Source organism: Homo sapiens, chromosome 3 (genome assembly GCF_000001405.40).
Source record: "Homo sapiens chromosome 3, GRCh38.p14 Primary Assembly".
In the NCBI taxonomy this organism is placed as follows: Eukaryota; Metazoa; Chordata; class Mammalia; order Primates; family Hominidae; genus Homo; species Homo sapiens.
The window spans coordinates 191,752,206-191,813,153 of record NC_000003.12 but is presented as its reverse complement, the minus strand read 5'-3'; the positions used below and the strand labels follow the sequence as shown (position 1 = coordinate 191,813,153).

Sequence of the window (60,948 nt, the reverse complement as noted above, 5' to 3'; positions counted from 1 at the left end):
GGAAGTATTTCCCCTTCTATTTTTTGGAATAGTTTGAGTAGGATTGGTATTAGTTCTTTAAATGTTTGGTAGAATTCAGCACTGAAGCCATCAGGTCCTAGGCTTTTCTTACTAGGGAGTGTTGCTATGTCACCCAGGCTGAAGTGCAGTGGCACGATCTTGGCTCATTGCAACCTCCTCCCCCAAGGTTCAAGCAATTCTCCTGCCTCAGCCTCCTGAGTAGCTGGGATTACAGGCACCCACGACCACTCCAGCTAATTTTTTATCTTATATTTGGATAAGATGGGGTTTCACCATGTTGGCCAGGCTGGTCTTGAACTCCTGACCTCATGATCCACCTGACTCGACCTCACAAAGTGCTGGGATTACAGGCATGAGCCAGCATGCCTGGCCACAACTTTTAAATACATCTTCAATCTCATTACTTATTATTGGTCTGTTCATGTTTTGAATTCCTTCATGGTTCAATCTTGGTAGGTGGTATATGTCTAGGAATTCATCCATTTCCTCTAGATTTTCCAATTGGTTGGCATACAGTTGTGCATAGTAACCACTAATGATCCTTTGAATTTCTGCTGCATCAAATTTAATGTCTTTTTTATATCTCTGATTTTACTTAGACCTTCTCTTTTTTTCTTAATCTAAATATTTTACTTATTTGAATCTTCTCTCTTCTTAGTTAATCTGGCTAAAGCTTTATCTTTTCAAAAAAACTTTTTGGTTCACTGATCATTTGTATTGGTTTCTTCATTTCAAATTTATTTATTTCTGCTCTGATCTGAATTATCTCTTGTCATAATTTTGCATTTGGTTTACTCTTGCTTTTCCATTTTTTAAGGTGCATCACTGGGTTATTTATTTAAAGTTATTTATTTGAAGTTTTTCTTTTCTGATGTAGGCACTTAATAATAGCTATAAATTTTCCTCTTAGTAATGCTTTTGCTGTATCACACAGGATTGGGTATGTTGTGTTTCTATTATTTGTTTCAAAAATTTGTCAATTTATTTTTTAAATTTCTTTATTAATCCACTTGCCATTCAGAAGCACACTGTTTAATTACCATGTGTTTCTATGGTTCTCAAAATTCGTGTTATTGATTTATAGTTTTAATCAATTGTGGTCAGAGAAGATGCTTCATATTAAGGTTTTTTTTTAATGTTTTAAGATTTGTTTTGTGGCCTAACATATGGTCTATCCTTGAGACTGACCATGTGTTGAGGAGAAGAAAGTGTATTCTGGAGCAGATGAATAAAATGTTCAGTAAATATCTGTTAGGTCCACTTGTTCTATAGTTCAGACTAAGTCCCATGTTTCCTTGTTGAGTTTTCTGTCTTGAAGATCTGTCCAATGTTGAAAGTAGGGTGTTGAAGTTTCCAGCTGCTATTGCATTGGGGCCTATCTCTCTCTTTAGCTTTAATAATATTTGTGAAATATATCACATTGCTTTAACATTGAGTGCACATATATTTACAATCATTAAATCCACAAGCTGAATTGACATCTTATCATTATATGATAATCTTCTTTGTCCCTTCTGACAGTTTTTGACTTGAAATCTATTTTGTCTGATATAAGAATAGCTACTCCTGCTCTATTTTGGTTTCTATTTTCATGGAATATCTTTTTTCCATCCCTTTGTTTTCAGTCTATGTATTTTTATAGGTGAAGTGTATTTCTTGTAGGCAACAGATCATTGGTTTTTGTTTTTTTAGCCTTTCAGCTACTCTATGCTTTTTGATTGAAGAGTTTCATCCATTTACATCCAATGTTATTATTGATAAGTAAGGACTTACTCCTGCCATGTTATTATATGGTTTTTGGTTGTTTTGTGGTCTTTTTCTTTCTTCCTGTCTTTCTTTTAGTAAAGGTGAGTTTCTCTGGTTCTATGCTTTAATTTCTTGCTTTTTAATTTTTGTGTATTCATTGTATTTTTTTTATTTGAGGTCACCATAAGGCTTGTAAATACAATCTTTTAAATCATTATTTTAAGCAATGAAACTTAACACTGATTACATAAACAAATAAACAAGTAAAAAGAAAATTAATAAAAACCCTACATTTAACTTTATTCCTCTGCTTTTTATCTTTTTGTTCTCTTTATGTCTTATTGCACTACCTATATGTTGAAAAGTTATTTATGATTTTTCATTGGTTCTTCATTTATCCTTTCTATTAAAGAGTAGTTTATACACTACACTTACAATGTCATAATATTCAGTGTTTTTCTATGTCTATTATCAGTGAGTTTTGTACTTTCAGATGATTCATTATTATTCATTGATGTCTTTTTTTTCAGATTGAAGAACTTCCTTTAGCATTTCTGGTAGGGCAGATCTGCTGTTAGTGAAATCCCTCAGCTTTCATTTGTCTAGGAAGGTCTTTATTTCTCCTTCATGCTTGAAGGATATTTTCACAGGATACACTATTCTAGGAAAAGTTTGTTTTTTTTTTTGTTTGTTTTTGTTGTTGTTTTTTCATCAGTACTTTAAGTATATAATGTCACTCTATCCTGGCCTGCAATGTTTCCATGGAAAAGTCTGCTTCCAGACATATTGGTGCTCCATTTTATGTTGTTTCTTTTATCTTGCTGCTTTTAGAATCCTATCTTTATCTTTGGCCTTTGGGAGTTTGATTATTAAACACCTTGAGGTAGTTAAATCTGCTTGGTGTTCTATAACTTTCTTGCACTTGAATGTTGATATCTTTCACTAGGTTTGGGAATTTCTGATATTATCTCTTTGAATAAACTTTCTAACCTTATTTCTCACTCTACCTCCTCTTTAATGCCAATAACACTTAGATTTTCCATTTTGAGGCTATTTTCTAGATCTTGTAAACATGCTTCATTCTTTTTTATTCTTTGTTCTTTTGTCTTCTCTGACTGTGTATTTTCAAATAACCTGTCTTCAAGCTTATTCTTTCTTCTGCTTGATCAATTCTGCTGGTAAGAAACTCTGATGCATTTTTCAGTATGTTAATTGCATTTTCCATCTCCAGAAGTTTTGCTTGACTCTTAGTTTTTTCAATATCTTTGTGAAATATATAAATAGTATTCTGAATTCCTTCCCTGTGTTTTCTTGAATTTCATCATGCTTCCTCAAAACAGCTATTTTGAATTCTATGTTTGAAAGCTTATATATCTCTCTCGAAATTGGTCACTGGTGCCTTATATAGTTCACTTGGTGAGGCCAGGTTTTCCTGGATGTTCTTGATGCTTGTGGATGTTCATCAGTGTGCGGGCACTGAAAAGTTGTGTATTTATTATAATCTTCTCAGTCTTAGCTTGTTTGTACCCATCTTTCTTTGGAAGACTTTCCAAGTATTCCAAGGACTTGGGTATTGCAAGCCATGTTTTTTGTCACTGCTGCCATATCTCCATTTGGGGGCACCCCAAGCCCATCAACACTGTGCCTATGGCAGACTCATAGAGGTATTGCTTTGGTGGTCTTGGTTAAGATGAAGGAGAATTCCCTGGATTACCAGGCAGATACTTCTTTTCCCTTATGTTCTCTCAAACAAACAGAGTCTCTCTGTCTCTCTGAACTGAGCTTCCTGGAGCTGGGGGAGAGGTCACACAAGCCACCCTATGTCCACCACCACTAGAACTGTACTGGGTCAGATCCAAAGCCAGCACAGCACTGGGACTTGCCCAAAGTCCATGGTGATCACTGCCTGGCTATTACCTATGTTTATGCAAGGCCCAAGGGCTCTACAATCAGCAGATAGCAAATCCAGCCAGGCTTGCATTTTCCCTTCAGAGTGACAAGTTCCCCCTGCCTCAGGTGGGTCCAGAGATGCCATCAGGGAGTCAGGACCTGTAATTGGGCACTTTAGGACTCTACCTGGTGCTTTATTTTACTGCAGCTGAGCTGGCAGTCAAGCTGCAAGACAAAGTATTTCCCATTCTTATCTTCCCTTTCTCAAGCAGAGGAGTCTCTCCCTGTGGCTACAGGCCTCAAGCCCTTGATGAGTACAGCCTGACTACCACCAATATTCACTCAAGGCCCAAGAGCTCTTCAGTCAGCTTGTGGTAAATGCTGTCAGGCCTGAGTCTCTCCCTTCATGGCAGAGGCTCCCCTCTGGCCCAAGGCGGGTCTTGAAATGCCGTTCAAGAGCCAAGGCCTAGAATTGGGGATGTAGGAGCCTGCATGCTGTTCTCTTCCACTATGGCCAAGCTAGTACCCAAGCTGCAAGGCACAGTCCCATTTACTCTTCCCTCTCCTTTCCTCAAGCAGAAGGAGACTTTCTCCACAGACACCACAGATGGGAATATACTGGGTCATATCTGAAGCCAGCATAGCTTTTAGTCTCTCCCAAGGCCCACGGCAGGTATTGCCTGGATACTGCTGCTGATTGTTCAGGGTCCATGGACTCTTTAGTAAGCAGGTGATGAATCCTGCTAAGATTGGTTCCTTCTCTTCAAGGCAGTGAGTTCCCTTCTGGCCCAGGGTGTGTCTAGAATTGTCATCTGGGAGCTACAACCTGGAATGGAAGTCACAGAACTCTGCTTTGTTCCCTATTCTATTGTGACTGAGCTGGTATCCTAGTTGCAAGTCAAAGTTCTCTTTAATCTCCCCTCTCCTCTCCTCAAACTTAAGGAAGAAGTCTCTCCTGAAGTCACGAGCTGCATTGTCTGGGGTTCGGGTAGCTGTGAAGCAAGCACTCCCTTGGCCACTCCAGCTGGTGTCTCACTAGGTAATGTGCCGCAGAAGACCACTGACCCAAGCCCAGCATAGCACCAGGACTTGTCCAGGAATTACACTCTTTGTGGCCTAGAATACCTTTCTAGTTTATTTAAGACCCAGAGTACTTTAACGCACAGTGGTGAGCTCTGCTGGAACTGAACTTCTGAGTACTGGGATGAATAAATTGCCTCTGGGTAGGGCTGGTCTAAATGCTTCCCCAATGGGGTGAGCTGTGTTCTGTCCCATGTTGCTATTTACTGTGACAGGCAGCACCAATTTCCAGTGCAAAGTTCCACAATTACTGCAGTATCCTTTCTCAAGTTATCAGATTCTTTCTCAGTGCCATGTGGCTGATGCTGTGGGAGCAGGGAGGAGCTATGTCGGCAATTCAATACAGTCTTTCCTATCCTCTTCAGTGCCTCTTTCTTAATACAATGTTAAACCCAGGTAGTGTGATTGCTTGCCAGATTTTTAGTTCTTATAAAGGTGTCCTTTTCTGTCTGGATATTCAGTTAGGTGTTTCTGCAAGAAGGATGACTGCTGGAGGCTTCTCTTTGGCCATCTTGCTCTGCTTTCCCCTCCTACTTTTTTTGTGATAGTAGCCATATTAATGGATGCCAGGTGGTGTCCCATTGAAGTTTTAATTTGCATTTCCCTAAGGATTAGTACTCTTTGCATGTGCTTAGTAGCCATTTGTATACTTTTTTTGGAAAAATGTTTACTCAAGTCTTTTTTCCCACTTTTGAATCAAGTTTTTGTTGTTGCGGTTGTGTACAGTTTTAGTTCTTTATATATTCTATACTTATCAGATATATGGCTTTCAAATACTTCATTCCATTCTGTGTGCTGCCTTTTTACTCTGTTGATAGTATGTTTTTAAAATTATTTTCATCCCTTAAGTTTTTTGTTTTGGTCATTTTTTTACCCCTGATTTTAATGAATTGTTTTTCTGTACTTTTTTTTTTTTTTTTTTTTTTTGAGACTGAGTCTCACTCTATCACCCAGGCTGGAGTGCAGTGGCACGATCTTGGCTCACTGCAACTTCTGCTCCAGTTCAAGCAATTCTCGTGCCAGAGCCTTCTGAGTAGCTGGGATTACAGGCAGGCGTGCCACCATGCCCAGTTAATTTTTGTAGTTTTAGTGTAGATGGCATTTCACCATGTTGGCCAGGGTGGTCTTGAACTCCTGACCTCAAGTGATCCACTTGCCTCAGCCTCCCAAAGTGCGGGGATTACAAGCATGAGCCACCGTGCCTGGCCTCTCTGTACTTTCTTAAAGTTTGATGTGCTTTCTTAAAGCAATCATTTTGAATTCTTTATCAGGCAGTTTGTATATCCCCCTTTCTTTAGCGTCAGGTACTGAAAGATTATTCTTTTTTTTTGGTGATGTCATGTCTCCTTGATTTTTAAATATATCTTGTTGTCTTTTATTGATTGTTGTGCATTTGAGAGATAAGAACTTATTTTTATCTTTGCAAACTGGCTTCATATGGGAAAGACATTCATGAGTCAGTTCACTCCAAATTTCTGGGGAGGCCATCTGGCATAGTTAATGGTGAGCTTACTGCTGGAGTCCTCAGCCTGACTGGCTTAGTATCTGGGTTAGTGGTAGTTGAGTTTGGTGCCTAGGCACTTGAGGTTGAGACTGAATCCTGAATCCACTGAGGTGGACCGATGGATTGGATCTGTCTGGAACAATCTATAGCCTGGGCCCACAGAAGCTGATCTAGCACTAAGGTTGGTGATATTGTTTAGATTTGTATCCCTACGTAAATCTCATGTCAGATTGTCAACAAAAAGAGTCAAACTCTGTAAAATATTTTAAGAGATTTATTCTGAGCCTAATGTGAGTGACCATGGCCTGTGACACAGCCCTCAGGAGGGCCTGGGAACATGTGCCCAAAGTGATCAGGGTACAGCTTGGTTTTATATATTTTAGGGAGGCATGAGGCTTCAATCAAATACATTTAAGAAATACATTGGCTTGATTCAGAAAGGTGGGACAACTCAAAGTGGGGGCTCCCAGGCTATAGGTAAATTTAAACATTTTCTGGTTGACGGTTGGTTGAGCTTATCTGAAGATCTGGGCTCAATGGAAAGGAATGTTCAGGTTAAGATAAAGGACTGTAGAGACCAAGTTTTATTGTGCAGATGAATTTCTAAGAGAGCAGACTTCAGAGAAAGAGCAGGCTGTAAAATGTTTCTTATTGGACCTAAAAGTGTGCCTGGCTCTTAGCTGATTATCTCCTGTATCTGGGAACAAAGGAGAAAGGGGTTTCTCTGTAGGATGTAGATTTTTCTCACAAGAGACTTTGCAGGGCAATTTCAAGGTATGGCAAGGAAATATATTTTAGGGTTAAATACTTTTTCCTTGTCTCATAATATTATGCCAGAGTTAGATTGAAAAGTAAGTCACTATATATAGGGTCAAATAAAATCCATCTGATGAGAATTTATGGTTTGTAGGGCATGACTCTCTAGACCCCTTAGGTAGGAGTTTGGGCAAGATAAAAAATCAGAGCTTAGTCCTCAGATTGTCATTGCCAGTGTTGGAGGATGGCCTGGTGGGAGGTGATTGGATTATCGGGGTGGATTTCCCCCTTGCTGTTATTGTAATAGTGAGTTCTCACGAGCTCTCATTGTTTAAAAGTGTGTAGCACCTCCTCCTTTATTCTTTCTCCTTCTCCTGCCATGTAAGACATGCTTGCTTCCCCTTTGCCTTCTACCATAATTATAAGTTTCCTGAGGCCTCCCTAGCCATGCTTCCTGTACAGCCTGTGGAACCAGGAGTCAATTAAACCTCTTTTTTTAAAAAAATAAATTATTTGGTCTCAGGTAGTTGTTTATATCAATTTAAGACCAGACTAATACAGTGGGCCTGAAACCTGAAACCTGTGTCTGTTGTGGTGGGTCCTGGGTCCGCAAGAGTTGATCCAGAGGCTTATTCTGTGAGTTGGTCTTGGAGCAACATTCCACAGGTCTGACCTATGCCAGGGTCTACTGTGTGGCCCTGGAACCTAGTTCTTCTGCAGCATTTCTGAAACCTGGGTCCTTTAGAGCTTGACACCAGCCTAGTGGTGGTGCTAGCATGGAGTTTGGGTCCCCAGGGACTTGTCTGGAGCATAAAATCATGGCTGCTGGCCTGGTAACTGGAGCTAGTAGATCTGCCCTTGAGCTTGAGGCTGTGGAAACTGGCCTGTAGCCTGTGATCACTGGTGCAATCCTGGATGCTGAGTGTGCAGTTGCTGGCCTAGGGGATAGATCTATGAGGGTTGGCCTGAATAGGGCCAATCTTGAAGTCTGGGTTTGTGGGGACTGGTATAGTACTGGGGCTACTGGAACAGGCTTGGACTTGGGTCTGCTGGAGTGGGATGCAATAGGGGCTGGCCTAGAAGTTGGGGCCACAGAGACTGGCTGCACACTAGGCAGGCCTGGAGTATCTGTCTACAGGTGCCCACCTGGTGTTTGAGACTAGAAATTCTGACCTACAGCTGGTATAGACCTGAAACCTGGGGCTGCAGGGGCTCGATTGTCTCTGGGTTATCCTAAATGTTGTGTCTTCAAGATCTATAAGTTCCAGCTTGATGGCTAGGGCTGTATGAGTTGCACCAGTGCTAAGGAAGTTCTGAAGACTAGGGCCACTGGGGCTGGCCTGGTGCTGAAGTGGGCCTGGAACCTGATTCTTGAGGCTGGCATGGTGCTGTGGTGGTTCTGGCATTTATGGAAACTGGGGCCTGTCTAACACTGGGGTTGGTCTAGGGTCTGAGGGCACTGGTGTCAGCCTGATTTGGGGTCACGTCCAGAGACTAAGTTCAACAGGCATTCCTGGAATTTAAACCTGTTGCTCTGGGCTTCATCCTGGTTCTAGGGATTGTCCACAGCCTGGGGCTGCTCTGGTCTCTTGGATGGTGGGGGCTGTTCTGAGAAAGGGGCCAATGAAGTCAAGCTGGCAGTGGGATGGCCCAGAGAACGAGTCACCAACATAGGCTGAATAATTCAGTTTGTTACTGGGGCAGGCCTGGAGGCTCAGTCTGGAGTCTGGGGCTATGGGTTTTGCTTAGCCCTGGTTTTTACTGTGATCTGCCCTGTTATTCGTCCATGGCAAAATTCAGTGTTTACTTCCCTCTTCTTTCCCCATACAGAGGGTACCTCTCTTTCTGCTATGCTGCCCAGGATTGGGGTAAGGATGATGTAGATAATGTAAAACTATCCTTCCTATACGCTCCATGCCTCTGTTCTTGCTCCTGTGTTACACTCAGGTGCTGTAACCTCTCCTTGGATCTTGTTAGTGTATTTTTGTCCATTTGATTTTCTTTCATTGCCTGTCTCTTTGGTGTTATATTCAACAAATCATTGCCAAATACAATGTTGTAAAACTTTTGGCCTATGCTGTTTTTAAAGAGTTTTATCAGGTCTTACAATTAGGGAATTTTTCTGGTTTAATTTTTACATATGGTGTCAGGTAATGTCACAGCTTCATTCTCTATATGTAGATATCTAATTTTTCCAGCACCCTTTGTTGAAAAGACTGTTCTTTTCTCAATTGAATGATCCAGACATCCTTGCCAAAAATCATTTGACCATACATTCAGGGGTTTATTTCTGGACTCTGTATTATATATGATTGGCCTATATGCCTGTTGTTATGTCCATACCACAGTTTTGATTACTGTAGCTTTGTAGTATATTTTGAAATCAGCAAGTAAGTTCTCCCAGTTTAATCTTCTTTTACAGAATTGTTTTGGCTATTGGGGGTTGCTTCAGATCTCATGTGAATTTTAGAATGAATGTTTCTCTTTCTGCAAAAATAAACAAACAAAATCACTGGGATTTTGATAGAAATTATAGTAAATGTATAGATTTTTATTAACCTCTCAACAATATTAAGTATTGCAATTCATGAACATTGGGTGTTTTTCCATTTATCTGTATCTTTAATTTCTTTCAGAAATTAGTAAGTCTTCTACTTTCTTGATTAAATTAATTCCAAAATATTTTATTTTTTTGGATGCTGCTGTAAATGGAATTATTTTCTTAATTTACTTTTTGAATTATTCATTCATTGTTAATGTATAAATATGTATGTAATTTCTTTGTAATAACTGTATATCCTGTTACATTGTTGAATTCATCTATTAGTTCTAACAGTGTTTTTGGTAGGACTACTAAGGTTATTTACATATAACACTATACGATCTGTGAACAGAGATAACTTTATTTATTCATTCCCAATTTGAAGACATTTTATTTCTTTTTCTTATAGAATTGCTCTGGCCAGGACTTTGATTACTAGGAATAGAAGTAGTAAAAGCAGTAATCCTTGCCTTGTTCTTGATCTTAGAGTATCTTTAGTATTTTGCCCTTGAGTATGATGTTTATTGTGGGCATTTCATACATGGTTTTCATTATGTCAAGGTAATTTTCTTCTATTCCCAGTGTTAGGCGTTTTTATCATGAAAACATGTTAAATTCTATCATACGGGTTTTTTTCTTCATCAATTGAAGAGACCATATGGTTGTTCTTTATTCTGTTAATGTGGTGTATTACATTGCTTGACTGTCACATGCTGAACCATCCTTGCATTCCAGGAATAAATTTGAATTGGTCATGGTTGATAATCCTTTTTATATTCTGCTGAATTTGGTTTGCTAGTATTTTTTTTGAGGATTTTTGCATCTATATTCATCAGGAATATTGGCCTGTAGTTTTATTGTTGTTTTTGTTGGCACTTTATGGTGTCCCGTATGTCAGAAAGGCTATGCTCATTTTTTAAATTCTTTTTTCCTTATTTTTGTCTAACTAGGTTATTTAAAAAAACCTATCTTCACATTCTGCAATTATTTCTTCTGCTTGATGCAGTCTATTATTGAAGCTTTTGAATGCATTTTGTGCTTCATTCAATTAATTCCTCTGTTCCAGAATTGTTTGATTCTTTTTAATGATATTTACCTTCTTGTTACATTTCTCATTCATACCAGACATTTAAAAAATTATTTGCATTGTTTTCAGAATTCTGTTATATCACACTGAGCTTCCTTTGAATCAATAACTTGAATTCTTTTGGGGAGGATTTCATGAATTCTTTTTTTTTATTGGGATCCATTGCTGGAGAATTGTTGTCTTCCTTTTTTGTCATATTCCTTTGCTTTTTCATGTTTCCTGTGCCCTTGCATTCTATGTACACATTTGGTTTAACAGTCACTTCAAAGTTTTTGAATTTGCTTTCACAGGAGAGGACTTTTCCCTGAAGATTTCTCTATAGAATTGATAGAATAGGAAATTTTGGCTCTGATTCTGGGTGTGTGCAGTAGTGTAGCCTCTGCATGATTTCTTTGGCTGTAAACAGTATCAGTAGTGTCTGTGCTTTCCTTAGTGGCTTAGCCTGTAGTTATTAGTGGAACCGGTGGTGAAGTTTTTCTAGGGACTAGGATGCCATGTAAGTCAGTTTTCAGGCCTCAGTGGTGGCAATAGTGGGCTAAGTGTGCCTGTCCTTGGGCCCCAGGTTGCATATGCTGGCACTAGTGTGAGTCCAGGCAGGCTGACCCTTGGGCCTCCAGATGGCTTACTCAGATACCAGTAGTAGGTTCTTGGCGTGGGGAATAGGTTCTTGGGACTCTGGGCACTGGCATGGCAGGAGTGATGACAGTAGCAGTAGCAGGATGACATCATGGATCCTGAGTTGTGTGCACTGATATTGGCAGTGGCTGTGACAGGCTGGGCAGGTCACTCTCTAAGTCCACAGGTAGTGCATGCAGGTAGGTGCCAGCTGTGGCAGTAGAAGTTGGGTGGGTAGGCCTAACTTCATGCCCCTGGAATGAGTGTGCAGGTGCCAATATTGGTTGACTGGGATGGGCAGTCCCCTGGCCCCTAGTCTGTGTATGCTGGCATGGGGTAGGGGTGAACCCAGGCTAGGATGGCTTGTCCTCAAGTCCCCCAATGGTGAATTCAGGAACCAGCCATGGAAGGCAAGTGAATGGTGATCCCTAGCCACTAGAGGAATGATAGGGTTGGGAAATGGAGTGGCCATGCTGCTTTCTTGCCACTACGGAAGGTAATGTCACCTTTAGTGGTGGGCAATCTAAGCTACTGGGTGGGGAATGTTTATGTCACTCATTCCTGAGCCCGGGTGGCACTTGCCCTTGAGTCCATACTGCAGTAGCTGGCACCTTAGCTTTGATGACAGTAACTCACACTTTGGTTGTGCTTTACCCCTAGTGTGGTAGCCTGTGGTTGCTCACAATTAAGCTCTGGAGAAACTGAGCTTCTCTTGTAAGACTGTGTTTAATTCCAATTTTATTGAATATTCCAGTTTTCCTTCTGTTATTATTTTCTAAATTCATCCTGTTGTAGTCAAAGAAGATATTCTGAATGACAGCTATCTTTTAAAATCCACTGAGACACAATTGGTGGCCTAATATAGAGTCTATCTGGAAAATTTGCCTTGTGTCTAATGTGCACTCAAAAAAATGTGCATTCTCTTGCTTGATAGAGTGTTTTTTGTAACGTCTCTTGGTTCTAGTTGGTTTATTGTGTTGTTCAAGTATTCTACTTCTCTTCTTACCTTTTATCTGATTGTTCTGTTCATTATTGAGAGTGAGATATTGAAGTCTCAAACCTTATGGTAGAACTATCTCTTCCTTCAATTTTTTCTAATTTTGTTTCCTATATTTAAATGATCTGATATTAGGTGTGTAAATGTAAATTCTTACATCTCATTGTATTGAAACTTTTGTGAATATAAAGTATCTTTCTTTGTTTTTCCTTTTTTGATATAAAATTTATTTTTCTGATGTCAAATAGAGTCTTCTGTCTTTTGGTTACTATTTGTAAGGAATATACTTCTCCACACTTTTACTTTCAACCTCTGTTTCCTTGGATCTAAAGTAAGTTTCTTGTAGACAGCATATAGTTGGATTAACATTTTTTTATTTATTCTGCTAATCTCAGTCTCTTTATCAGAGAACTTTATCCATTTATAAAGTGATTACTGATAAAAAAAAGACTTCTGTTATTTTGATATTAGCTTTCTATATGTTTTACAATAATTTTGTTCCTTATTTCTTGCATTACTGTCTTCTTTTATGATTAGTTCATTTTTAAAAAACTAGTGAAATATTTACATTTTCTTCCTATTTCTTTTGGTGTTTATTTTTTTTCTTTGTGACTAACAAAGTAATTCCATTTAATATTCTAAAACAACACTCTAATTTAAATTTATAATGCATGAACTTTACTAACACAGCAAACCAGTGCTCCTTTAAAACTGCCTGTATCCCTTTCTTTCCATTAATTTCCTTTTTTTGATATGTGGAACTCAGAATTTTATTGTAAAGTGCTGTATTTATTTTTTTCTTAATTTCAACTTTTATTTCAGATAGCAGAGTACATGTGCAGGTTTGCTACATGGGAATATTAAGTGATGCTAAGGTTTGGGGTGCAAATCCTGTCACCCAAGTCATGAGCATAGTACCCAATAGGTAATTTTAAAATCCACACTCCCCTTTTCCCTTCTCCCTGCTGGTAAATCTTCATGTCTATTTTTTCCCCATATTTATGTCCATGTGTACTCACTGTTTAGCTCCCACTTATAGGTAAGAACACGTGGTATTTTATTTTCTGTTTATGCATTAATTCACTTAGGATCATGTCATCCAACTATATGCATGTTGCTGCAAAGGACGTGATTTCATTCTTTTTATGGATGCATAGCATTTCATGGTGTATATATACCACATTTTCATTAGCCAGTCTACCAGTAATGGGCACGTTGGTTGATTTCATGTAATTGCTATTGTGAATAGCACAGTGATGAACATATAAGTGCATGCATTTTTTTGGTAGAATGATTATTTTCCTTTGGGTATATACCCAGTAATAGGATTGCTGGGTTGAATTATAGTTCTATCACATTCTTTGGGAAATCTCTTGACTGCTTTCCACAGTGATTGAACTAGTTTACATTCCCACCAACAGTGTATAAATTCTCCCTTTTCTCCACAGCCTTGCCAGCGCCTTATGATTTCTGACTTTTGAAGAATAGCTACTCTGACTAAGGTGAGATGGCATCTCATTGTAGTTTTCATTGGCATTTCTCTGATGATTAGTGATGCTGGGCATTTTTTATATATTCATTGGCCACTTGTATGGCTTCTTTTGAGAAGTGTCTATTCATGTCCTTTGCCCATTTTTAATGGGGTTATTTTATTTTTCTTGAATTGTTTAAGTTTCCTAGAGATTCTGGATATTAGGACTGTACTGGATGCATAGCTTGTGAATAGATTCTCCCATTGTGTACATTGTCTGTTTAGTTTATTGATAGTTTCTCTTGATGTGCAGAAGCTCTTAAATTTAATTAGGTTCCACTTGTCAATTTTTGTTTTTGTTGCAATTGCTTTTGGAGACCTAGCCAAAAATTATTTGCTAAGTCCAATGTCAAAAAGGATATTTCTTAGATCATCTTCTAGGATTTTTAAAGTTTGAGGTCTTACATTTAAATCTTTAATCCATCTTGAGTTAATTTTTGCATATGGTAGAGGTTCAGCTTCAGTCTTCAGTATATGGTTAACCAGTTATCTTAGCACCATTTGTTGAATTTGGAGCCCTTTTCCCATTGCTTGTTTTTGTCAGCATTGTTGAAGTTTAGACGGCTTTAAGTATAAGGCTTCATTTCTTAGTTTTCCCTTCAGTTCCTTTGTTTGATTGTTCGGTTTTGCACCAGTATCATGGTGTTTTGGTTGCTATAGCCTTATTGTATAGCTTAAAGTTGGTTAATGTGATACCTCTGGCTTTGCTCTTTTTGCTTAGAATTGCTTTGGCTATTCAAGCTCCGTTTTCCTTCCATATGAATTTTAGAATAGTTTTTCTCTAATTCTGTAAAAAATGACATCAGTAGTTTGATAGAAATATCATTGAATCCATAAATTACTTTAGGCAGTATGGCCATTTTAATAATATTGTTTGTTTCAATCCATGAGCATGGACTGTTTTTCCATTATTTGTTTTTATCTCTGATTTCTTTCAGAAATCTTTTGTAGGCCTTCTTGTAGAGATATTTCACCTCCTTTGTTAGCTGTATTCCAAAGTATTTTGTTTTCTTTGTGGCTATTGTAAGTGGGATCGTGCTGCTGATTTCACTCTCAGCTTGGATATTGTTGGTGTATGGAAATGCTACTGATTTTTGTACATTGATCCTGAAACTTTATGAAAGTCATTTACCAATTGTAGGAGCCTTTTGCCAAAGTCTTTATGGTTTTCTAAGTGCAAAATCATATTGTCAGTGACCAGAGATACTTTGACATCTTCTTTTCCTATCTGGAGGTCTTTTATGTCTTTCTCTTGCCTGATTTCTCTGGCTAGGACTTCTAGTATTATGCTGAATAGGAGTAGTGAGAGTAGGCTTCCTTGTCTTATTCCAGTTCTCAGGGGGAATTATTCAACCTTGTGCCAATTCAGTATGATGTTGGCTGTGGGTTTATGATAGATGGCTATTGTTATTTTGAGATATGTCCCTATGATGCCTAGTCTGTTGAGGTTTTTATCATGAAGGGATTTTAGATTTTATCAGAAACTTTTTCTGTATCTATTGAGATGATTATACGTTTTTTGCTTTTAATTCTGATTATGTAGTGCATCACATTTATTGATTTGCATATCAAGAAATGCAAATGAACTAGCCTAGCATCCCAGGGATAAAGCCTAGTGAACATGATGTATTAGCTTTTTGATGTGTTACTGGATTCGGTTTGCTAATATTTTGTTGAGGACTTTTGCATCTACGTTCACCACGTATATTGACCTGGTTTTCTTTGATCATTATGTCTCCGCCAGGTTTTGGTATCAGGCTGTTGCTTGCTTCATAGAATGAATTAGGCTGGAACCCTTCATCCTTGATTTTTTGGAATAGTTTCAAGTTTCAGTATAACTTATATCAGTTCATCTTTATATGTTATATGGCTCGTAGAATTCAGCTGTGCATCCATCTGGTCCATGACTTTTTTTGGTTGGTATGTTTTTTATTACTGATTCAATTTCAGAAGTTTACATTGGTCTATTCAGGGTTTCAGCCTCTTCCAGATTCAATCTTGTGAGATGGTGTGGTTCCAGGAATTTACTCATCTCCTCTAGGTTATCTAATTTTTGTGCATAAATTGTTCGTAGTACTCTGAGAAACATTTGTATTTTTGTGGGATCAGTTGCAATATCATCTTTGTTGTTTCTGATTATACTTATTTGAATCTTCTCTTTCTTTTTCTTTGTTAATGTAGCTAATGGTCTATCAATCTATTTTTTAAGAAACCAACTTTTGATTTCATTGATCTTTTGTATGGATTTTAGCATATCAATTTCATTAAGCTCTTCTCTAATTTTAGTTATTTCTTTTCTTCTGGTAGCTTTGAGGTGGGTTTATATTTCTTTTGTCCAATTCCTTTGGTTATAGGGTTAGTGGACAATTTGAGATCTTTCTAACTTTTTGATAAGGCCATTTAGGGCTATAAACTTTTAACACTGCTTCACCTGCATCCCAGAGATTTTGGTAAGTTGTGTTTTTATTTTTATTAACTTAAAAGAATGTTTTGATATCTGCCTCAATTTTGATGCTTGCCCATAAGTTATTCAGGAGCTATTTGTTTAATTTTCATGTGTTGTGTAGTTTTGAAAGATTTTCTTTATACTGATTTCTATTTTTATTGCACTGTGGGCCAAGAGTGTGCTGGTATGATCTCAATTTTTTTGAATTTATTGAGACTTGCTTTATGACTGAGCATGTGAGTTCATCTTAAAATATATTCTGTGTGCATGTGAGAGGAATGTGTATTCTATGTTTGTTGAGTGGAGTGTTTTGTAGATGTCCATTAGATCCAACTGGCCAAGTGTAGCATTTAAGTTCAGAGTTTCTTTGTTAGTGTTCTGCCCCTATAATCTTTGTAATGCTGTAAATGCAGTATTGAAGACTCCCATTATTATTCTGTAGTTGTCTAAGTCCTTTGTAGGCCAAGAAGAACTTGTTTTATGAGTCCATATGCTCCAATGCTGAGTGTGTGTATATTTAGGATATTTAAGGCTTCTTGGTGGATTATACTCTTTATCATTATGTAATGACCTTCATTGTCCTCCGTTTTTTTTTTTTTTTTCAAATCGAGTCTCACTCTGGTGCCTAGGCTGGAGTGCAGTGGCAGGATAACTCCAGCCTCAACCTCCCAGGCTCAAGCAATCTTTTCAGCTCAGCCTCCTGAGTAGCTGGGACCACAGGCACATGGACCATGTCTGGTTTTTTTTTTTTTTTAGATGAGGTCTCACTATGTTGTCCAGGCTGGTCTTGAACTCCTGGGCTCAAGCAGTCTTCCAACATCAGCCTTCCAATGTGTTGAGATTACATGTGTGAGCCACCATGCCTGGTCTTTCTTAATTTTTATTTGTTTTAAATCTGTTTTATCTCATGTAAGAATAGTGACCCCTGCTCTTTTTTTGTTTTGTTTTCTGTTTGCATGGTAAATCTTTTCCATTCTTTTGTTTTGGTCTGTGGGTGTCATTACACGTGAGTTAGGTCTCTTGAAGACAGCAGGTTGATGGGTCTTTTCTTTTTATCCAGTTTGCCACTCTGTATCTTTTAAGTGAGGCATTTAGCTCATCTACTTTCAAGGTTAGTATTGATATATGGAATTTTGGTCCTGTCATAATGTTGTTAGCTGGTTGTTATGTAGACTTGATTGTGTAGTTGCATGATAGTGCCTATTTGAAATGTATTCTCTCTGCATTTGCTTTTCTGAGTAAGACTTTATTTCTCCTTCACTTTTTCTTTTGCATTGACCTTGGTGAATCTGATGACTGTGTGCCTTGGGGATGCTCATCTTATATAGTATCTGTCTGGGTTTCTCCATACTTACTGGATTTGCATGTCAACCTCTCTAGGGAGATTAGGAAAATTTTTGTGGACTATATTCAGTTTACATCTTACTCTAATCACTTGCACAGAGGTAGCCTACAACAATTGAAAAAAAAAAAAAAACGCTCTGGAATAAGAGGAGAATCTGACTTCCAGAATTGCCACACTAATAGTTTCAGATGACTAGTTTGCAATAAAAATGTCACAGGGCATATTGCAAAATAGTAAACAATGGCCAATTCAATGGGAAAAAAATCCAGAAAATGTCCCCACAAAACACCTGGCAGCAGATCTACTAGACAAAGATTTAAAACAACTTTCTTAAAGATGCTCAAATACTAAAGGAAAATATGGAGAAATTAAAAAAAAACTGTAAACAAAATGGAAATTTAAATAAGAGAATAAAAATCCTGGAAAGAAACCAAAAGGAATTATGCAACTGAAGTACGCATAAAACAAAATTTATAAATTCACTAAATTTGAATCTGATGACTTAATTTTTTATCAGTTTATTTTATCTCACTAATATTTAATGGAACCACCTTTATGTAAAAATGTCATGTATATATATATATATATATGTGTGTGTGTGTGTGCCTTTACTTCAGTTTTTCTGTTCTATACCATTGCACTGTTTATCTCTGTAATATTACAACATGGTCTCAAGTATGATAGCCTGTCAATTACTTTAGATATTGAGTAGAGAAAGTACTCCCTACCTTTTCTTCTTCAAAATTGTCTTAGCTATTTTAAAATTTTTTCCACAATCAGCTTATTAAGTTTTACAAAAATCTTGCCATAATTCGTATTGAAATTTGATTGCATGTCTAGATTCATTTAGGGAAAATGGCTCCTTTAGGAAATGGAATCTTCAAATGCAAAATATGTGATCTTTATTGTTTATCTCTTTAATACTCTGACTTTTTATGTCATTTAATAATGTTTTGTAATATTCTCCAAATCTGATTGCAGCTCTTTAGAAATATTTTCTAAGATATTTATAAATTTAATTGCTATTTTTAATGGCATATATATTCTATTTCTAAATAATTATTACTAGTATATATATATAAACGTTATTAGTTTTGGTACATTGATTATTATTCTAGAAACTCTCTTAACTTTCCTTTTAGTTCTAATAACTAGTAGATAATTGATAAGGTTCAATATGAAAATTGTATCATAACCAGTTTTGCCTTTCTTGCCTAACTTTATACCTTTTAATTCTTTTTTTCTATTTTACTATTATGGTTAGAATCTCCTGTGCAATGCTGAATGGAATTAGTAACAGCAGTTTATTACCTAGTTTCTAATTTGAAAAGAGTTTTTGCCATAGATTTTAATATCTATATTAATTGTGAGGTCTGACTTCCATTTTTAGAATTTTTATTACACAGAAGTATTAAGTTTAATGGACTGCTTTCCTATGTACACTGATATGATCACAAACTGTTTTCCTATTTTCTGATATTGAATTTTTCTTACATACCTAGAATAAAAGCATATTGGTTATATTTGTACACAAAGATAAAATTGTTTGCTAAGTAATGTTGAATCTTTTATAATTACTATCATAAGGGACATTTATCTATAATTTTATTTCCTTGCATAGTCTTAGTTAAGTTATGCCATCTGACTCATACCAGCTGAATATTGTTTTACACATTTAACTTATATTAAGAAAGGGCCTTCCTTGGCTTGTCTTCCTAATGAATTGGAGCTGATGTTATGTGAATTCATAATTTAATCAAATTTTCAAAATTACTATCATATAATTTTTCATGGTGTTTTTTATTTAAGTGGGAACAAACACTTCTCTTTCTGTTGCTTAGCCTATTTTTTAATTGGTAATATGTTTTCTTATCTGTGCATTTTTTTCTTTACTTATTATATCCTCTTAAATATTTGCCTGTTTCTGCTCTTTTTAAATAAATAGGTACTGAATATATCAATTCTTCTGTGGCTTCGTCATTTTCTCTTACTTGTGCTTTTATTTCTGGTTTTAATGTTTATTGTGAAAATACTGTTGTAACATTTTTAGTTGATTATTAAACTTATTTACATAAAAGTAAGTATCCTCTTTTCTTAGCAATTATAGTAAATACTACAAATTATGCTCTAGATATATATATTTAGCTGATTTCTCCAATACTGATATGCAATGCTTTTATTGGCATTTTTACTGGAAAGACCAACCTCTACCAAGGCTGGAAATTATATGATATTACATTAAAAAAATATTCTTTGCCTTGTTTTGGATTGCCAAAGGCCCTATCTTGTTATTATAGCTTCAGGATGTGACATATCCTACAAAGAGAACTGTAAAGAAAAAAACCTACATTTCACACCTACATTATACAATTTGGGTTGTAAACAATCTCAAGAGTAACCACTAAATTTACTTTTTTTAAATGACAAATTTAATAAATCATATTTGTCTTTTGACCTGATTAATTGCATATTTATGTATTACAGCAAAGAGTAATAATAATTATAATGCAATATTATCATAGTGTCTACTATTTCCCAGATACCCTTCTAGACACCATATATGTGCATATGTTTGTGTGTGGGTGTGGTTATAAGAGATTATGTGTGTGTGTGTGTGCCTGTCCGTGTTTGTATCCCTCACTAGAATTCTGTGGAGTAGATGCAACTATTTTCCCCATTTTAATCATAGGGAATCTGAAACACAGAGATGTTACAGTACTTTCACCAAGGTCACACTGTTTGTAAGAGGAGATAAAAACCAAACACGGGAAGTCTTGCTCTTAGTCACTACACTGTATTATTTCCATGTATAGACTGTGGCACAGCAAGGCTGTTGGAAAGGAGCTTATTCATTTATTAATGAGTCATCCTGTATAGCTTCAACAAATTTTAAAAATTGACCTGATGGTTTTTGTTTTTCTTACCTGAGAATCTCATCACTTTTGCATCCTTTCCTTTGCCCCCAACTCTGATTTTATTATCTGTGGCAGACATTATTAGTTACCTACTAATTACCCATTATTTCTTTTTATTTGCAAAAGAGAATACTAACTTTGATGGGGAAGCAATCTCAATTAGGAACTATATTTCTCAAGTCTTTTTGTAGGTCAGTCACTCTTTTGGCCAATCAGTTATGAGTAGATGTTGCTGACGGAAGCCTTCCTCATGGAAGTAATCAGTTTCCCTCTTATTCCTGACTGGAACCATAACATAATGCTGGAGTTAGAAGAGCCATCCAATAGCCATGAAACAACAAGCCCATGAACAAGGTGACAGAGAAGAATGAGAGAAGCAGTGCGGGATGCTGTTGTGATTGTGGACTCATCACATGACCCTTGGGGAGTCTATTTCTGGATTTTGATTACTTAGAAATATAAACAAGCCTAATTTCTTTACACAATAGGGTTTACATTTCTGCAGTTTGTAATTGATATGGTTTATCTGTGTCCCTACCGAAATCTCATCTTGAATTGTAGGTCCCATAATCCCCATGTGGTGTGAAAGGACCTGGTGGGAGGTAACTGAATCATGGTGGTAGGTTTTTCCCATGCTGTACTCTTGATAATGAATAAGTCTCATGAGATCTGATGGTTTTAAAAAGGGCAGTTTCCTTGCACACATTGTCTTGTCTGCCACCATGTTAGGCATGCCTTTGCTCCTCTGCCTTCTGCCATGATTGTGAGGCCTCCCTAGCCATGTGGAACTGTGAGTCAATTAAACATTTTCCTTTATAAATCACCCTGTCTCTGGTATGTTTTTATTAGCAGTGTGAGAACAGATTAATATAGTAAATTGTACTGGTAGAATTGGGTGCTGCTGTAAAAATACCCCAAAATGTGGAAGCGACTTTGAACTGGGCAATAGACAGTGGTTAGAATAGTCTGGAGGGCTCAGAAAAAGACAGAAAAATGTGAGAAGGTTTGGATCTTCATGGAGACTTGGGGGGCTCAGAAGACAGGTAGCTGTGGGAAAGTTTTGAACTTCCTGGAGACTTGTTGAATGGCTTTAACCAAAGTGCTGATAGTGATATGAACAATGAAGTCCAGGCTAAGGTGGTCTCAGATGAAGATAAAGAACTTGTTGGAAACTGGAGTAAAGGTCACCCTTGCCATGCAAAGAGACTGGCAGCTTTTTGCCCCTACCCTAGAGGTCTGTGGAACTTTGAACTTAAAAGAGATAATTTAGGGTATCTGGCAGAAGAAATTTCTAAGCAGCAAAGTGTTCAAGAGGAAACAGAGAATAAAATTCTGGAAAATTTGCAGCCTGATGACACAATAGAAAAGAAAAACCCATTTTCTGGGGAGAAATTCAAGCCTGCTGCGGAAATATGAATAAATAACAAAGATCAAAATGTTAGTCACCAAGACAATGAGAAAAATGTCTACAGGGCATGTCAGAGACCTTCATGGCAGCCCCTCCCATCACAGGCCTGGAGGCTTAGGAGGGAAAAATGGTTTCTGGGTCCAGGCCCAGACCTCCCTGTTCTATGCAGCATCAGGACATAGTGCCCTGCATCCCAGCTGCTTCAGATCTAGCCATGGCTAAAAGAGGCCAATGTATAGCTCAGGCTGTTGCTTCAGAGGGTGCAAGCCCCAAGTCTTGGCAACATACATGTGGTGTTGGGCCTGTGGGTGCACAGAAGTCAAAAATTGATGTTTGGGAACCTCCACCTAGATTTCAGAGGATGCATGGAAATGCCTAGATGCCCAGGCAGAAGTCTGCTGCAGGGGCAGAGCCCTCATGGAGAACCTCTGCTAGGGCAGTGCAGAAGGGAAATGTGGGGTTGAAGCCCCCACAGAGTCCCCAAGGGGGCAATGCCTAGTGGATCTTTGAGAAGAGGGGCACTGTCCTCCAGACCCCAGAATGGTAGATCTACCGACAGCTTGCACCATGCTCCTGGAAAAGCCACAGACACTCAATGCCAGGCCATGAAAGCAGCCAGGAGGGAGGCTGTATCCTGCAAAGCCACAGTAGCAGAGCTTCCCAAAACCATGGGAACCCACCTCTTCAATCAGCATGACCTGGATATGAGACATGGAGTCACAGGAGATCATTTTGAGGCTTTAAGGTTTGACTGCCCTTCTGGATTTTGGACTTGCACAGGGCCATTAACTATTTTGTTTTGGCAAATTTCTTCCATCTTTAATAGGTGTATTTATCCAATATCTCTACCCACATTGTATCTAGGAAGTAACTAACTTGCTTTTGGTTTTACAGTCCCATAGGTAGAAGGGACTTGTCTTGTCTCAGATGAAAGTTTGGACTGGACTTTTGAGTTAATGCTGAAATGAGTTAAGAATTTTGGGGGACTGTTGTGAAAGTATGGTTTTGAAATGTGAGAACATGATATTTGGGGGGGCCAGGGGCAGAATGATATGGTTTGGCTATGTGTCCCAATCCAAATCTCATCTTGAACATAGTTCCTGCAATCCCCACATGTTGTGGGAAAGACCCAGTTGGAGGCAACTGAATCATGAGGTGGGGTTTTCCCATTCTGTTCTTATGATAGTGAATAAGTCTCACAATATGTGATGGTTTTATAAAGGGCAGTTACCCTGCACATGCTCTCTTGCCTGCTGCCATGTAAAATGCACCTTTGCTCCTCCTTCACCTTCTGCCACGATTGTGAGGCCTCCCCAGCCATGTGAAACTGTGAGTCCATTAAACATCTTTCCTTTATAAACTACCTAGTCTTGGGTATGTCTTTATTAGCAGCACGAGAATGGATTAATACAGTAACTAAATACATTTTATACCTGTTAGAACATTATAACTCTTTTTCTGTTGAAATTATTCATTAAAGCACAAGAAAGAGAAAATTAATTTTAAAATATTGTAGCTTTATTTTCTTTTTCTATTAAGATAATTTTATTCAGTGACTCTATTGGGATGTGTGGCACTTTGATATAGAAAATGTTCTTACATGTTCTCCCCAAAATTATTAAACTTACAGCATTTGTTTTACTATACAATAGTTCTTTCAACTATTCTTAGAACCCCACCTCATTCCTGAGCTTAATGCAATCCAAAGGTAAGGACTGTGAGTGTGGCAAATAACAAGAATTGGAAAAGAGATGGGGAAGATGAAAACTGTGAGAGTTTCCAAGGATGGATAAGAGTTAAGAACATCTGTTGTACACATTGAGAAAGATAATTTTGAAATAGTTTCTTATTTTACTTAACTTCTTTTAAATAGCCTAAGGAAGAGGCATTGTAAATTAAGTAATATCAAAATGTTCTATTTCATCAAAATATACAGTCTATTTGGGAGACGTAATTATACCTGTGCCTTGTAACTATTTGGTCTTCACAACTTTTACATCGATTATGGATTAGGAGGAAAAAAGAACAAAATGTTAAATTAATATCTTCCTTAAAAAAATAATATAAGGAAACTAGCTCCTGAGGGAACAGAATCTACTGAACATTGGTTGGGTGTACAGTGATCAATTCATTTACAATGTCTAATATACCCAAAGTCCTAAGATAAACTGTCCTGCCCATACATCCCTTCTGTGAGCATTGGTCTTAGTACCTGGAGAAGGACTGGCCATATTCTGCATCATATGACTCACTGCCTCTACTGATTAGAATTCACTGGGTAAGGCCAGGCATTTCACTTAATGTACACCAATGTTTAGTCTGGCCTGTGGGTTGTGAGATATCCTTGTGGCCAAAGCTAAAGAAAGACCAAACATAATGATTTGAGAGTTCTTCCTAAAGTCTCCATTAGGGAAACTGTGAACTTGAAAATAAATGAACAAGTAATTAGGTACAAGGAAGAGAAGCTATAAGAAAGATACTATAGAGATACATGGACAGAGTCAAAGAATGCTGCTAAGAGATATTAAGAGAAAAAAGAATAAAAGAGCTCTTGCTATTAAATAGGCAGTAAGTTCCCAGAGCCATGTGATAGACTGAATTATTGTTCAGTGTATATTCCACCCTGTCACTCAACCCTTTAGAAATATACTTCCCTTCCCTAATTTGTGAAATTGGCCACTGACTTTCTTCAGCTAATGAAATGGGAATAGACATGATGTGTGTGGCTCCACTTGTCCTCTTGTGATAGTAAGATCTACCATGAGAAGAGTATGTTTTAGAAAACTCATAAAGCCAAAGGGAACTCAGTATGCAAGAAGCTCAGCCATAATCAGTTACAGCTGAACAGTCCCACAGAACTGTGAACAAGTAGAGTAAATATTTGGGGTGGTAAGGCCCTGAGATACTGAAGTTGTTATACACAGACAAAAAATGTTCAATAAAAGCTCATTATATACTTCCACTTTCCAAATATCATTTCAGTTTTCAAAAGGCCTAGTTATATGGATATTCCTGCATCCTTGAGGGTTTTTATTCACATTGTCATCATACTGTCACATTATATGCTCTGTTTGTGGTACTACAGGTAGTTTCCCTGCTTGAAACCAAAAGAGACCAATGCAAGGTCTAAGAAACCCCAGTTAAAGGCAAGTTAACAGAAAACGTATTTAATTATCCTTTTAAAAAACTTACAAATACTATAGGAGGTATGTACAGGAAAAAAAAACACCTCTAAACAAATAAGATTAACCATTAATAAACACCAAATAAGTTCATCCTGGTTTTATAAAAGCACACTAACACTCTTAAATTTAAAAAGTAAATGAAATGAAAAAATATGGCAAATTGATTAAAATTAGAGTTGAAACTAATAGAAAATAATTTTGAATACAGATTTATAAAAGCTTCTATGTGGTTGCTAATTCAGAGGAGAATAAAGTAATTAAGCTACAAAGCTTATTAATCTTTTGCAAAAACCAATCTGATCAACACGTTGTTCATCATTATTTTTTTTTTTTTTTTTTTTTTTTTGAGACGGAGTCTCGCTCTGTCGCCCAGGCTGGAGTGCAGTGGCGGGATCTCGGCTCACTGCAAGCTCCACCTCCCGGGTTCACGCCATTCTCCTGCCTCAGCCTCCCAAGTAGCTGGGACTACAGGCGCCCGCCACTACGCCCGGCTAATTTTTTGTATTTTTAGTAGAGACGGGGTTTCACCGTTTTTTAGCCGGGATGGTCTCGATCTCCTGACCTCGTGATCCGCCCGCCTCGGCCTCCCAAAGTGCTGGGATTACAGGCGTGAGCCACCGCGCCCGGCCTGTTCATCATTATTTTTAATTGTCAGATGTCTTTTGTGTGCCTTTGAAGACTATTTTCCAGTTATTTTAGTGAGGATTCTCACTGGCACTCTCATTAATTTTGTTAAATCCTATCTTATTATATTACTTAAAAATTTTTATTTGTTGCTCAAATATTTGTCTGCTGTACAAGTTAATATCTTTAAGAGTTATGTCTTTATTAAATATCTATTACAAAAAGCTGAGTTTAATGTTGCCTTTAAAAATATTTCCTATTTATCATTGGAAACATATCAAATATTTATTGTAGAATTTTTTAAATATTTGAATGACTAACTAATATTAACTTCCTTATTTTAGAGATGAGTAAAAGGAAATCCAAAGTGGAGGTCTCAGTTTCATTGGTGTGTTTGTTGCCTACATTCACATATGTTTAATGGCAAACCAAGTCTAGACAGAAGGCTTTCTCAAGGTAAAGTTGTCCATCTTTACACTTGCTTTTAGTTATTAGGCAACTTTGTATAGTGGGTAAAAAGTTTTCACAATTTCCTATTTTTTTGGCGGACAAGGAGGTGGTGATGATTTATTTATTTATTTTTCCTCTTTATTCATTTAAGAAAAATATTTCAAGAAACAATTGTTTAAGTAAATAATCTTGAATATAATTTAAAGCTGAATTCTGATTTCCAGGATGTCTTTGCCAATGTAATATCAGGAAAGAAAATATTTATATCTAGAAAAATAAAATGGAATATGCATGAAGCTGTCAATAATGTCTTCATAGGTAGTATACTAAAAAGACATGACTGTTCAAAAAAATCTGTTGCTTAACAAATTAGATGTGGTTTTTTTTTTGCAAACCATAAAAACTGGCTGGCTAAGTTAAGCAGTAAAAAAGTTATTGTAAGCATAAGTGTTCACAGAATCAAAGGGAAGTCTAGAAATTCTAATTTAGAAATTATTATAGTTCTTAAAGACAGAAGTAGCAGGAACTTATAAACCATCTCATCAGGATATTACATGCAGAATAAATGAGGTTTAGCCATTTTTATTTTCTTATGTCATTCTGCTGACAATAACAAACTCCAGAGATGTGTTAATTTACTTAATTGGTTAATTGGATAATGTGGTCAACTCTTGGCTAGGAAAGAGCAGGCCAACTTAATTAACTGCCTTCCAAGTTTGCACCCAATAGGAGATAATGACCTTTCCCCAATCCCCAAAAAATTTTGGTGCTATTATTCAAAAAAGAGAAATGGATACTGGGCAGACAAAATTTAACAAATAATCAGTCTAATCATTCCTGTTACACCAAATCTACATAGATCTTTTGTCCAATGAATATAGGATCCTCCAAATAATCCCTGTCTAACAAAATACAACTGCCATGTCTACCTGTAAACTCCTTCAAGCTTTCTTCAAGAGAAAACAAGCAGTTTCATGACTTATTTTTGCTTAATGTTCTGGATCTCCTATAGATGTTTACTCTTCCCCTTGTTTCATCAGAATGCCAACTCTTACTCTAAAACTATAGGGAGCCTATTGCTTATTTGTTCATATATATATATTAGGGATAAAAAAATTGAGAAATCATTAAAACTAGGCAAATACATTTGAATAGGTAAAGAAGGAAATCGGTAAAGTTCTTTCAATAACTAATCCTAAGGATAGAACTGGTATTTATTTTTCCACAGCCTCTTTTCCACAATGTCTTCCATGATCCCTTCCCCTAGTCAGGGTAATTTGTCTCCACTCTGATGCACCAAATCTTCTTTTCTGAGGAATCTGGTTGTTTGATGATCACACAAATAAATATGTAGCAGTTTCTATTAAACTTTACCCTCTAGAATGGTATAAAAAAGAGTAGTCTTAAAGATTAGATAGGTTTCATCCATACTCTTCTTTGCCCTCATTTCATATCTGCAAACCTTTCTCTTTATAATCATCAGAGTCAATCATTCCAGCCAAAATAAATATATAGTCCCTTTCTGTGTCTGATATGATTTGGCTGTGTCCTGACCCAAATCTCATCTTGAATTGTAGCTCCCACAATTCTCACATGTTGTGGGAGGGACCAAGTAGGAGATAATTGAATCATGGGGTGGGTCTCTCTCATGCTGTTCTTGTGATAGTAAGTCTCATGAGATCTGATGGTTTTATAAAGAGGAGTTCCCCTGAACAAGCTCCTTCTCTTTGCTTGCTGCCATCCATGTAAGACATGACTTGTTCCTCCATGCCTTGTGCAATGATTGTGAGGGCTCCCCAGCCATATGGAACTGTGAGTCCATTAAACCTCTTTCTTTTATAAATTACCCAGTCTCAGGTATGTCTTTATTAGCAACATGATAACAGACTAATACAGTAAATTGGTACCAGTAGAGTGGGATGCTGCAGTAAAGATACCTGAAAATGTGGAAGTGACTTTAGAACTGGGTAATAGGCAGAGGTTGGAACAGTTTGTAGGGCTTAGAAGAAGACAGGAAGATGTGGGAAAGTTTGGAACTTCCTAGAGACTTGTTGAATGGCTTTGACCAAAATGTGGACAATTAAATCCAGGTTAAGGTGGTCTCAGATGGAGATGAGAAACTTGTTGGGAACTGGAGTAAAGGTGGCTCTTGCTATGTTTTAGCAAAGAGACCAGCAGCATTTCGCCCCTGCCCTAGACATTTCTGAAACTTTGAACTTGAGGGAGATGGTTTAGGGTATGTAGTGGAAATAATTTCTAAGCAGCAAAGCATTCAAGATGTGACGTGGGTGCTGTTAAAAGCATTCAGTTTTAAAAAAGAAACAGAGCATAAAAGTTGAAAAATTTGCAGCCTGATTATGCAATAAAAAAGACAAACCCATTTTCTAAGGAGAAATTCAAGTCAGCTGCAGAAATTTGCAAAAGTAACAAGGAGCCAAATGGTTATCACCAAGATAATAGGGAAAATGTCTCCAGAGCATGTCAGAGACTTTCAGAGCAGCCCTTCCCATCACAGGCCTAGAGGCCTAGAAGGAAAAAAATGGTTTCATGGGCCAGGCCCAGGGCCTCTCTACTCTATTCAGCCTAGGGACTTGGTGCCCTGCATCCCAGCCACTCCAGCCATGGCTAAAAGGGGCCAAGCCCAAGCTGTTGCTTCAGTGGGGGCAAACCTTGGTAGCTTCCACATGGTGTTGAGCCTGTGGGTGCACAGAAATCAAGAATTGAGTTTTGGGAACCTCCAGCTAGATTTCAGAGGATGTATGGAAATGCCTGAATGCCCAGGCAGAAGTTTGCTGCAGCAGTGGGGGCCCTTGTGGAGAACCTCTGCTAGGGCAGTGCAGAAGAAAAATGTGGGGTCAGAGCTTCAATTTTGCATAGAAGAAAGAGTTCACGGATAGAAAGTTTGATCTGCAAAGGAAATAAAATGCAAGGAAAATGGTAAGCATGTGTGAACATAAAAACCAGGAATGAATGTGTAAAGTAATAACACTAATACTAATGATACTAACAACAACAACAACAACAACAACAACAACCTCTTGGGGTTTTAGAAAAGATAAAACTAAAACAGATGATAATAATAGCACTTAAGTCAGTAAAGCTACAGTTCAAGTTAAACTCCTCTAATATCTTTGTATTTTGGGAGAAAAAGGTAAAGACAATAGTTAATTGTATAATTTAAGTATACAGATTAAAACATGTGACATAATTTTCTAAAGAAATTGGAATACAGTGTGAAATTTATCAGTATTAGACAAAAGTGGAATAGTAAAATTATTTAATTTACACAAAAAGAGAAATGAAGAGAGAAAAGGATTATGTGAATTGCAGGGATAGAAAATAAAGCCAATAAGATAGACTATAGACCACAAAAAGATCCCAAACACATGTATAACCTTAATTTATGTCAGAGACAACATTCCTGGTCAGTAGAAACAAGATGGATATTTCAGTAAATGATGCTGACATGCTTATTTATATATATATTTGGAAACGAAAAATAAAATTGGAACCCTAGTATTACACAATATGTAAAAGTCAATACCTGATAAATTACAAACTTAAATGTGAATAGCAAAAGAATAAAATTTATAGATGATAAATATTTCTATGAACTCATTGTGGGAATGGATCTACTTGTAATAATTAACAAATTATACCATAAAATTTATACTTTCCTTCATTTATTTCATGATATGATCTTCAGGGTTTCAGATACTGAACCTGAGTATTAGTGAGCTTATGACTCAGAGTCCACAAATGATTACTTACATAATAGCTATTTTGCCATTACATACTATAGAGTGGTAGATTTCTACTGTGAAATAGGAAAAAGAGATATTGCCTCATACAATATTTGATCTGGAATACCATTTCCAAGCACTTTACATTTCCCAGAGTCTACTACTTGCACCTCACCCTTTATTGACATTTTCTTTATTATTATATCTTTTCTTCTCAGCAACATAAATTCTGACTAACTTAAACACCATAGTCAATGAGGCTTAAACACAAACTTAAGCCTCAGAAAGAGACAGAATCACAGCTCATCCAAGAGTCTAAATAGCAAAAACAGTCTTATATGATCCCATAACCAGAATAATCTCTAACATCTTTTTCTTGTTGACACTTAAAAGTTTATAGACTTAATCACTTTTCTTTTTCTTTAAATTTCAAATTTTATTATAGATTCAGGTTTACATGTGAAGCCTTGTTATATGGGTATATTGAGAGATGCTGAGGTTTCGGGTACAACCGATCCTGTCACCAAGGTAGTGAGCATAGTACTCAACAGGTACTTTTCAGCCCTTATCCCACTCCCTCCCTCGCCACTCAAGTTGTCCCCAGCATCCATTGTTCCCATCTTGATGTCTATGTGTACCCAATGTTTAGATCCCATTTATAAGTGAGAACATGCAGTATTCAGTTTCCTGTTTTCGTGAATAACAACTTGTTACCTTGCATTCCTCTATTCAACACCCACACTTCTAAGGAGAAATACATCACCAATAAGTTAGACTGCTCTTTCTAAAGGAAAAAGTGCAATAGGGAAAAACAAAAATAATAAAAATATATGTCTTTTCAGTTCTAGTATTTTTTTAAGGTTTCACAGTACCTGCTATTATAATGAAATACCTTGACTGTGCATACACAGTTAATTCTCATTATTCATAGTAGTTACAATCTATAAAGTTACCCTGGTCATTGAATTAGCATTTATTGAACCACTGCTCCTAGGAGAAGTACAGGGTTAGGTTCTTGTGCACAATATTTTTGTTAATTGATCAATAAATAACCTTCTTTTATGTGTGTAACTGTTTAAAGACATCTCATTTAATATATATTGTTGATTTAGTAACATTTTTCTCATGTGCAACAGCACTGTAACTCATGCTTGAATGAAGATTATTTAACATGTATTTTCTCCATCAGGTACAACACATCCCTCTTGTGTTTAGAAACACTAGTCAGTAAGTACACTTGAGGGTCATTTTAAACAGCAAAATAACCAAAAACACAAAATCTCAAAAAACATGTCACTAAGTAGAACATGAGAAGGACACTTGTCTATAGTCGGAGTGTCAAAACAAGAATGCGGAATATTGGATTGTTAGATCAAAGTTGGGTACGTGCACATTAAATAACTCAAAATTTTGGCTGCTGTGTAGATGTCCATGAAAGACCATGAAAATATCATAAGTATTTATTTGGGAGTTACAAATAAATTTTAGCAAGTAGATGGATTCACAAATACAGAATCTGTAAATAATGAAGATCAACTGTACATGGTTCTCAATCCTCGGATGGAATGTCTACATAATGTCACATTAACTGTGAAGTCTGGCTCCCAGCTACAAATCTTGTGATTTTTCAGTCCCAACTGTACACAGTTACAAATGCTTTACTTCAGCCACCTCAGGGGGCAAAACCTGTCCTCTGCACACCAAACGGTGTACAGACAATCCTTGGCAGTCTCTGAAGGGAGTTGCAGTCAAGGACTTAGGCCCCCCAGTTAGTCATTTTCATCACATGTTTACATTTCTAGCCCTGGCACCTTCATTCCTGCATCTCTTTACCTGAAGACTTTAGCAGAGGTCTTTTTTAAGTGCCTCTGCTGAGGATTCCTTATGAGAGGAGGAAAGGAGGAAAGAGAAACCTTGAGGACACCTTTCCCCACTCTGACTGAGTACTCAGTACTTTTCACGCTAGCCCTTCCCCCTTGTCCTTCCTAGACACGAGTGCCCATAAATCTGCTAGATCTTTTGTTTGGGGTTCCTTCAACAGTGAGACTGCTTCCACATCTGTGCTGATTTACCTGACCTTCAATCAGTGTGCCTGTCCCTGGAGGATAATGAAACCAGAGTGAGTTGGTGCTTTCTCTGGGTTTTGAACTCTTACTTATAAAATCGCAATTACTGATTAAAGCTTAATTATTACTTTAATTTTGGCTCGTTTCTTTAATTAGCTACTCCAATACACAGCAGCTCAGCTCTCTCTTTAGCTCAGTTGATCTCCTGAAATGAACTTGTATGAAACTTGCCATATTTCATAAAAGGTTTTAGAAATTCTTTGGTGTATCCCTTTCAAAATTTACAGATGAGGAAAGAAAGCCCAGCCTAATTTGTATACTAGAAAACTAAAGCTTGAGATCTGGCCTGCCCCAAACTGAAATCTAGGTTTTCAGATTCTAAGTCCCAAGCTTTTTGAACTCTATAGAACAGAATTTTCATTTTAACCTGATTATTTTCTCAGTAGTGATATGTCTCAATTTTCTCAAAAATCCTCAAGCCGTGTAGGGCCTTACCTTTTTGTAATTTGCACATGAGTTTTATGATACAGTTCCTGAGGTGGGAGCATACTGAATTTATTTAAGGACCAGGATGGAGCATAGTGTGTTAGTACTAATGAATGTGTAGAAGAGAGGTAAGAGAAATTAGAATTAGTTGGTATAGTATTTATCAATAGAGTATTTGCAGCAGAGTAGTTAACACATTTCTTTCAGTTGTTTATGTTTATATGACTTCACACTTAGATTGAACTCCTTAAAGTCAGAAATTATGATTTCCTTGCTTCTGCCATCCCTGTATCTTTTTCATTTGTACGCATTTTATTGAATAAGTATATGAATGAATATATGAATAAACAGATGGCTTTTTATAAAACTTTGTCTTTGTGGATGTGATTCAAAAGCAAATGACTCCTGGTCATTCTGTGACTTTCATCTCATAAGAACACAGAACACAAAGGATATTTCTTCTCTTTTGTGTGCATTTAGCACTTTGAGTGCTAAATGAAGAACCTTATTTAATAGTCTTTTATATTCGATTACTTAAGTCAGGAGCATTCAATCTTTTGGCTTCCCTGGGCCACATTGGAAAAAGAATTGTCTGGCCACACATGAAATGCACTAACACTGACAATAGCTGATGAGCTAAAAAAATCTCATAATGTTTTAGGAAAATTTATAAATTCGTGTTGGGCCACATTCAAAGCTGCCTGGGCTGCATGTGACCTGCAGGCCGCATGTTGGAGAAGCTTAACTTAAGTGGTTAGGAGGAAACACTAGGTACTGTACATGTTATACATTTTCAATAGAGAAATAGAGACACTAAAACTCCATAATAATTCACGGAAGATATAAACATTATTGATATGATTCTATCCTTATGAGATCTTCACTTATATTATGATTTCCTCTGATATAACTGTAAACCAATTCAGCACTAATCATTTCTATCTTCTTCTTTTGTGTATGGATTTTGGCAAATAAACTTCTAAAAGTAAAATAGCAATGAGATTATACTATCACTGGAGTGTTTACAACAGAGAAAGTTCTGAAAAACCAAGAAGTCCGGATAGTATACATATTATTTAGTTAGTGCAGAAGTAATTGAGGGTTTTGCCATTACTTTAAAAAATGTCAAAATGTGCAATTACCTTTGCATCAACCTAATAGTTCCTGCTCAGGCATCTATGAAGACATACCTGAAATTGGGTAATTTATAAAGGAAAAAGGTTTAATTGACTCACAGTTCTGCATGGCTGGGAAGGCCTCGGGAAACTTACAACCATGGTGGAAAGGGAAGCAGGCAAGTCCTTCTTCACAAGGCAGCTGGAAAGACAGAAGTGCTAAGCAAAGGGGGAAAAGCCCCTTATAAAACCATCAGATCTCATAAGAACTCTCACTGTCATGAAAATAGCATGGGGGTAACTGCCCTCATGATTCAATTAACTCCCACAAGGTCCCTCCCATGGGATTATGGGAACTACAATTCAAGACGAGATTTGGATTGGGACACAGAGCCAAACCATATAATTCTGCCCCTGGCCCCTCCAAAATCTCATGTCCTCACATTTCAAAACACAATCATCCTCTTCCAACCATCCCCCAAAGTCTTAACTCAAAAGTCCAAGCATTAACTCAAAAATCCAAGCCCAAAGTTTCATCTGAAATGAGGCAAGTCCCTTCCACCTATGAGCCAGTAAAATCAAAAGCAAGCTAGTTATTTCCTAGATGCAATGGGGGTACTGGCACTGGGCAAATACATCCATTCCAAATGGGAAAAATTGGCCAAATCAAAGGGGCTACAGGGCCCACACAAGTCTCAAAGTCAACAAGGCAGTAATTAAATCTTAAAGCTCTGAAATAATCTCCTTTGACTCCATGTCTCACATCCAGGTCACACTCATGCAAGAGGTGGGTTCCCATGGCACTGGGCAGCTCCACCCCTGTGGCTTTGCAGGGTATAGACACCCTCCCAGCTGCTTTCATGGGCTGGTATTGAGTGCCTGTGGCTTTTCCAGGTGCACGGGTGCAAGCTGTTGGTGGACCTACCATTCTGGGGTCTGGTGGATGATGGCCGTCTTCTCACAGCTCCACCAGGTAGTGCCCCAGTGTGGGTGACCTGACCCCACACTTCCCTTCTGCACTGCCCTAGCAGAGGTTATCCATTAGTGCTTCTCCCCTGCAGCAGACTTCTGCCTGGGCATCCAGGTGTTTACATACATTCTCTGATATCTAGGTGGAGGCTCCCAAACCTCAATTCTATTTTTTTGTTTTGCTTTTATTATACTTTATGTTCTAGGGTACATGTGCACAATGTGCAGGTTTGTTACATATGTATACATGTGCTGTATTGGTTTGCTGCACCCATTGACTCATCATTTACATTAGGTATTTCTCCTAATGCTATCCTTCCCCCAACCCCCACCCCACATCTCAGTTCTTAAGTTCTGTGCACCTGCAGGCTAAACACCATGTAGAAACTGCCAAGACGTGGGGCTTGCAACCTCTGAAGCCATGGCCCAAGCTGTACCTTGACCCCTTTTAGCCACAGTGAGAGCAGTTGGGATGCAAGGCACCAAGTCCCTAGGCTGCACACAGCAGAGGGGCCATGGGCCCAGCCCTCAAAACCATTTTTTCCTCCTAGGCTTCTGGGCTCATGATGGGAGGAGCTGTCACAAAAGTCTCTGACATGCCCTAGAGACATTTTCCCATTGTCTTGGTGATTAACATTCAGCTCCTCATTACTTATGCAAATTTCTGCAGCAGGCTTGGGCTTGAATTTTTCCCCAGAAAATGGTTTCTATTTGCTACTGCATTGCAGGCCACAAATCTTCCAAAATTTATGCTCTGCTTCCTCTTGAATGCTTTACCACTTAGAAATTTCTTCCACCAGATACCCTAAATCATCTCTCTTAAGTTTGAAGTTTCACAGATCTCTAGGGCAGGGGCAAAATGCTGCCAGTCTCTTTGCTAAAGCATAGCATGGATTATCTCTATTCTAGTTCCCAACAAGTTCCTCATCCCCATCTGAGACCACCTCAGCCTGGACCTTATTGTTCATATCACTATCAGCATTTTTGTCAAAGCCATTCAACAAGTCTCTGGGATGTTTCAAACTTTCCTACACCTTCCTGTCTTCTGAGCCCTCCAAATCTCTAGGAAGTTTCAAACTTTCCCACATTTTCCTGTCTTCCTTCTATCCTTCAAAACGGTTCCAACTTCTGCCTGTTACCCAGTTCCAAAGTCACTTCCACATTTTCAGGCATCCTTATAGCAGCACCCTACTATCTCAGTACGAATGTACTGTATTAGTTCCTTCTCACACTGGTATGAAGAAATACCCAAGACTGGGTAATTTATAAAGGAAAGAGGCTTAATTGACTCACAGTTTCATATGTCTGGGAAGGCCTCAGGAAGTTTACAATCATGGCAGAAGAGGAAGCAAACAGGTCCTTCTTCACAAGATGGCAGGAAAGAGAAGTGCTAAGCAAGGAGGGAAAAGCCCCTTGTAAAACCATCAGATTTCATGAGAACCCACTCACTATCATGAGAGTAGCATGGGGGTAACTGCCCCCATGAATCAATTAACCTCCCACCAGGTCCCCCCCATGACATTACGGGAGGATTATGGGAGGATTATGTGGGGATTATGGGAAATACAATTCAAGATGAGATTTGAGTGGGAATACAGCCAAACCATATCAGTCTACTAAAAGTAAAAAATTATTTTATGAACACCACCTTCAATAATCTAGAATTCAGAATATCTCACAAAAAAAAACAGAGTAAGAGTAAAAATAACTATGGCTAACCCATAAACAGAAGCAGGACTTGCAAAAAGCAGTAGCTGTGTAGTGGGAGCAGTTGAAACAGGAGGAAAATCCTCAAACTTGGTTTCTAGCTGGTTTAACTCAGTACATGGGTGCTAGCAAAAAAATGAATAGCAACTTCCAAAGGGCAGCAAGCAGTATACCTGGTTATTTACTTTGTATAAAATAAAAATTACCTTATAGTGAGAATACATACATATATGTATATATGTTCATGGGCGTATTGGTCAATGGTCTGGTCATCTGGTTAGAAACCCAGAAGGAAAAGGACTGGATCATTGACAAGGAATTCAGAGGTAAAATCATGTAAGTAGACTTAACGGAGTAAACAAAGTGAGTAAAATGTTTAGACACCTGCTAACACACACCATGAAAGAATCACCAAACAATCAAGTAGACAAAATCACTTGGCTAGTTGACATTAATCAAAATTGGTCATTAGCCACCCTAGAACTGGTATGATGGTCACATGGATATAGGAGTCATAGTGGCAGTGACAGAGGCTACACAGTAGTCTAAGAGCATGGACTCATAAGGCCTACTAGCTACATCTGCCTCTAAGAATTCAGCATGTCTGCAACAGAGACCAACAGTGAACCCCTGATATAACAAAATTCCTCTAGGAGTTCAATTGGCTATTTGAAAATAAAGCTCAAAAAAATTCAGGAGTTTTCCATGTTGGTGAAATTTTTCGGGACCCAGTGATCTGAAGCATGTCACAATATTCCTTCCGAGGTAAAGGACAAATTCCTACATGTGGCCACTAAGACAAAGATGCAACAACTAATGACCTTTGGATTTTGGAATCACAGTGTATCTTGTTTGGGCATGCTCTTCATACTATGATAAAATGACTAATCCAAAAAGCTGCCTATTTTGAGTAAGGCGCAGAACAGGAGAAAGACCTGTAGCAGGCCCAGGCTAATCAAGCCTGAGTCAGCCACAGTACAGATTCAGGTTTTTGACTACAAGCCACACTATCTTCTATGGATAACTATTCTCCTTTCAAATATAGCTTTAAATAGTTTTTGTCTTACTAGTGGGCTTACCAGAGACAGATACTTACTATGGGTCAATTTTTTACCATATAATCTGGGATGCCCATCATACGGGTATTTTCTGACCTAACAAGTCATAAAGTTGAGTATGCATAGTAGCATTCCATCACCAAATAGAAATGATATGTAAGATGGGGTTAAATAAGCCTTACGGATAAATGGCAGAGATTGCCATTGGTCATACTCATGCCACTTTCCCTCTTGCCTCTTAACTGACATCTATAGCCTCAAGGAGAATTTCTTATGACCAATGACTAAAGAAAAAGAAATGTGGGTCTGGCAGCTTATCCAGCATTACATTCCTACCAGAGTGTCTCTGAAGGACAGTTCTAGTGGAAAATTTTTCCAGTAGGCCTAATTTTTTTAATTAATCAATTTTCATTATTGTAGCAGTTTTAGGTTTACAGAAAATTGAGACAATAGTTCAGAGAGTTCCCATAGACTTCTCTCTCCCAACTTCTCATTTCCCACTATGGTTTACCCTATTATTAACACCTTGGATTAGTGTAGTACATTTGTTACAGTTGATAAACCAATATTGATACATTATTACTAACTAAAGTCTATAGTTTACATGAGGGTTCACCATTTGTGTTATATATTTCTATGGTTTTGGCAAATGTATAATATTATGTATCCATCATTATAGTATTTTACGGAAGAGTTTCAGTGTCCTAAAAATTCCCCAAGATTCATCTTGAACCCCTGGCAACAATTGATGTTTTACTGTTTCTATAGTTTTGCCTTTTCCCGATATCACATAGTTGGAATCATACAGTATGCATATAGCCTTTTCAGACTGGCTTATTTTCTAAACAATATGTGTAAAAGCTAGCTACCAGATGTTGGCAAAAGCTAGCTACCAGATGTTGAGGTGTTCCATTAAAACAACAATCCAAAATTAAATTAATAGTCACTTACTACAATGTATAATAAAAACAAAGGGTTAAACAGGAAAAAGCACTAGTTTCTTCAACGTCCATTTTGTCCCTGTGGAATTGTGACTGATGAAGATGAAATACATCAGTGCTGACGCGAGAATAATATCACTGCCAAGGAATCCCTGAACAAAAAGCTCCTGCTGTTTTATGATCCTGGTGGGGAGGGTAGAGAGAAGCAAAAGGGCTAGGAGTGGAAAAGTACTGAATCCTGAGTCAGGGTGGAGAAGCATCTTCAAGGCCCTCCAGTGAGGTGGTCATGGCATAGGCATCTGAGAAAGGCCTCAGCTGAGGGCTTGCATAAGTGTGTGGCCAACTGCATGGGGAAGGGGCGGTGCTGAGTTCTTGATTATAACTTCTTCTTTCAAACTGGGCATCAAGTCTGGCATGGAGAGGTACTTTCCCAAATGAGGCCTGCCAGATAAAGTCTTTGTAATTATTTACAGGTGTTAGGACTGAAAGATAACACAGTACTTTGGCCTGGAGCTGTACTCCTCGATGTTCATTTAAAGTTCCTCCATGTCTTTTCTTGGCTTTATACTTTATTTCTCTTCGATCATTAAGTAATATTCCACTGAATGGATATACCAGGTTTTTAAAAATTATTATTCATTCACCTTTTAAAGAACATCTTGGTTGCTTTCAGTTTTTAGAAATTATGAATGCAGCTGTTTTAAATATTCATGTGCAGGTTTTTGCATACACAAAATTTTTTCACTTATTTGGATAAATACCCATGAAGACAATTGCTGGATCATGTTAAGACTACATTTGGCCTATAAAACTGCCAAACTGACTGGGTGCAGTGGCTCACACCTATAATCCCAGTACTTTGGGAGGCCAAGGCAGGAGGATCACTTGAGATCACTAGTTTAAGACCAACATGGGCAACATATTGTGATCCCATCTCTACAAAAAATAAAAATAAAAAATTAGCTGGATGTGGTGGCGAGCACCTGCAGCCCTAGCTATTCAAGGGACCAAGGTGAGAGGATTGCTGGAGCCCAGGAGTTTGAAGTTAACAGTGATCTATGATCACGCCACTGTGCTCCAACCTGAGCTGGAGGTCATGTCTAACAGAGGGAGACCCTGTCTCATAAAAATAAAAATTAAAAAACCTTCCAAACTGTCTTTCAAAGTGGCTGTACCATTCTGCATTCCCACCAGCAATGAATCAGTTCCTGTTGCTCCACATCTTTGCAAAGGTGGTGGTCATGTTTTAAATTTTAGCCATTTAAAAAGGTATGCAGCAGTCATTGACTTAATTTGCAATTCTCTAATGCCACATACTATTTAACACCTTTTTAATATATTTATTTGCCATATACATAACCTCTTTAGTGAGATGTCTTTTCAGACTTTTGGCCCATTATTTATCAGTGTTTTAAGAATTTTTTGCATATTTTGGGTACCAGACTTTATCAGATATATATTTTGCAAAGATTTTCTTTTGGGTTGTGACTTGTCTTTTCTTCTAACAGTGTTTTTTGAGAAGTCGAAATCCAACATATCAATTTGTTTTATGGATTGTGCTTTTGATGTTGTATCTAAAATATATCACAAAATTCAAAGTAACCTAGATTTTCATTTGTGTAATCTTCCAGAAGTATTATAATGTTATAGCTTACATTTGGTTCTGAGATCCACTTTGAATTAATTTTTGTAAAAGGTGTAAGGTCAGGGTCAAGATTCTTTTTCTTTTATGTGGATGTCCACTTGTTTCAGCACTACTTATTGGAAAGACTGTTCTTTCTTCATTGAATTGCCTTTGTTACTTTGTCAAAGATCAGTTGACTATATTCATGTGATCTATTTCTGGACTCTGTTTTTTCTTCCATTGATACATTTGTCTATTCTTTCACCAACACCACATTGTCTTGATTAATATAGCTTTGTATTTAAGTCTTTAAGTCAGGTAGTAGCAATCCTCTGACTTTGATCCCCTTCTTTAGCCTTGTGTATTCTATCTGGGTCTTTCGCCTTTAGAATCAGCTTTTCAACATGCGCAAAATGATATGCTGATATTTTGAATGTCATTATTTGAATTCATAGATCAAATTCGGAATAGTAGACACGATATTGAGCAATAGACATGATTTTTCACTTTGCCTAGAAGCTAGGATACAGATTTACACTGAATAAATAGGTGGTGGCTAATAGTTTAGGGCTGATGGTCAGAAACTTGGAAGAAGTACAGTGGGAAAACTAGTGAAAAGATCTGAGAAAGAAGTATGTAAATGGGCCTTTCAAATAGTCACAGATTTTGAAGGTATTTGTGCCCTTGTGAATTCTCATCAAAAAAACAACTTCTGCAGTAGAAGGTAATAAGATGGATAGAATTACTCACTCTGATAACATCTGTCAACCTGTTTTCTTGGCTAAGCTGTTTATTATGAGCCCGAGGACTCATGATAAAATGGTTGTCTTGACAAAGATGAAGGTTTTGCACGGACTTAGCAGTACAGACTTCCACTCATCAAGGCTGATATAGCTTCAGGCACAACTATGCGTACCATATGACAACAGCAGAAACCAATCTTACCCCCTGATGTGGCACCAGTCCCCAGGAAATCAGCCACTCACCTGGTGTCAGATTAATTACATAGGACTGCTTCCATCAAGAAATGTGCAAACTTTTGTCCTCACTGGAATACATGCTTACTCTGGAATGTGTCTTCCCTGCCCACAGCCCACAATGTTTCTGCCAAAGCAGTTATCTGTAGACTCAGGGAATCCCTTATTTACTATCATATTTTTTCATATAGCATTGATTCTAACCAAAAAATTCACCCAATAGCAAGTAAAGTGAGACAATGAACTTGTGGTCATAAAATTTCCTAGTCCTATTATATTTTCCTTTATCCTGAAGTGACTGGCCTAATAGAACATTGGAACGGCCTTTTGAAGACTCACTTATGTGTGCCAGGTACGGGACACTAGTTTAAAGGCTTGAAGCAATGTCCTCCAAGTTGTAGTATATGGCTTAAGTTGGAAACAAATATAGATGTTGTTCTCCCATATCCTGGATTGATGAGTCTAGTAATCAAAGGGTAGAAATGTGAGCGGCTATGCTCACCAATGCCTTTGTGAGGCACTAGCAAGATTTGGCCCTCCTGTCAGTGCAACTTTGGACTCCACTTGTCTAGAAAGCATAGTCTCCGAAGGAAAGAAGCTTCATCAAAGGACATAGTAATGCTTTGACCAAGACACATGGCAGTGGTTTCCACAAAGTGGAAAGAAAGAAAGCCATCTGACTGGTTTATGCTCCTCATCCTAGGGAATCTGGAAGGCAGAAGGGGATTGCTGTATCTTTTGGGGCAATTGATCCTGACTACCAAAGGGAGATTGGGTTGCTGCTACACAGTGAGGGTAAGGAGGAACATAACTGGCATGCAAGTAATCCCCTACATTTCTTCTTATTACTCATATGACCTTGTGACTAAAGTCAGTGGAAAACTGCAACAACCCAATATAGGAGGAAATATTAATGGAATATTCCAGAGTTTCTAGGAATGAAGGTTTTGTCACTCCATAGGCAAGGAACTAAGACTAGCCAATATGCTTGCTAGAAGCAAATGGTATATAACACAGATAGTAGAAAAAGGTATCAGCTTATAACTGGCCATGTGATGAGCTGTAGGCACAGAGACTATAATAGTTATATGCATCTATTTCTATTAATATGAATACATTTATGCATATATCAACTAGTTTTTCATTTTCTCCTCTCCCACTTCTCTATCATCTGACATAAAATATGTTAATAGATTTTAACTTTGTATCTCAGTATTTAAATTATAAAATATCAAAGGGAGAATATGACTCAGAAGAAGAATAAATATCACTCAAAAATAGATAAAAGGACTTTGCATCCTCTGTTGAGGAGAAGGTTGTCTATTTCAGTATTCAAGAAGAATAATTGCATTATGTTTGGCAAAGGCCTAATTTTTCTGTTGCCTTTATTTGGAAATTAATTTAACAATATTTGAAAAAAATATGCATGTGGATGCCAAATAGGCAAGGAGTAGCCTATGGAGGATTTGTATTGGGTCATCTTTACTAAGCTGGAGTTATATTTCCCAGAATTTCTCATTCTGTATTGTTCTGGCTCAATGTGGGTCACAAGAGACTATTTGCCTGAGTTTTGGAAAGCAAAAGAGCCATGGAAGCCATATTATTTTATGCTCCAATGGTCAAGACAATAAAAGCAGACACTGCTGCAGCTCTCACACATTGTCATGGGTCTGCAGGCTCACTCTGTGGGGTGGGGTCAGCAGCCGGTTCACAGCTCCTCTAGCTCCTGGAAGTTGATTGCCCTTCTGCAGCACTCCCCACCTCCTGGGTCAGGTGCATATTCAGCAGCATCAAAGTTGGGGGTTTAGAGGCAATGTGAGACTGACACATGTTCTATTTGCTCCTTTCTCTGGGTTTCAATTTGCCCTTGCACATGTCTCCTTAAAAATCTATCTTTCCTTCCTGACTGCTTGCCCTTCAGCCCCAGCACAGATGTAGAAACTGCCAATTTATACAGACTGACTAACCAATTCTTGCAATTGTGTGAGGTTAATTTCTTATATATAATAAGTATATCATTTGATGTCACTCTTAGCAGTTGTTTCTTTGATTGAATCCTAAGTTATACACCTATCTTTGTAAATATCTCCTACTGCTCTGTCTCTCACTCTCTCTCTCTGTCCCTCTCCCTATTTCATGTGATGGTTTAAATGATGATTTATTGATGCTTCAATTTTCATTTCTTGGGTTATCAGTGGACTACACATCACTGAAATCCCCTTTTAAAGTTTACTTATTCTTATAGAAATTCCTGCCTTTTTGTTCTTTGTATAAAGAAGTTTCATAAATATTTTAGATTTGTATTTCATATGCTTTACATGTTGAAATCACTTCTCCTTGTTTTTTAGCTTTGGTCCTGATGTCCTATAATGACAAAGTGTTCTTAATTCAAATGTGTTTTTTACCCTTTGGTTAGTACTTTTGAGATTTTAAAGCTTTTTTATCTCCCATCTTAAATGTTGAGGTATGTTTCTTCTATTCCCAGTTTTTTTAGGGTGTTTATCATGAAGGGACATTGAATTTTATCAAGTGCTTTTTCTGCATTAATTGAAATGATCATATGATTTTTATCCTTCATTCTGTTAATATAATGTATCACATTGATTGATTTGTGTATGCAGAAACAGCTTAGATCACAATACCCAAGTCCTTTCAAATATCTGGCATGTCTTCCCAAGAAGGGAATCTTCTAATAAGCCCAGAGAATAAAGACTACAGTGAATACCTAACCCTTCAATGCCCAGACCCTGAAGAACATCTACTAGCATGAACACCATTGAAAAACACATGACCTCAGGAAATGAAGTAAATAAGGCACCAGGGACCAATCTTGGAGAAACAGAGATATGTGACCTTTCAGATACAGAACTCAGAATAACTGTGTTGAGGAAACTCAATGAAATTAAAGATAACACAGAGATGGAATTCAGAATTTTGTCAGATAAATTTAAGAAAGAGATTGAAATAATTAAAAGGAATCAAGCAGAAATTCTGGAGCTGAAAAATGCAATTGGCATACTGAAGAATGCATCAGAGTTTTTAAATAGAAGAACAGATCAAGCAGCAGAAAAATCTAGTGAGCCTGAAGACAGACTATTTGAAAATACACAGAGGTCTCAAAAGAAAAAGAATAAAAAACAATAAAGCATGCCTACGGGAATTAGAAAATAGCCTCAAAAGAACAAATCTATGAGTTATTGGCCTTAAAAAGAAGGTAGAAAAAGAGATAGGTGTAGAAAGTTTTTTCAAAGGAATATCAGAGAACTTTCCAAGTCTAGAGAAAGGTATCAATATACAAGTTGTTCTACAACCTACAAGAAGGTTATAGAACACTAAACAGATTATATCCAAAGAAAACTATCTCAAGGCATTTAATAGTCAAACTTTCAAAGATAAAGGATAAAGAAAGAATCCTAAAAGCAGCAAGAGAAAAGAAACAAATAACTTACACTGGAGCTCCAATATGTTGGGCAGCTGGTTTTTAAGTAGAAACCTTACAGGCCAGGAGAAAGTGGCATGACATATTTAAAAAGCAGGAGGAAAAATCTTTTACCCTAAATGGTAAATCCAGGAAAATATCCTTCACACAAGGAGGATAAATAAAGACTTTCCAAGACAAACAAAACTTGAGGAATTTCATCAAGACCAGAGCTTGAGGAGCCTCAACCCATAGCCACCGCCACCCCTGGCCACTAGGAGTACTGCCAGACTACCACCAATGTTCCCTTAAGGCACCAGGACTCATAAATCAGCTTGTGGTGAATGTTCCCTGGACTAGGATTCACACTTCAGGGCAGTGGGCTTCTGTCTGGCCAGGAGCAGATCCAGAAATGCTGTCCAAGAGTCAAGTCGTGGAATCAGGGACCCCAAGAACCCACTTGGTGCTTTGTCCTTCTGTGGCCCTGCTGGCACCTAAGGTGCAAGACAAATCTCCCTTTAAGAGAAAAGGCTAAAGTCTCTAAGGAAGAAGGAATTCTGCCTCCAGACTGCCTTCAGACTGCAGCTGCAACAGCAACTCTTCCCTGGGTCTCCAGTCCACTGTCCTGCGCTGTATGTTTTAGACTTGGTAGCCCTTATAATTGCATGAGTTCATTTCTTAATATAAATCATTCTATTATAAAGACACATGTACACATATGTTTATTGCAGCACTATTTAAAATAGCAAAGATTTGGAACCAACCCAAATGCCCATCAATGATAGACTGGATAAAGAAAATGTGGCACATATAAACCATGGAATACTATGCAGCCATAACAAAGAATAAGTCCATGTCCTTTGCAGGGACATGGATGAAGCTGGAAGCCATCATTCTCAGCAAACTGACACAGGAACAGAAACCAAGCAACTCATGTTCTCAGTCATAAGTGAGAGTTGAAAATGAGAACACATGGACACAGAGAGAGGAACATCACACACTGCTGTCTGTCGGGGGCTGGGGGGCAAATGGAAGGAGAGCATTAGGACAAATACTTAATGCATGTGGGGCTTAAAATCTAGATGATGGGTTGATAGGTGCAGCAAACTACCATGGCACGTACATACCTATGTAAGAAACCTGCACATTCTGAACATGTACCCCAGAACCTAAAGTAAAAAAAAAAACAAAAAACAAAAAAAAAAACCTCTCTCTCTTCTTCCCATAGACACACACCACACACACACACACATACACACACACACCACAGAGTTCTTTTTCTTGAGAGAATTGTTACTAATAAAGTAAGCAATACCTATTTTATCTGTTTAATCTTCTCTATTCCCTCCAACAAATACCCTAGCCTGCTATTACCTGTCTTTGACCTCTTCTGCTTGACTCCTTTGTAACCACCCCAGACCATCTGCCAACCATACTCCTAGCACTAATAACCAACCTTCTTTCAATTCAAGAGTTTCTCTACTTTTTTTTAAAAAAAAATTAGTTTATTAGAGCAATTTCCATGCAACCTCTTTTTAAATATTTAGTATTTCCTGAGTGGGAATTTGGGAAGCAATCTTTTCGATTTTATTAGTTCACCATCTTGTCATAGACTTTAATTTCTTTATTGATGCATATATCCTCTATAATGTTTAAAATTTGATATCATCAACAATTTAAAAGCTTTTCTGCCTCATTTCACTCAAATGTGTAAATAATACTACTACCTATCAACAATTGCTTCAATGAGATTACCAATGACAAAAATGATAAATAATGCTTTATAAAGGTAAAACACAAGTCAAATTATATGAAAGCCATCTATAACTGCCAAATTTCTTGTTGTTTTCTCAAATTTTGGAAAAAATACAAAAAATAATGTTAAGTATAAAGTAAAACAAAATGTCAAAGTGTCAAATTAAAAATTATTTTATGACATGCAAATATAGAGTAACTTGAGATAGATTGTTTAATTCATAAATAGAAGAAACAATAGTGTGGTTTAAAGAGTATGTGAGGAACAGAGATTTTATATAGTCAGTTGAAAAAATTATACTGAAATTATTTTGCTAAGTTAGACTCCTATAGGGCAGTAAAACCATATTTTTTATAGTTATCTTTTCTATAGAACAGAAATCATCTGCATCTCTACCTTTAAAAAAAAAACAAAAATACAAGTTAGCAGGTAATTTATCCAAATCTTGGTTCTAATAAAAGGGATAGGCCTCTAGATAGATAAATAATTCCTAGAAAGGCTTATCAGACAATACTCCCGTATTAAAATAAAATGACATGCAATAATCCTTTGCCTTGTTTCCAAATTTTGGCTAATGTTTTTCAACAATATAAAATTTTGTATAGTTTTATAAATCAGTCACATTCTCCTTCTCCTTATCATTTCCCATTTTTTGACATTTTTAAGTGTTTAATTCAAGCACAGACAGTATGAATCTCAAAACAGTAAATAAGGCTACTAGTTGGTACCTCACAAATCTTAGCAGCTAGACAGAAGGCTTTTTCTAAACCGTATATTCTGATCACATTAAGAGATATTTGTGGATTAGGCTACTATGAACAACTATATGCCCAATCAATTAAAAATGTAGAAGAAATGGACAAATTCCTAGATATATACATCCTACCAAGATTGAATCTGGAAAATACGCAAAACCTGAACAGACCAATAACAAGTAATGAGATAGAAGCTGTAATAAAAAGCCTCCCAATAAAGAAATGCCCAGGACAGGAGATGGCTTCACTGCTGAATTCTACCAAACATTTAAAGAAGTAACACCAATCCTACTCAAACTACTCCAAAAAATACAGTAGGAGGAAATATTTCCAAACTCATGCTATGAGACCAGCATTACCCTAATACCAAAATCAAAGACATATCAAAATTAGAAAACTAGAGGCCAATATCTCTGTTGAATATGGATGCAAAAATCCTCAACAAAATACTAGCAAACCAAATTCAACAATACATTAGAAAGTTCATTTATCATGACCAAACAGAATTTATCTATGTGATGCAAGGATTGTTCAACATACACAAATCAATCAACATGATACTTATATCAACAGAATTAAGGATTAAAATCATATGATTATTTCAATAAATGCTGAAAAAGCATTTGAGAAAATTAACATCTCTCTATGATAAAAATCCTCAAAAACCAGGGGATGGAAGAAACATACCTCAATATAACAAAAGCTTTATAGGACAGATCAACAGCTAGTATTATACTGAATGGGGAAAAACTGAAAGCTTTTCCTCTAAGATCTGGAACATGACTAGGATGCCCACCGTTACCACTGTCACTTAACATAGTACTGGAAGTCCTAGCTAGAGCAATCAGACAAAAGAAATGTATAAAGGGCATCCAAATTAGAAAGGAAGAAGTCAAATTATCCATGTTTGCTAATGATTTAATCATATATTTAGAAAAACCTAAAGACTCCACAAGAAAACTATTAGAACTGATAAATTCAGCAAAGGTGGAGGATAGAAAATCAACGTACAAAAATCAGTAGCATTTCTATAAACCAACAGTGAACAATGTGAAAGAGAAACAAAGAAGGTAATCTCATTTACAATACCCACACATAAAATTAAATACCTAGGAATTAATTAAATTTAACCCAAAAGATGAAAGATCTCTATATTGAAAATTATACAACATTCATGAAATAAATTGAAGAGGACACCAAAAAATAGAAACATATTCCATGTTCATGAATTGGAAGAATCAGTATTGTTAAAATGTCCTTACTATCCAAAGCAATCTACAAATTCAGTGCAATTCCTATCAAAACACTAATGACATTCTTCACAGAAATAGACGAAACAATCCGAAAATTTATGTGGAACCACAAAAGACCCACTATAGCAAAGCTATTCTAAGCAAAAGAACAAAACTGGAGGAATCTCATTACCTGACTTCAAATTGTACTACAGCACGGTAGTAACCAAAGCAGCGTGGTACTGGCATAAAAACAGACACATAGACCAATGGAGCAGCAGGATAACCCAGAAACAAATCCACACACCTACAGCGAACTCATTTTTACAAAGCTGCCAAGAACATACACTGGGGAAGAGACAGTCTCTTCAATAAGTGGTGTTGGGAAACCTGGATATCCTTATGCAGAAGAATGAAACTAGATTCCTATCTCTCACCATATGCAGAAATCAAATCAAAATGGATTAAATACTTCAATTTAAGACCTCAAACTATGAAACTGTGACAAGAAAACATCAAGGAAACTCTCCAGGACATTGGTTTTGGCAAAGACTACTTGAGCAATATTCCTCAAGCACAGGCAACTAAAGCACAAGTGAACAAATAGGATTACAAGTTAAAAAGATTGTGCACAGATAAAATGAAACAATCCACAAAGCAAAGAATGGGAGAAAATATTTGCAAACTACCCATCTGACAAAGGATTAATAATCAGAATATATAAGGAGCTCAAACAATTCTATAGGAAAAAAAATCTAATCTTATCAAAAGTTGGGCAAAGGATTTGAATAAACAGTTCTCAAAAGAAAACATACAAATGGAAAACAGGAATATGAAAAGGTGCTCAACGTCATTGATCATCAGAGAAATGCAAATCAAAACTACAAGGAGATATCATCTCACCCCAGTTGAAATGGTTTATATCCAAAAGACAGGCAGTAACAAATGTAGCTAGGATGTGGAGAAAAGGGAACCCTTTTTCACTGTTGGTGGGAATGCAAACTACTACAGCCACTGTGGAGAATTTTTTGAAGTTTCCTCAAAAAACTAAAAATTGAACTACCATATTATCCAGCAATCCCACTTCTGGGTATATGCCCAAAAGAAAAAAAAAATCAGTATATCAAAGAGATATCTGCACCCCTGTGTTTGTTAAAGCACTGTTTACAATAGCCAAAATTTGGAAGCAACCTAAGCGTCCATCAACAGATGAATGCATAAAAGAAAATGTAGTACATATACAGAATAGAATACTATTCAACCATGAGAAAACATGAGATCCAGTCACTTGCAACAAAATGGATGGAACTGGAGGTCATTATGTTAAGTGAAATAAGCCAGGCACAGAAAGACAAACATTACATGTTCTCACTTATTTGTGGGATCTAATCGTTAAATCATTTGAACTCATGGACATAGTAGAAGATGGTTACCTGAGGCTGGGAAGGGTAGTGGAGGGATATGGGGGAGGTGGGAATGGTTAATGTGTACAAAATAATAGTTAGAAAGAATAAATAAGACATACTATTTGATAGGACAATAGGATGACTAGAGTCAGTAATAATTGTACATTTTAAGATAACTTAAAGAGTATAATTGGATTTTTTGTAACTCAAAGGGAAAATTCTTTAGGGGATGGATACCCCATTCTCCATGATGTGCTTTTTTCACATGGCATGGCTATAACAAAACATTTCATACCTTCTATGTGGGTACATAGCTACTATGTGCCCACATAGTATTTGTGAGTACATACCTACTGTGTACCCACAAATTTTTTTAATTTTGTTTTAAAAATTAAGAAAATAGATATTTGCAGACTAAACATTTTTTTCACTCTCACTCTAGTTCCCTCTCTTACTTTTCCTGAAACTCAGGGCCATAAACTTTGTATAATTTTTGTACTCTTAAGTTTTTATTTTTCTGATATTTAGCCAATTTATCTTCTCAAGTATCTTACTAAAAATAATGTTTTATCTTATTTTCCCTAATATTGCCTCTTTAAAATAAAATGCACAAAAATTTTATTTTCATATTTAATATTGACTTATGATAAGTTGCAAATGCAATGCTTTTTGATGTCCATTATTATTAAATAAAAAATTATATTCCTTTATGCAACTTTAAATAAATGATTATGATAATGATGATGCTGATGACAGTGATGATGATTAACCTCAGTAGAGCACTCAAAGTTTACTGATGCTTTTACTTTCCCTATCTCATTTAATTCAAATTAGCCCTGCCAAAAATGCTTATGGGTAGACTACGCAGAGAGGTGATCTTCTTTATAAGGCAGTAACACTGGGGGTAACATAGCAAGTGATTTTATTACCTTACTAATACACTCTAGATCCACTAATTAAACTCGGATTTCTCTGAACCCAAATTCCATTTTTTTGCAGTGTGTCATTTTATGACAGTACTTTGTGAACTGAAAACTGCTATACAAACGTGCAAGGTTATCATTACTCTGTTTATTATTTCCGTCCCTTTATTCTGCCTCTGTACTATAGTACCTTCATTCATCCAGCAGAAAGGATTTAGGTAAGACATATTTGCATTGGTGAAGGCTGTGCAAGGTTAAAACGGAAGCTTCTCTTCTAATTGTTAAGCAAATGAATTGGACATTCCAGTCTGTAAAAGCATTACAGAAAATGCAAAGTCTGATGCCTTTCCCAGTTTTCTACAGGAAGTCAATGTGTTCAGCAGATGACTCAGCAGAATGCTCTCTGGAAGGACCCTTATGAAACAAGGCTGTTTTCACTGGACAGCATATTCCTCTTTATAAGATTTGTGGTGGATTACATAATGTCTGAGTAATTTAATGGACTGCATAAAGGAGAAATATAACAGGCTTTTGACTATTTATGTATATATATATATGCATATATATATGTTAAAAAACAAGTAAATGAAAAGCAAAGCCATGCTGAACTGCAATCAGCATGGTAATCATTGCCATCTTCAATTGAGGGAACAATTTTGACTCTGATCTAACCTGTTTTCCAAACACTGTGTTCTATATCCCATCTTTAGCTTGGCATTTACTGCTGGGATTACCGTAGGCAACCAGCTGTTCTCTACCAAAGGGAACGAAGCCAGGACTCAGTTGGAAACAATCTAAGGCTAAAATCCTGCCATTTAAGAATAAGTGAGAATCAAAGAATTAAGAAGACTTAAAAGAGTTGCTGTGAATCAATTAAATAGACAATTTTGAATGGGTAACTGGGTTTTGATCTTCCTTTTTTAAGGCTCTATTTAGATGATATTTCATAACAAATTAGTCATCTACATTTATGAGAGTATTGAGTTTAAACACATATGAAAATTTTGTTACTTATTTTTTAAAAGAAAAATTAAATTCCTGATTTTTCAGGTTTTAAAGTATGGAATGAACACAATCCAGTTATAGCAAACACATTTTTTACTTCCGAATTATGCTTTTGCTGTCTCACATTTTATTTTTACTCATTTTCTTCTCTCAACCTCAGTGTTCTTACTTAACTTTTTATTGTGACACTGATGACTTTGAACCTGTTATCAAAACTATAATCCCTAACCTTGGGACAAATAGATAAACACATAAAATTATATAATCACTTTATGAGTCCCTGGAATCCTATCTTTAGAATTCAGCTGAAGAACCTTTACTGCACCTGTAATGTTCTTTTTATCCTTTGCCTGTTAAATTCCAATTCAACTTTCAAGATTTAAGTTGAATATGCCACTCCCTAAGTAGTCTTTTCTATTTCTATCCCTCTATGCAAGTTGACATTTATTATTCCCTCTAATATGCTTATACCTCGATTAGAACCATTTATTCATTTTCCTTACCTCCCTTCATTCAACATTTATTAAATAGGCATCATAAAACTAAAATGAATAGAACAATTCCAGCCCTCAAAAACTCTCGCCTCACTGAAGAAACTCATGGTTCATCAAACTATGTGTTTGATGTGATCATGTGAGATAAGTACTAATATATAGTAAAGGAAATGCAATGGGAGTACAATGAAAAGGATATTCAACATGTCTCGTAAATATAATGAACCTGATTTATAGACAATTTTGCAATGTACCAAAAACTCTCCAACAACTCATCCTCATTTAATATTCACAATGTTGCCAGTTGTGTTATTAATAACAATTACATTTGACAGTGGATAAATTCACCATTAATGGACCTGGGATTCAAGGCAATATCTTCTAAACCAAAACCAATATTTCTCCCATAGTATGCTATTTTTCTAGGCTGGTTTAATTTGCCTTAATCATGTGTCCCTCTTCCTACTACATTGTAAGTTCCTTAGGTTAGGATACCACCTTTTTAAAAATTTTATATTATCTGTCTCTTTCTTTTTATCAATTCCCACCAAAAAAGCTACCACATATATGGTTGATGCTTAGTAATATTTTTGTTGAGGTTCCATATTGTATTTGTCCCTAAGTACTTGACTAATCCCTAGTTGGGAAAATGGCATGAACTAATTTTATGAAGCTCCTGTAATGTGGTAGGCACTAAACTAGGCAATTTATGTCTGTTATCTAATTTCATTCCAATCACTTGAAAAGTAGAGATTTTGATTTTCATTGTAGATGGGGGACCTAACACTGAAAAAGCTAAGTCAATATCATTAAAGGCACAACATTTATAAACGGCTGTGTTAGGTAATACATTCCAGCTTAAAATCACCTGGTGGACCTTTTCTATGATTTCAATGATTATCCAGGTTGATTTCTCGTTTTGAGGAATAACGCAAATATTAGCTAAGGAATAATACAGAATTAGGATTAAATTAATCCAACAAGTCATTCAACAAATGTATACTGAAAACTACTGTGTGCTGGGCACTGTTCAAGGAAATGTGGATACAGCAATGAGTAAAATGACATAGTTCTTGCCCTTAAAGTGTTTCCATTCTAATTAAGAGAGCAAATAATAAGCAAATCTATAAGTAAATATGTGTGCCACATGGTGACAATAAATACAATGCATATAGGGGAAATGGGATATGAAACTTAGAAAGTGTGGAGGGGAGAAGTTATCATTAAACATTCATCATCAGATGAAATTTGAGTGAAACCAAAAGTGAAGAAAATAACCCATATGTTCATACAAAGAAAAGTGTTCCAGGAAGAGGGAACACATGCTCACACTCTGAATTGCAAAGAGCCCAAAGTTGCTAGAACAGAAGGAAAAATAACAGATGATATGGACCAATGATAGGGACAAAAACGCCGGAGAACCTTACAGACCATTTTGAGGGCTCTATTTTTCATGTTGTTTGTTTTTGCTTTTTCATAACCTGAAATTTAATATTCTGCTTTTATCCTGAATCAAATGTAAGATTACATTGTGGTAATCAATTTCAGAAGTCACAGGTTTTCCTCATTGTTAATGAGATAATATAACAAGGTGCAATATACAAACATTAAACTGAGCCTGTTTTGTAGACAGCAGAAATTTATTTATCATGATTTTGGAGGCCAGAAGCCCAACATCAGGATGCCATATGGTCAGGTCTTCATGAGGACTTTCTTCCTGGCTTGCAGGTGACACCTTCATCCTGTATCCTCACATGGCAGAGAAGGTAAGGTCTTCAGTATCTCTAATTATGAGAACACTAAGGTCATCATGAGAGCCACGCCTGGCCAATGAAAGAAATTGTTTCAAGAAAAGGGTGACCAATTGTCTCAAATGTTTGGATATATCAAATTTTATGAAGATCAGTGCATTACTAACAGAGGTATTAGTAGTGACCATGACAAGAGCAGTTTTACTGTAAGGAAAATGAAAGGCTTACATAAATGGGTTCAAGAGAGAAAAAGAGGAGAGAGAGTGGAGATAGTGACTTTATTACATAGCAATTTTTGACCTTCAGGCTACTATAGTGCTAAGTGACCAGAAAGCACATTAAGATATGATAGAGTGAACGACTAAGATTTTACTACTTTGCTGTATGAAGAGAAACTAGTTAGATATTGTTGCCATCTATGACTTAAAATAGAACTCATTGTAATGCCCCCCACCTTGATTTGGAACTCATTCAACTTAAAATTAAAGGTCGTCTGTTCACTGTAAGCCATTGTGACACATTCTGGACTTACAGATATAAATCGAACAAATCAAATAACTGAAAAGAAAATAGATATTTAAAAATTAAAGCCGGCTAGAAACTTTTTAACATGGTTTACCTCAAGAGTTTACCAAGATACCATCCTGGACTCTAGAGTAGAAATATTTTGTTTTACTTGATATGTAATGTTAAAAGTCTTGAATATTTGGTTTTCCAGCTCATAAAGGATTAGAAACAGAATATTAAACTGAAGTTTCTAACAATAAAATACATAAAATATGATAATTTGATTGTAAAAGTGGCAAAATATTTGAAAAATTTAGTGGTAGATGTAACGAATCAAAGAGTAGGACAATTAGGCCCATTTGGAGGAGAGAAAAACTAATCTATATTCCTTAGAGTGGCATGAAATTAATACTGCCAAAGTCATCAGTTACTATGCCAACTCTCAAGGAATCAGAGATAAAATGGTATTTTCCATGTTAAATATTTTATGTTCAAATGTATTGGCCGGCATTTTTTTCTTCCTTCTTCTTGCATTCCTTTTTAATGTCACTTAGATAATTTAATTTTTTTTAATGTCACTTAGATAATTTAAAATTTTAATGTCACTTAGATAATTTAAAATACCTACAAAATGTTCGAAACTCATATTCCAACTGCCTTGAATACTTGAAGAATTAGTACATTGCTCTTAAAGATATTATTACCATTTATGATTTTAAAAAGAATTCTTTGTCATGTCCTCCCACCACACATGACACTCACATAATACAGATATTCACCTTTGCTTTTGCTTATCTTTTACTTTAAATTCCAACAAGAGGTAATTTGTTTTTACTGAAGTAAAATATATCAGTAGGAGGCATTTCTTGGAGTTTAGAATAAAGTGAGTCAAAGGGATATAACCTATTTTTCCCTTTTTTAGTTAATTTTTTCAAAACCTTCAATCTCCATACCCCTCTCAAGATGAGTATCCTGGAAATAGTCACTCCAATGAGGATTCCATGTGCAAGTAATTTGTTAAAGAAGCAATTCCAGAAACAAATGAGTAAGGGAGTGGGGCATGCAATACAAAGAAATGGTAGGATCCAGCAAGAATGCAATTTTAGTACCGACCTCAACTTCTTCCCACCCAGGATATCAGGAAAATAAATTATCCTCCAATGTTTTTCCCAGTTAAACACAAGGAAGCTAAACTTCTCTACTCTCACACCAGTTATTCTGTAGGTTGTGTGATAGAGACATTTGTTTCCAGCATTTAGAGCTTTCTGGTGTCCCGCAAAGAGGAAAGAAAGTACAAAGGCATGCAGGTGCTGGGGCAAGCATATACTAACCCGGTAAAGGGATCAGAGGGGGATGCGGCAGAGCACCAATGATGTCCACTAATGTAAACCACAGATCTATCTTTAGCTGCTGTCACTCTCACTGCTCCGAAATCTTATTGTTCATAAGATGCTGTCAGTTTTACCTCTGAAATGCCTTTCCTTTTTAAATTCCCACTGCCACTGCTATGGTTGGGGATCTTTTTTCCTCTAACATGGATAACTACAGCAGTCTATCATTTTTAGAAGTAGGTCTACCTGTTTCCAAATTTTTTTCTCTCCCTAATCACTGATCTATTTTGCGTAAACATAGATGAGTAATTTCCGTAAAGACTAGTTACACAGTTACTTCTCTCTATAAAACATAGTTTTGATTGTGGGATTTATTTCATCAAAACTTTTTTATTTCTCACCATAGCTGATAGAATGAAGCCCAACTGCCTTGTGAGTCCATGCAATGTTTTCCAAAATCTAGACTCAACTTACCTTTCTGGTGCAGTATTTCACCGTACCAACTGAGGCGCCTATATGTAAAGCATTCCCAACACTCTTCATTCTCTGAAGAAGCCTATGAACTATTACTATCTCCAAGCCTTCATTCATTCTATTTGGTCTCTTTGGTACATCCCCACTTCTACCTTCATCTCTGTGCATTGAAGTTTCACCTATTTTTCATGGTTCAAATGGAATACTACCTCCTCTGTGATCCTCTGGTGAATCTCCAGTCATGACTAACTACTTCTCTCCCCATTGTTTGTGTTCCGACGGTACATTACGTCTACACCTCTAATGATATATTCTTCTTTAATTTAGAGCAATGCTACATGTAAATCTATTCAAAAACTGTGAATTCTTTAAGACAGGTATTATGACTTATTTGCCATAAATCCCTAGCTCCTACAAAGCATTGCCTGACACATAGTGAACTCTAATAAATAATTGCAGAATTAAATAAATTAAATATGCTTCCAATAGTTTGTATATATGGATAATATATTCACTTGAAATAAATGATAGTAAGGGAAAAATAAATGTAGGAAACATATCAAGTACAGAAAAAGAGTATATATTTAAATTATGTATGTATATAGGCATTACTTCCTTTGGTTAAGATAAATGAATGCATGATTTATGATTATTTCATATGCATGTGCTCCTAACCCTAACATTATAATATAGATTGTCATATGTTGAATCAGATGTTTTCACAGAAGCAGTTTTCTATTTCTTTTTTTGGTTGGCAAATGTCCTGAAAAATCATTCTTTCATTTCGGTTTTTTGTTGGTAAAGTTCTCATCTTGGGTTATTTTACTCATGTGAGTAAAGCTTATTCCAGGAAAAATATGTATTAAGCAATCAGAAATGGAAAAAGAATCAATTCCATTTGTGAGCTATACACGACTGTTAAATGGGAAGATGTTTTAGCTTATATTTAATGCTCATTGTTTAAAACTGTGGAAACAACGTATTAAGTATATATTCACCAATTAATGTAAGTAGGCAGATACATAAACACATTGATACGTAGGTAAAATTCCTTATGGATACCATGAATGGTAGGATTTTAATGTCTTAGAATGTCTATTTAGATTGAATTTAGGAAAACAGAAAATTCCACATGCTCTGTAGCAAACGTCTAAGCTGTATTCCCTTAGACATCTCCCTTCACAAAGTCCTTCTACAGACAGTACTCCACAAGCTGATGGCTTTTTGTCTAAAGACATGAGAATATGCTCAGATAGAAGTCTGCTAGAGATTTAATGCCCACAGACTAGCCTACAGTCATTGAGGGCTAGAAGTTGGTGGGTAACAAAGTTTGAATATTTGTCCCTGCCAAAATCTCCTGTTGAATTGTAATCCCCAGTGCTGGAGGTGGGGCCTGGTGGGAAATGTTTTGGTCATGGGGGTGGATCCCTAATGACTTGGTGCTGTCTTCATGATAGCGAGTGAGTTCTTACAAGATCTGGTCGTTTAAACGTGTGTGGCACCTCCCCTCCCCTCTCTCTTGCTCCCACTCTGGCCATGTGATGTTTCTGCTCCTGCTTTGCCTGCCAGGATTGAAGCCTCCCTGAGCCTTCAACCAAAGCTGAGCAGATGCCAGCACCATGCTTCCTGTAAAGCCTGAAGAACTGTTAGCCAATTAAACCTCTTTTCTTTATAAATTATCCAGTGTCAGGTTCTTCATAGCAATGCAAGAATGGCCTAATAGAGTGGGCAAATGCCCTAGAATATTTGCCCTTCATTGGTAGAGTTCTGAGATATGTTTTTACATTCAATTTCTCGTGGGTCGCTGAGAAAATAAGCCTCGGTCAACCACCATGGTAACTGACGCATGACTGCATTCTTTGTTGTCTTTCCTTTGCTTTCCTGCCTTTCCTGACTAACCTCCACTTTCTTTTAGTGCTTCCTGGGATCACCTTGCACATAAGCTACTTGTACCCAAATTCTTGTCTCAAAGTCAGTTTTTTTTTAAATTTTTAAATTTTTTTTTTAATGGAGTCTCACTCTGTCGCCAGGCTGGAGTGCAGTGCATGGTGAGATCTTGGCTGACTTCAACCTCTGCCTCCTGGGTTCAAGTGATTCTCCTGCCTCAGCCTCCTGGGTAGCTGGGACTACAGGTGCACGCCACCATGCCCAGCTAATTTTTGTATTTTTAGTAGAGATGGGGTTTCACCATGTTGGCCAGGCTGGTCTCGATCTCTTGACCTTGTGATCCACCCACCTCAGCCTCCCAAAGTGCTGGGATTGCAGGCGTGAGCCACCACACCCAGCCCAAAGTCAGCTTTTTAGGGAATCAATACTTAGACAAGTTTCTATAAAATAATGCATTTTCTAATGTGGGAAACATATTTTTGGGTTTACTTTTTGGTCTCAAACGTGTTTTCCGTACATGTCATTTATTTTTGAAGAGTGACTATTTTACTCATTAAGTAAATTTCAGTGTGTATATAAACTATTATATTTTGTCAAACTGAGCTACAGACACACACACACACACACACACACACACACACACACACAAACATACCCACATACTCAAGTATACATTATGTACTTGAATTTAACTTTGAATTAAATTAGTAACTTGTTTTGTTGGTATTTATCTTTCTTTTCACCTTCAAGCTCATAGAGACAACTTTTTTATATATTTTATCATTTTCTGTTTCTTTCTTTTGGATGAAAACATCAAAACTCTCCTTATAATCACGTTTCTTGCAATTTGCTATTTTAGTTATCATTTGTAGCTTGAACAGCATATTTAAGTAGAAAATGTCTTATAATTTTTTGGCTTCTTGTTGTTCAATTTCATTAAACTCAAACTGTATTTTCTCTATGCTCTTTTGATATGCAGTACAATATCCTCACTGAATCAGGTATGTGACATCATTTTATCCAAATATAACTATTATTATTGAATTATCCTCTAATTCTAATGGTTAACCTTTCCCTAAATCTATTTATACAAAATTTGTAATTATGCAAAGAGAGAAAAATGTGGAGGAATATGAAGAAGTGGTTTGCATCTTAAATGTTTGAATGTCAGAATTGACTATTCAATAAAAGCAATTTCTAATTAAAAAAACTAAATAGATTGTTTTTCAGTTTCTTCTATTTCAGTTTAAACTTTTTTTCTGGTAATTTTAGAATTCCAGATTAAGAACACACTGAGCATTGACATAAAGCATTTACTTTTATATATATATATATATATATATATATATATATATATATATAGGAAAAAAACTTGCTGTCAAAATATGCATTCAGTTCTTTTCAGTCATTCTAAATCATTTCTACAGATCAACTCATTTTTATTTTTTATTTTTTCCTTGAAGTTTTGAAATAGTTCTAAAATGCAATTGGGAGATTCCTTGAAACACATGCTCTGACACGTCCATAACTATCCATGCATTCACTAGTTTCATTATACATATATTGAGCACATTTATATACAACTCTCTTTGGCCATATAAAGAAGAAGAATGAAATGTGATTCCTGCTCCTGCATACGTTATGATCCAGTAATGATAAACTGGCACATGAAAAGCTACTCTAAGTACTGCTGTGTACAAACAAAAGAACCTGAATATGCCAAAAAAGTAAAAAATATTTCTAACTGGGGAAGACATAAGAATTCACAAAAGAACAGGCACTTGTGATAGCACTGGAAAATCTACAGAATTTTATAAAGTAGATTGGGCAAGATGAGGGGTATTCTAAGGAGATAAAAGCAGAAGCCAAAACAGGGAGGTGAGAGGAGACAGCCAAAAGTGGAGTGAGTAATTTGTTGTGGTTTGGGCATGGTTATTTAAACGGAGAGAAGAAATGCACGACGAGATGTGGCCAAGTGTAGTGTGATATAACATTGGAGATCTCAGAGGACTTTAATTTTAGTATCAATCCATCAAAGTCAGACTACTTACTGAATAGTCCAAACACATTTCCAGAATGTGACTCAGTTGGAGTAATTCTTGAGATTGCTGGAATGATGTGAGATATTACTGATGGGGTGGATGAGATACAGGACCTGGCTGAGCTTGTTTGCTAGCTGAAATTAACCCTTCTATTTTTTGGAGAGAATATGGCAGGTCATAGATTTATCCAACGTCATAGAAGTTAGGTAAAATCACTTGTTACAAAATAATTACAACGTTCTAGTTGTTCTGTTTGCCTCCTTTGAGCAACCTTTGAGAAACATATATGTGTGTGTGTGTGTGTGTGTGTGTGTGTGTACACGTATGCACAGAGACAAACATGTATATATACACACACACACATATATATATAATATTGCCAAAATTTATACTATTCGTTACATTTAGATTGGGTCTACTTCATCTTACCATAAAAGTGATGTAAAGTGATTTATTCAATAAAGAGATAGGAAATATCATTTTTTAATTTTCAATTTTTAGAAAACAAAATCAAGAAAAAGATATCCAACAGTTCAGTTAGTTCTCAGCAGGTACTTGTTTGGTGCTAACTAGGGTCTTCAAGTGGGTCCTGCCCCAAATTCTAATATTAGAAAGTATGTCATGACACTCAACATGTTGACATCACTCTAGTTAACATCAAGGACTAAAGCATAATTTACTCTTATCACTTGAGACATCAACAAAGGTTAAGAAGTGAAGAAAAAATGGTTCATCAACTAGTATATCACATGTAATACTGTCATAATTATTTTCCAGTTGTTTTTCCCTACCAAATATGTGAAGGTGTGGGCACTTTGCCGAGATGATCTGATTTCAAATTTCACAAGCATATCCAAATTTTCAGTGGCTTAACACAATAACAGTGCATTTCTTACTCCAATAATATTCTAATGCTGGCAGGGAGAGCGTTGGGAAATCTCTTCTCTATCTTTATTTAGGGACTTAGACTCATTTCATTTATTAATTTTTTCCATCCCTTAGGTCTTTGAGTTCTCCACTGAATGCTTTCCAATAAGCCAGGAGATGAGGGATGAGAAAGAGTACACAAAGAATCTCATGAGAATAGTTTCAGGAACTTTAGGCCAGACCTAGAAGTGGATATATGACTTCCACATATG

At 36.8% G+C, this 60,948-nt stretch overlaps 3 long non-coding RNA genes across 5 annotated transcripts in view; 2 read left to right on the top strand and 1 right to left on the bottom strand.

Annotated features, from left to right (window-relative positions):
• Positions 1-4,593: 4,593 nt before the first annotated feature.
• Positions 4,594-32,084, top strand: LOC105374276 (uncharacterized). Of its 2 annotated transcripts, none has more exons than XR_924826.2 (4): positions 4,594-4,696; positions 26,037-26,148; positions 30,331-30,413; positions 31,927-32,084. It is a non-coding gene; the product is annotated as an uncharacterized LOC105374276 (long non-coding RNA). The 2 variants fall into 2 exon arrangements; XR_924825.2 differs by having other exon boundaries at positions 30,331-30,436.
• A 21,354-nt stretch (positions 32,085-53,438) lies between these two features.
• On the bottom strand, positions 53,439-60,086 carry LOC124909473 (uncharacterized). 2 transcript variants are annotated; one of them, XR_007096216.1, is made up of 2 exons: positions 59,819-60,086; positions 53,439-53,640 (listed from the first exon to the last, which is right to left on the bottom strand). It is a non-coding gene; the product is annotated as an uncharacterized LOC124909473 (long non-coding RNA). The 2 variants fall into 2 exon arrangements; XR_007096217.1 differs by having other exon boundaries at positions 53,439-53,601.
• Positions 60,087-60,399: 313 nt separating this feature from the next.
• LOC105374275 (uncharacterized) overlaps positions 60,400-60,948 on the top strand; it is a 4,160-nt gene continuing 3,611 nt past the window's right edge. Inside the window, exon 1 of the long non-coding RNA XR_002959702.2 lies at positions 60,400-60,948. This exon is cut by the window's right edge and continues 89 nt beyond it. This is a non-coding gene — a long non-coding RNA (uncharacterized LOC105374275).